General features: G+C 47.9%; 1 protein-coding gene across 1 annotated transcript; it reads left to right on the forward strand.

Annotated features, from left to right (window-relative positions):
• Positions 1-28,103: 28,103 nt before the first annotated feature.
• ATP6V1G2 (ATPase H+ transporting V1 subunit G2) lies at positions 28,104-56,356 on the forward strand. The gene is made up of 3 exons (XM_069634998.1): positions 28,104-28,259; positions 34,539-34,639; positions 55,154-56,356. Exons 1-3 carry the CDS (start codon positions 28,178-28,180, stop codon positions 55,325-55,327), a joined length of 357 nt encoding a protein of 118 aa, XP_069491099.1. The 5' UTR covers positions 28,104-28,177; the 3' UTR covers positions 55,328-56,356.
• Positions 56,357-72,089: the final 15,733 nt, after the last annotated feature.

A 72,089-nucleotide genomic window follows, 5' to 3' on the forward strand; every position in this document is an offset into this window, starting at 1 on the left:
AAGATCCTACAAACTATCATCCAATTGCCTTATTGGACCAAATAGGAAAAGTCTTCGGATCACTTCTGCTGAAGAAATTCCAAAGTTGGGCCTCTCAAGCGCCATGTAATGATAATTTCCAAACGGGCTTTAAAAAAACCTTAGGAACTGTGATTAACATCTTCCTGCTAAACATCTTAAAAAGTAAAGTGAAGGAGGGTAGCCCTAGACTATTCACAGCATTTATAGACTTTTCCCAGGCCTTCGGCAGAGTCGATCGTACCAGACTCTGGGAGAAACTGGTAGCCTGGGACTGTCCTAACAACATCCTCAACCCGATTAAAACTCTACACACAGACACCAACATCAAAGTGCGTTTAAACCAACAAGGATCTCTATCTGCTCAAATCGAGACAAAAAGAGGTGTTAAACAGGGGTACCCGTTGACCCCGGCCCTTTTTCTTGCTTATATGGGGGACTATCAATATACAGAAGAACTTATTAGATCATTTCCACCTAAACTTGCGCAAACGAACATCAGCAGATTATTATACGCAGATGATCTTATCCTACTTGATCTGACGCCCATAGGTCTACAGCGTCAACTCGCCAACTTATACAAATTCTCCACTGAAAACAACCTAGAAATTAACATCGAAAAGAAAAAAAGAATGGTTATGGAACGCCGACCAAGAAGCAGGAAAAATTCAACTGGTCACTAGACAAGACCTCAATTGAGAAAGTCAAGAAGTTTAAATACCTGGGAGTGGTCTTAGACAACTCAACAAAAGGGCTGGCCATGCAAGAAGCTCTTTTAACAAAAATCTGAAGTCTGGCAACAAAAGGGAAAGCCATAGACAGAAAATGTGGCAAAATTTCTACCATCCCACTCTTAAATTTCTATAAATTAAAGGTGGTTCACACTGTGACCTATGGTTCGAAGGCCATGCCCTGCTTACCCTAAGCACTTTGGCTCAAATTGGAGGCCTATTTTTGGAGGACGTTTTTTTTCGATTGCCAAACTCAACTCCGGTCGCACTGATTTGACGAGAACGAAGTTTGCTCTCTCTCCAGGGCACTGTTGACTGCAACACACTTATGCTCTACCGGAAATGTATTCTTACAAATTGTTCCTTCCTTCACAGTCTGGTGCTTAAAGAAATCCAAGCATCAAACTGCAAAATGCTCAACCTATGGAAAAACGAAAATCTAGCACTACTAAAAACTATAGAGTGCACAGAAGACGACCTGATCTGCAATCCAACAAGGATAACTAAATAAATAAAAGAGATGGACTGGATCCGCACCCTAACTGCAGCAACTAGTAATAAAATATACATCTCATTTGCCTCCGACATGGAGGAAATTAAATGTGCTTCAGAACTACATCAAACAATTCCCTAGTCGAGCGGCAGGAAACCTTATAATGCGAGAAAGACTGAATCTTCTTGACTCTAATGAAATACGTCACATTAGAGGTTTGTCGCTGACTAACACCTGTAGATTCTGTGATAAGAACAAAGAGACTATTTGCCACCTAATACTGTCTTGGCCAGGTACGACGGAGATACGGCTTCTTTACATGAAATATCTTCTCCGATAATCATCAATGTTCGACGAAGATATATGGTGGGCAAGGATGATCAGTGGAGCTAGAACATCTTGGCAATTAGCCACCTTCAAAATCCTGCAACAGCTAATGGAAAAACTGGAGCTTAAACGAAATGAAACTAACTAAGACTTTTCTTCCACTACTTTTCTTTAACCGCCAGCAACACTACATGTTTTCCAAAGAGATAAACTCCTATTAGAGTGACAAAATTGGACATAAAAGAAAACTGAAGATGTTGTAATAATCAATTATTTGATTACATTTCAACAATAAAAAAAATAAAAATACATGCAAGTCACCAACAGTGCACAGGAACATTAAGGCTTTAATGAATAGGCGTTGCTATTAAAAATGCCATTCCCCCATGAAAACATGTCCAAATGGCTGCACATAATAACATATTACAGTAAAGCATGCCAGGCCACATTTAGACATACCTAGACGGGTTGCACCAAAATGCCAGTCGAAGCAATAACACTTATCATGGTTATTTTATCACAGATGCCCGAAAAATATACAATGCTGCAGTAAGAAACGGCTAGACTGGCAGCACCCAAATGCCAGTCTAGCTAGGTAATTACACTTAGCAGGACTACATTATCAGAGAGGCCCAGTTAAAAAAAAGGCAAGCCAAACTAATAAATTACTAGCCGGGCTGCACCAAGATGCCTCTCTAGCCACTAATTCTACATAGCAAGCCTGCTTAGCCTGGACATGGATGACCCTTACTATTTATTGCACAATCCCCACCATGCCACATCTGCAACACATCTCCTCTCCCTCCCACCCCCAACATCACCTTGTCAGCCCAGAATTACCTTGACACCCTTTTCCTTGTCCCAGTGCTTACATGGGAGGCTCCTTGCCTCAGGGCTAAGTACTGGGATGAGTAAGAGTGGGAATAGGAGTAATGAAGATTACAGATAACTAAGCCCATGTCCCTCTACCTCATCCTAGTACTTGTTTATGAGTCAAAGCGGCCCATACACAAGTACTGGGACGAAGAAGAATATGGCTATGAGTAATGGAGATTACCAATAAGTAAACAAGGGAGTAAACACAAGTAGTGGCGCAACACCATTGAGCAGGCTGGGCTTCAGTCCTCTCTCCCACCACCCCCCCCTTGACATTTCGGGCTATGTTGACTCGACCTGGCTGACCTACATAGCCATTGCCGGACAGAACAGGACACAGATGTTAAACGGCACCTGGGTTTCGCTTTTAACAAAGGCCCAGCAATGACTAACATAAAGCATTTCACTATTAGTACCTGCATTCAAATGCATAATTATTTAGGCAATTGAAATCTTGGTGTGGGTTTAGTACTTGCATGCCAGGGGAGTGATTGGAAGGGTAGAGAGGGGACAGGAGACCACTTATTCTCACAGCAGTCCATAAGTGGGTGCTTTCAGACTTAAATGAGAGTTAACTGCTTGTAACATTGAAGCTGCACTAGAATAGTCTCATTAGAATGCATAAAGAAGTTAGATGCCCCCACACAAATAAGTTTGCCCCTCCCCCACCACCCGTGAAGTTAGCACCTCCCCCCAAAATGTAGGTTTTGTTGTGCCCCTGAACACAAGCACATACACCACTCAACATACACACACGCACACCCAGGCAGCCACCCATACATTTACGTGTGCACCCTTTCACCATACACTCACACAGGCAGCCACCTATACATTTACGTGTATGCCCTTTCACATACAGGCACACACACCCAGGCAGCCACCTATACATTTAAGTGTGCACCCTTTCACCATACACTCACACACGTCATGGGGTTGAGGGGAGCCCTATTCCTTCAAAAAGAAATGGTTTCTTTTTGAAGTCACTCCGACTTCATAAAGAAATGATATCCGTTAAGGACCGAACCATAATGAAAATAATTTCTTTATGAAGGCAGTGACTTCAAAAAGAAACAATTTCTTTTTGAGGTCATAGAGCTCCCCCAGCCCGTGACATGGAGGCCTCCAGCCTAGGGACTTCCATGTCATGGGGTTGGGGGAGCCCTCAGATTTCAAAAAAGGTTTATTTTTAATTTAAAAAAATGTTTTGTCCAAGGGGGCCGGCCCCCCTCCCAGGACTTTTGGTTGCAGGGCCCGTGCACCCCAGGTGGGCGGGGGGTGCAGGGTCCACCATTACACCAGTGGGACAACCAGAAGACTGTGAGGGTACATCAACTGGTTGACAGCAGAGGAGGACCTGGAAAACCCTGCAGTTGCGGTCAGTACTGATGTTTGTCCGTCAGTCTGAGGAAGAATATCCTGGATAACTTGATGGCCTATCAGGCTAGCGACTCACCAGGCTATCGAAACCCCTTCCCAGATATGTTCAGCAACAAACCTGGAAGGGTGGCCCAATGCTTACATCACGGCAATGCCCCTACAGGGAACTTCACCTTGCCTTATCGGTTGCGAGAAGCCCAATGCCAGGCAGTCCACTCTGAGGTGCAGAAGATGTTGCACCTTTGTGGCAGTGGGGCGTGGGTGAAGGGTCTTCAAGACCTGACGGCCATTGGTCTTCACCCATAGTGTTGGTTGCTAAGCTGGATGGAACATGGCGGTTTTTCATAGACTTCCATAAGTTTAACAATATTAGATCTCTAGGTTTGATCTGTACCCTATGCTCATCATAGCCAAGATGACTGAAAGAATTGAGACGTGCCATGCAGCTCCACTCTAGACTTGCCCAGAGGCTACTAAAAGACTCCCCCCCGTGGGTCCAGAGGACAGGCAGAAGACTGCCTTCTCAACGACATCTGGCTGCATTCACTTGGCTTTTCTACTCTTTTGGTATGGACACATCCTGAGCAACGTTCTAAAGGGTTATGGATTGAGTTTTCAACCCCACCAGGAGTATGCAGGGGTGCACCACAACCATGCTGTCATCTGCATCCGTCCATGCACAGTCTGTATCAGGCAACCCAAAGCCTAAGAAAAGCTGGGCTCAAAACAAATCCCGACAAGAGCTACCTGGCTTCACCCGCTAAGGTGCTTTAGATATGAGGCTGGGCAAAGAGACTGCAACCTCAAGAGGTCGAAGTGGTCTGCATTCTGACAGTTATTTTATATTATTTATTTTTATTCCTCTGCTCCACACTTTCCACTTCTCCCCCATACATGCACTTTCCCCTTTCCCTCTCCCATGCACTTGCGCGTTCTCAATGTCACTGGGCATAGTAAGATCATTGTTTTTGTTCTCCCCTGTTCCCCCCCTTGCCTCGTCGCGCCCTGAAACACTTGTGTACGAGCGCAATAGAAATAAAATATCAATATCAATAATGCCAAGAAGGAATAAGCAGCTTTTCTGGAATAGTCAATTTCTACAGTTGCTTCATTCCCCATTTCTTAACCATCTCAGGACATCTTATGTCTTAGTGAAGAGCTCACCGTTCCATCCACTGCTACTCACCCCGCCAGACTTGACCCACACCTTCATTCCGCATGCTGTCTCTTCGCAGAGTGGGCTTGGGCAGTTCTTTCCCAAGAATGGAATGGGTCTGTGTTACTGCGGTCTGCCCCTTTAAGGCAGCCTCAGAGCGAAGGAACGTCACATGGGAAGTGACGTTCCGATATAAGGCAGGAAGGGGAGGGGGTTTTCAGTATTGTTGGGAATTTGAATAAAGAAGACATTTTATGGCACCCACTGGCTCCTGTGTTTATTTGAAGCAGCATCCACTGCTAACATCTGGCGACGAGGACCGTTCCAAGTCAGCGGTCCTCCTTAGGACGCACGGGTGATCCCACCAAGGGGCCGCCGCACCCAGACAGTGACCGCACTGTCCCGCGGTCCTCCTTGTGCGCTGGTGATCCCACCACGTGGTGCCTTCAGTCCGCAGCGATCCTGCTGCCCGGAGGCCCTCCTTCCACAGCCTCCGCATTCCTCGCTTGCTGGTGATCCCAGCACACAGCGCTCCTAGAATGAGGCGTCCCCGCTGCCCGGAGGCCCTCCTCACACAGCCTCCGCATTCCAGCTTCCACCCGCGACCGTCCACCAACAGCTGCGTGATCCTGTCGCAGCCCCCCCTCGCCTCCTGCAGGGGGCCGCCAAAAAAAAAAGGGAAATAAAAGTGTGCGCACCAGGGACAATATAAACCCGCCACCATAAGAAGTCCAGCAGCCCACTGAGCAACCAGGGCAGCACCCACTGCAGCACAGCGCTTAACACTTCCAAGGCTACGCGCCATCCACCGGCGGTCCACAGGTGGGTCACACCCCTTCCATGACACCACCGAGAGACTTGTGATTGTGCAGAACCCGCCAAAACAGGAAACCAAAACAGCATACCCTTTACAGACTGCCAGGGACCTGCCCAAACCCACCATGAGCACGTCAGCCAACCAAGCAGGCCAGAGCACGCCACCAGTTGCACCAGTCACGAGATCAACTGCGACGGCATGGCGCATGCCTCCCCCGTTCTCCATGACACCCCAGGCTGACAAAGGGGCAAGATGGGTGGAATGGCTTGAAGACTTCAACAATTTCATAGATGCGGCAGGCGAAGAAACCTCCCCACGCCTGCGCAGCATGTTCATTAACACGGCAGGCACTGAAATAAAAACGCTAATCAAAACCATTCCCCCATCAGAACTCCCTGACTTCACAAGCTTAAGAACTGCCTTAACAAACGGCTTGTCATCACCCCCAATAGGGATTACGAAAGGTACATATTTAATCAGTGCACGCAACGCATTGAAGAAACTGTTGATGAGTTCATCACAAGACTCAGGATAAAAGGCTCACACTGCCAGTTCGATGCGTTTTCACTGGATGAAGCCATCCGTTAAAGAGTGATTGAGGGATGTGTCTCACCAGCGTTGAAAAAACAGCTACTCAAGAAACCCATCACCATTGAGGAAGTGAGTGAGCTGGCCCGAATACTCGAGAGAGTGGACAAGCAAGCCACACACATGTCCAACACTGCAGCCACTAAGCAAGACAAAAGTGACGTCATAGCAGCAATCCAGGCAGGCAACGTCAAGAGAAAACCAGTGGATCGAGTGACATAGCCGACCCAAGAATGCAGAAACAATGCTACAGATGCGGGATGATGTTCCCCCATGCCGGTTCATGTCCTGCCCTCACACAAAAGTGTGGTAACTGTGGCAGGGAAGGACACTTCCAAATTGTGTGCAGAGAAGGGAGACCTTTCCCCACACCCTGCATGGCCACTACTACATCGTACAGACCATTCCAGCGGCCTGCGCCCAATCAACCATACCAAACTCGCCCATAGCAACAGGGACCACGGAGGTACGTCAGAGTGGTGGAAGAAGTATATCCGGAAGATGACTACCCGCAGTATGAGACTCCGGAGCCCAACACACAACTGCGAGATGAGTACGACGGTCCGCCGCCGTCAAGACAAGTCTCGTACGTGTTGGCACAAAGCTACCCAGAGTACGAAGAAGATCAATATGACTCACACAACCACCACGAATTCGTAAATCTTATCATGGATGAAGAAGTGGCACGTGAAGCACCCAGGATACAAGTAGATATCTGCAACCAACAATTCTGCTTCTTAATTGACTCTGGGGCGATGGTAAACATGTGTGAAAAGGAGTTCCAACAACTCTACAGAAAACCTATGCTAACTCAGACGACGTCCAAAATATACTAATGGGGTGCCGATACACCCCTGTGCAGCATAGGATCGTTCAAAAGACGGCTCACGTTCGGCGACAAATCTACCACCACCGTCATTCATAGTATCAGAAGCCCCACGAAATGGCGCTGTCTACTGAGTTACAAAACTGTGTCACATCTAGGCCTGGTCAACATACTTCCGCGAGACGGTGATCTCATCAACTCGGCTGAAACCCAAACCCTGTAACATGCTCAAATATACATATATAAGTGACGTTCCGATATGAGGCAGGAAGGGGAGGGGGTTTTCAGTATCGTTGGGAATTTAAATAAAGAAGACGTTTTATGGCACCCGCTGGCTTCTGTGTTTATTTGAAGCAGCATCCGCTGCTAACAGTCTGAACTGTGCATCTTGGATATTAGTCAGAAGCTCTTGCCCTGAGAAAGCATGAAGACAGAGTTGGGACTTTAATGCCTGGCCATTAACTGGGCCTCCCAGGCCTTCGGGTATAACTGGACATGATGCAAGTATAAATTGCTCACTGATCATGTGTCTCAGTAGGAGCAAAGACTCCAAGGCTGGGTGTGAAGGTGTTTCCTCACACTGCAACCCTCCACCTTGGTAATAGCTCACAAGGAGCACCACTGACCGGATATGGTTCACTTTCTAAGCGGGCAACCTCTCCACACCCATCACGGGGCTAAGGGTGGGTAAATATGTGATTAGTTGCCCGCCCTGTCACTCGGGTTAGGGGTTGGAGTGGGTATAGGTTCCTGGTGACTGTCACTAGCCGCACAACCTCAATCTCTTTTCCCCTTTAGGTGTCTTCACGTGGAGCGATTGGACCAATGCAATGCAGGCCCTGCTAGTTAGGCTTCCCTCATCTCCCCCTGGAAGCTAGACTGGGAGAAACATTTGCAAGCCTGACCTTGATGAGTGTGGTGGCTTGACTAGGGATTTCCCGGCAGGGCTGGCACTGCTGCTTTGTGTGAGAGTGTCTGCTTGGAGGCATCCTGGACACTTGTCACATCGAAGTTGGCGACCAAATCTGAAATGGAATTGTTTTGCTGCATGCTGCACTGCTGGGGAGAGGAAACGCAATATGGTAATGCTGACCCAATCCCGGGACAGCACCAATGAGTGACCACAGGTGTTCCCACTCCTGGCTAAGATAGCCCAAGAGGAGGGGCTAGGATCTTATAAGAACAGTGAGTGGTGTGGCATAAGCATGAGTGTAGGAAGCTGCAGAGGGGCGACTCAAGGGAGATGGGAACAAGCAGCAGAAGAGGGGGAGAGAGTGGAGGCAAGAGCCTCCCCTTTGCCCTCGCACTTCTCCCTTCTCCCTTCTCCTACCTTATTTATAACGCGCTTAATACTGAAGAGGTTCGAATCCCAGGTCTGCACCAGGGATTCGAACCTATGTTGCTCTGCGCCATCTTGCTTTCAAGATGAGCGTGTTGCCACTGAGCTACACTACCCGTGCCTACGTTTTTGCGCAGGCTGGCCCTACCTCGGGATGATAGCTCAGTGGCAACGTGCTCACCTTAGAAGCAAGACGGCATGGTTCGACACAGGTTCGATCCCCGGGTCCGCGCTTAGAAACCTCTGGGTATTAAGCACGTTATAAATAGCTTATCATATCACATCATATCATACCCCCACCACCCTCGCACTTTTTGTTCTGCATTTGCACGATCCGAATGTCACAAGGCCTAGTAGGACTGTTATTGTGTCTTCTCCCTTGTCGCCTTCCCCCTTTTTTTTCTTGTGGTGCCTCTAAACACCTTTTGTTGTGTAGGCACCTTACAAATATCCAATAAGTGAATTAATATAATATAAGGGAGGGTGTGGGGATGGAACGGGGGAGACCATCAGGGGGATGGCAGGAAACACGACGAGGAGGAGGAGGAGGTTGATAGGGGAGACAAGGAGTTTGTTGGAAGCGACCTTAAAGCGAGGAAAGGAAGGAACATAAACGCGGGAAGTAGAAGGAGACAAAAAGAGAAGAGGGAGAAAATACAAAGGTGGAAGGCCAGGAGGCGTGAAGACTAGAGGAGGCAGATGGCACCAGAGAGGGAAAAATTACCTCGAACAAGCATGAATAGGATTAGCATGAGATATACCCAATGTGCGGCAAAGATGAGCGTGGAGGGTGGAGGTACGCGCATGTCGCTGTGGAGCATTTAGGAGGTTAAGGAGGTACAGGAGGCGATTTAGGTTGTGGAGAAGAGGATGAGAGGGACAGGAAGGGCTCCCTTAGGCACGAGATCATGGCTGCCCATTGAGGAGTGGTTTACAGGGAACAAGTCAGCTCTGAGCCAAGGAAGTGACGAGCAAGCAGCGGTCAAGCCTCCACCAGACCTTGTTTATAATTCCAGGGCTTCCCCAACCATTATTCTGCCCTAGATTCCACCCTTGTCCAGGCGTAGGCATGCAGGCACATCTGGGCACTGAGATCCAGGGCAGGGAATCTTCCGGGAAGCAACGAAGGGAAGCAGACGAGCAAAGTTAATTGACAGAGGAGACGAGGAAGAAGTGCCGAGGGCACTAAAAACTAACATGACTGGGAGTGACTATTGCATTGGGGAGAAACCCCCATATTAATAATTGAAAGCTATGCCAACAGCTATTAAATGTGAGGGGAGCCACTATGTTGTTGAGGATTTAGGTTGATTTTATTTAGTTTGGCCCATCCCTTTAAATAACCTTAATATTTGTTTGAATATACATTGGATTGTCGCCAGTCTGAAGAAATGTCCAGAGAGCAAAACTGTATTACTCATGAGTGTATCAAATATTATTCACCATGATACAAAAGCATTTCAGAAAAATCAATTAATGACATATTATTTAACATAGCATCATTATATCACATAACACGACAACATGGAAGTACATAAAACCTGGCTAAAATTAGTCCATCACAACAACCATTCATAGTGCCGCATTCAAGCCATACATCACAGTCAGTGACATTCAACCACACAACAATACCTAAAAAACATTTACAAAATTTATTAACAGTGGGAGTGGGGTAAACATTCCTCACGTCCCATCTGATTATTTTAATATTTGAAATATATCAAGGACAACAATAGACACGAATAGAAGCCATCTATCGCGAGGGTGGATCTAGAGAAAAGAATGTTGTGAAGATCACATCCCTGAGGTAAACTCAACCGGTTTCGACGTAGAGTGTTTATTGAACAGTGTCTTCATCAGGAGATATAACGCGAGAAAGCTGCAGAAAAAGAGCAATACTGCATAATTATTAGGGGTGTACCGAACTTCGGCTTCGAGTAAACATTCGGCCGAATTCCGGCTGAAATTAGCTATTCGGCTTTTGGCCGAATAGCTAATGTAATATTTACCCGTAGCCGAAGTTCAATACACATCAGCTTGCCATTTTTATTCGGTGCTCGTAGGGTGCAGTATTGCATTCCAGTCACCGGAGGGCAGCATTGCCATATGTATATGCCGTGTAGACACTGCCACACAAGGGAGTGTTTCTGGCTGACACCGTCCTGCCCTGCAGTTCTTTATTTACATGTACAGGTAAAGCCAATGCATGCCAGAGACTTCTTATTTGTTTCATTTTCTACAATACATGAATGATGGAACCCACCCACTGCTGCGCCACCTCTCAGATAGCACAACTTTCAGCAAAAGCAGAAGCTCCCTCTCGCTCCTCGTGTGCTCACGTATTACTTACTTTTTTAAATGAACGCCTGATAGAGTTCAAATAAACTTTACGCACATTTTTTTTACACTTTCTAGAGTGTTATAGTTGCAATACAAATTGCCACCAAAGACACAGAGAAAAGGACAAGAACTGTATTTTTCTGAGAGTCGAGTAAAAGCAGTAATGGCCATTAATGACTGCAGCAATGTTTCAAGGGAAACCTCTGCAAGACCCGCCGCTGGGAGATGGTGATCAGTGCGAAATGTTTGAGAACCAAAAGACATTTCTACGTGAGCTTTAAATGATCAATGGTGGCTTTGAGATATCTCGTGTGGAAAGAGTCGCCCTACTTGGATAGTGCATCATTTAAACAAGCCAAATTCATCGGATAGACTTCCATTGGATTGCGCTATCAATTTCATTCATCTTAAAAAAAAAACGTTCATCCCTGCGACTACAGTGGAATGAGCCAAAACCTCCTCTGACATCACCTCGCTCTGAGACTCAGCTAACAGAGAAGTGCGCCAATATTATTATTAAACGTATGTTTAGAATGTACTAGCATTCACACAAGAAAACCACGGGCATATTTGAAATCAACAATGGCCGGGTATATATGACTATTCAGTGTTCACGAAAAAACTGGGGGCAGTGGCTATGAACGATGGAGCGAGTGCGGTATTTGCACGCACCAGCACGCACGGGAGCATTGGCCGGATCACCTCCTGTTGCTCGGCTGTCCTTGACATTCCTGGGATTAGTTCTGGTCTGACTTTGTCTTAAAAGAGAAATTCCCTGAGCACGGTTGTTCCGTGATTACCTCACGGGCCTTTGTGGTATGACTCTGCAACTGTGGAACTGCCGTAGTACATACAGTCCGTCTGCTCTTCTAATCTCGTAGTACACTTTCTTAACCCACCCCCCCTTTCTCAAGGGAAGTCCACGCACCCTATTAAAGTTAGACAAAGCCAAGGCACCAGCTGTATTGATTAGCATGAGCATTTCAAATCCGTATCCTCCACACAGCTCCAGATTTGCATGCAAATGGCCACAGCCATCAGCATATTAGAGGCTCAGTGCAGTCTGGAAACACCCTGGCTTGAGAAAACCCCATGGCAGATCACAGTCTTCCCACTGAAACACCACAGCAGTCCCAAACAAATTGAGCATTTCAAAGCTGCCTTCTCGGCAGGGCTAGGCATTTGCATGTAAATGGGCAAGGCCCCTACTGCCCATTGTTCGCCAAGGCAGACGATCCTGGGTGGTGGCCTTGTTGACCCTCTGCCCTGTCATTGGGCAGTCTCAAGAGGAGATTGAGGCTGCGGAGGGTGGGGGCTGCATGGCCTCACATCTGGAGCCTGGTAGTTCCTATAGCAGCTCGCAAATTCCACAGAAACACCCCAGAGGCATTAGCTGTTCAGACACGAACAATAGATTGTAAAAATAGATTCCAGGCAGCCAGGACAGCAGGGAGTAGCCATTGACGGGACACAGTGCCAGAACGACTCACTGTATATTGTGCTCTCTTCCTTGGCAACATGCAATAAAATAAAGCCCCTCCCTGAGGTAGACAAGTGCTTTTAAAGACCAATACTACACCGTTCTCCAAAGCGAAAACCCAGCTGCATTTGCTAGAAACTACTTTCCATTGCAAATAAGTCCCTATATAGTCAATTTCCCCACACTGCGACGTGTGTGCATTTTCCGTGGAAAGGAGTGTAACATCAGTACCCGGATCTTTGAATACCACCCTGACAAACATGCTATCAGGCTGTCATGCTGCATATGATTCTCTAAGGACAAACATGCCAACTTAACCTTTGTGTGGGAAACGTTAAACGTTCTTGACTTCCGCTTGTCTTTCTCCAATTTAAAATATCCAGCGCTCCCTCCATCTACTATTCGGTTTACTATTCGGTTCCGGCTGAATAGTTCTGCAACTATTCGGTATTCGGCCAAATAGTAAATGTACTATTCGGTACACCCCTAATAATTATGCGGCAGTGCTCTATCTAAAAACTAGACTAAAAAAATAAAAATTGTGTAGCCACCATGTGCCACCTGTTACAGACCAAAAACTGAATGTGTATTTGTGCTAGAGAAGTGGTGAAAAATCAGAAAGAACACCCCAATAACAGAGTTTATTAAAACCAGAGGTACAGAGGTCAACCCATGGAGGCGTGCTAAAACACCAAGTTGGAGGCACCATGAAACACCATTAGAACAAAAAGGTTTGAGTGGCCAGAATGAAAATAGTGCACTCAACTAGTAGAAACCATGCACAGTTACGCAAGCACAACTGACCTCATTCATAGGCAGGATTCATAGGTGTTTCATGGTGCCTCCAACTTGGTGTTTTAGCACGCCTCCATGGGTTGACCTCTCTACCTCTGGTTTTAATAAACTCTGTTATTGGGGTGTTCTTTCTGATTTTTCACCACTTCTCTAGCACAAATACTCATTCCATTTTTTGTCTGTAACAGTTGGCACATGGTGGTTACACAATTTTTTTTTTTGAGTCTAGTTTTTAGATAGAGCACTGCCGCATAATTATGCAGTATTGCTCATTTTCTGCAGCTTTCTCGCGTTATATCTCCTGATGAAGACGCTGTTCAATAAACACTCTACGTCGAAACCGGTTGAGTTTACCTCTGGGATGTAATCTCTACAACATTCTTCTCTCTAGATCCATACTCGCGATAGATGGCTTCTATTTGTGTCTATTGTTGTCCTTGATAAATTTCAAATATTAAAATAATCAGACGAGACGTGAGGAATGTTTACCCCACTGTTAATCAATTTTGTAAATGTTTTTTTAGGTATTGTTGCGTGGTTGATGTATGGTTTGAATGCTGCACTATGAATGGTTGTTGTGATGGACTCATTTTAGCCAGGTTTTATGTACTTCCATGTTGTCGTGTTATGTGATATAATGATGCTATGTCTAATAATATGTAATTAATTGATTTTTCTGAAATGCTTTTGTATCATGGTGAATAATATTTGATAAACTCATGAGTAATACAGTTTTGCTCTCTGGACATTTCTTCAGACTTGCGATTTATATTAATACTCTGGTCCAGAGTACAGAGTCTCCCTGCCTCTTTCTGTTATCACATTATATACATTGGATTGTGACAGCCTCGTGTTGATCCTACTCTGCTTTGTGAGATGAGCCGGGCAAAGCTTGTGAGAGCAGACCCATGTTTCCAAATCTTGGGCCAGTCGCCCACCCTCCCTCCAAACGCTGGGAAGAATCAGTCCTACAATCTGGTGGCAGCGGTGGAGTAGGTTTTAGTAGCTGCTGATATGGTCTTCCCAGCAATCGGTGGAGGACTAACAAATAACTAACGAAGTTTGAGGCTGACCTGGTTCCCTTGGCAATCGCCAGGAGGGCGGATGAGCTGAAGGAAGGTTGAAGAGCAGGAAAGCTCAAGACCGTCAGCCCGAACAAGGCAGCATTGCCAGGAGGATGAAGAAGAAGAGATGGACTTTGAGGATGCGATAGCTGTCATCTCCGCCTTGACTTGATAACCTACTCCACCGGTGTCTGCAACAAGCCCAGCAGAGAGAGACATCCTTCACCTCAAAGCACTTGAGATCCAGAGAGCTCAGCATGCCGGACAGAAGCTAGCCCAAAAACTGGACAGATCATTACTGGAGCGAGAACAGAGAAAATGGGAAGCTGATCTCACCAAAAAAAGAAAAAGGCAGAGCAGGCCAGATGGAGCTTACAAAACTGGAACCGAAGCAGCCAAGCCAGTGAACCAAGGCACCACTCCAAAGACCTGCTGTTATTACGCAGACCTCCCTTTCCGTTCCCATCCCCCAAATGAATATGTACAAGTGTATGTCGTTGGTTCTAGCACTTGTTCTTGGTTAGAGTTGCTTGACCTGCTTTGCACTAAGCAAAGAGCTAAACAGGAAGAGAAAGCAGCCTCTTTAGTCGCCATTACATGCGAGTGGAAGTGGTGATGTCTAAGCAGAGTCAAAAGAAAAAGAGTAACTCAATGAAAGAGGCGCGTAAAGTAATTTTGCTACGGTGAGTTGGAAAGCCTGATCCATGAGACCCCTAATAAATGAATTGTGGGGAGCAAAGCGTATGATTATGGCTGGCTTTGTAACGTCATCATGTTCAAACATGTTTTAGTTGCTTGTCCCATGAAGGTGTCGGCTTCTTCTGACTTCAAGTGTTCAACTCCCTCCCACCCTCAATTGGATAGCCGTGGCACCGGACCAGTGGCACTCTTGCAGAGTAAATCAAAAGGAGCATCACAAGCTGCAGCAGGGTAGCACATCCCAGACAGTGAGGGGTGGTACAGCTGAGAGCCACCACCATCTCTAAGTGTTTTGGGATTGCTGGGATCCACACCGACTGAAGGAGGTACCCTGTTGTAAGGCTGAATCCAAATGTGGTTGGGTCGGGCATGTGCCCTAAGTGACTTTCACACTATAGCAGAACCCATAAGCATTGCTTCAAAATTAGTCTTATTGTCCCTGGGAGCATGGGAACATCACCAGGAAGTCTTGGAAGAGATCCCTGTGAACACTCTAAGGTGGTGTTAGTGCTCTGCATGGGAAACATCCAAAAAGACTGTATCCATTCGTACGAATGATACAATAGACCGAAAAAGGCCTGTACCATTCGTACAAATGAGAAAATACCAGACATGAGGAGCGGGGTGGGGGCAAGGGCAAGGGCAAAGTCTGAAATGTTCAGGGGAGAGAAGACTGAAAGTTATTTTCAGAAAAATAACTTTCGGTCTTTTCTCCCTCCAACATTTCAGCTCACGGTCTTCCAACCCAAATCCCTCTGCATTAAGGGACACTAGAGCTAATGTCACAGCACGAGACGGACGCGTCTCATTCCCCGAGCAACTGTGAACAGGTCCTCTTAAGAATGCTAGGATAGCTAATGGCCCACTCCAAATTGAAGACAAGGTGAACCTTGCACAAACTAGTATGCATCAAAGTGTTCCTGTGTAGGTTTTGCTAGGAATATGGTGTGTAGCCATGGGCCATGGTCTTGGTTGTTGGAGACCCATGTCTCTTTGGGGCTATGAACACCTACTCACAGTCCTGAAAGGGACAGCCTGTTCAAGAGGGTGTTGGTGCAGAAGCAGAGCGGTCCAATGCCCTGCGTGATGGTTAAGTCTGACTGCCACCCACCAGCCTGAGAAAGAGGACGCCGAGGAGTCTGTAGGTGCTGGACTGTGCGACCTAAAGGGCCCGCCGGAGATGCAAACCCTGATTGCTGAAGATGGTCCTTACACAGAAGACTTCTGTAAAGGAAATAGTAAGAGGCACACTTTCGAAGGTCTGCGAAAGCAGGGCCTGCCCCAGTCTCAAGTAAAAACCCCATGGAAACAGACTATACTGGCATGGTGTGCTCCTTTTAGAGTGAGCCAATAGAGCCTCCGTCTGGTGAACACCGGAGGTTGCTCGTGCCATTGCAGGAGCGAATGTCGCTGATCTCTCACATGTACATGTAGCTTAGATATAAAATGTACCTTCATCCTGCTTATGCATTGTATACCCCCTATATGTATGAACGCTCACAGTAAATTGAACTCTAAATCTAAAGTGAGTATATAAGAGACGTATACGACTTTTACAGTTCGTAGTTGTATGCAATTTACAGCTCTGGAAAACTGACAGCAAAGTCAGTCTTGACTTTCATGTGAGTTTTTGGGAGATGTACATTTTGAGGTGACACTCATACGCCTCTGCACAGTTTGTTCATTCTGAACATGCGTCAAACATAGGTAAGCATAAAAAATGTAATATCACAAAACTGGCCAGGCCGATTTTAATATTTTTCTCCTGTTCATCCATTTGTGTTCATATCAAGGTCTGGGACCAAAATCTTGAACATCCAAGCGGCTGATTTTGAGATAAATGCGAAATATATATATTATTTGGGCTGGACATTTTTTTTCTCTATGAGAAAACATCATTTTAAAAGCTGTTCAAAACACAACCAAACTAGCATTTTAAAATAATATGAAGCTATCCATGAAAAATTCTGAAATAATCGATGCAGGTGTCAGAAGGCGATCCGTTCGCTCTGCCTGGACACAGTGGCGGCTTGCGCCCCAACCAAAATGGTGCCTTCTGTGTACTGCAGCGACCACACCAAGATGGCCTCCAAAGCCGGAAACGTGACATCCTTCTGCCATGATCAGAGCGTTGTTCGCCGGAATAAGAGACTACCAGACTGGTGTGCCTGTGTCGCAACTTTGGCTTTTGGTGCCATGATGCTAGTTTTTGTCTCTCGTTCCATCCACTCTGTTCTTGGATCCTGCCTCTTTCCTTCCTTTACTGCATTTCTGGATTCCGCTTACTTGTCTTTCCTTGTGCTCTACTGCTGTTATCCTGCCTCCGCAGCACAGCTGTTATTATCCTGCTTACACTGCCTCAGCTGCAGAAGCCCTGTGCATCTGCCTCTCATTCTTCCTGTTTTTTTCCCTTTTGGGCTTTTCCCTCTTTGAAGGATTATTCCTTAGGGAAAGCCCCCTCCTTTCCCTGTTCCATCAGGGTATGGGGTGGCTTCCCAAAAGGATAGACCCTACCTCGTCCCTGAACGCATCGCGCGGTCCAAGGCCCAGGTAAGGCACGCTCTTCAGAGTTGGGGCGGCTACCGTTGAAATTTTACTTTGGAATATTTTAAGATTGATTTCATGGAAGCCTTGGCACCACATCGCCCCGAAGACTGCAGCATAGTGCTTCTTCTGGACTCAGCTCCGCCATTCTTTCACCTTTGCAAAACAACGCCCGAAGATCTACCTGGTGGAAAACCTAGCCAATGGGCTGATCTGTGAGTCCAAAGCCCCTGCTGGAGCTTCTTTGTTTTTTGTGGCCAAGAAAGACAGCGATGAACTGCGGCCTTGCATTGACTATGGCAGACTTAACCAAAGCTCCCCTAAGGAGAAGTATTCGTTACCCCTGATTGCTGACATCTTAGAAGTAGTTTGTGATGCTAGTCTTTTTACCAAATTGGATCTTCGTGGCGCCAATCACCTGGTATGCATAAAAAGCGGTGATGAATGGAAAACCACTTTCAGAACGTCTTTTTGCCACTGCGGGTATTGGGTAGTGCCATTTGGTCTTGCCAGCGCTTCAATGGTTTTACAACACTTCATGGAACATGTCTTCTCTGACTTATTAAATCACTCAGTAATTGCTTACCTGGAAGATATCTTGATATTTTCTAAATCACTAGATGAACACCAGAAACATGTACAAGAAGTCCTACAACGTGTTCGGGCAATAAGGCAAGGCTCATGCTAACAGCTGCTAAACCTGAAAAATGCATGTTTGATGTCACCACAGTACCCTATTTAGGATACATTCTATCTTCAGCTGGAGTAGCTATGGCTCCACGAACAGTAAGGGCCATATTGAACTGGAAGGCTCCTACTGGAGTGAAGGAAGTTCAACAATACCTGGGGCTTCATAATTTGTATCGCAAGTTTATTCCTTCATTTGCTAGAAAAGTCTTGCCTTTAACAACCCAGTTAAAAAAGGTTGGAACCTTTCTTTGTGATTCCGCCACTGAGAAGGCCCCACCGACCCTTAAACAAGCCTTCGCTAGAGCTCCAGTTTTGGCACAACCTAACACCATGAAATCTTTTATTCTTGTGACAGACGCCTCGGACTATGCTATTAGGCGGTCCTGAAACAATGCTAAAATGATGCAAAAGAAAATCTGATCTGTTTCTTCTCTAAAACACTCACAGATTCAGAATGGAACTACTCAGCTCTAGAAAAAGAATTACGTGCCATCAATTAGCCTGCACCGAATGGCGTCATCTTTTGTAGAAGCCCCGGAACCTATTGAAAGCCGCACGGATCACAAAAATCTTCCGCTTTTGCAAGGTTTCGACTGTATGAATAGTAGACAGGCCCGTTGGGCTCACTTCTTTTCCCAGTATCGTTTTGCGCTGACTTACATTCCTGGCACAAAGAATCTTGTGGCCGATATATTTTCACACTGGGTTCACGAGCAAAGAAACTCGATTCCTCAAGGAGAGAAGATGCTGTCCAAGGCAATATTTATCAAGACCATAGAGTAACTCTGTTACAGATTTGGCTTCGACGACAACTTACAAAGAACCCTCCTGCACATGCATTCTGTGAAGAATGGAAACTGAGATACAAGGCTGGCTTGTTATACAGAAACAATCATCTCTTCCTTCATCAGCAAAAGACATGCCTCTCGCTTCTGTTACTTTACCATGACACCCGGTTGCTGGACATAGAGGAGGCAACACCACTTTTGCACACCTGCCATTTCTGGTTACCAAGTCTCTACCAGGGCATGTATTGTTTTGTGGCCATGTGATGTGTCCGTGCTCAGAGCAAGACACCTAGAAGGAAACCTGATGAATATTTGGATCAAGCCAAAGCCCCTTCTAGGCCATGGCAATATATTTCAACAGATTTTATTGTCAACCTCCCTCCATCTGAAGGACATACTGCAATCATGGTGACGATTGATTAATTTGCCAAGATGGCTCATTTTTCTCTGACTAAAATCCCTTCCGCAGCTCAGATAGCCTGTGTCTTCTTGAAAGACATATTTCGATTACATGGCTTGCCAGAACATATTATTTCCGACAGAGGAGCCCAAATACCTCAAAGTTCTGGACGGAACTGCGCAAACCATTGGTAATCCAATGGAATCTAGCCTCTGGTTGCCACCCTGAGTCCAATGGCCAAACAGAATGGGTTAACCAAATGTTGGAACAGTAATTACAATATTTTGCGACAGCCTCACGGGAGAACGGAATGCGCTTAATACCCACAGTGGAATTCTCATATAACAACTCCTTACACACCTCACTGGGTATGAGTCTGTTCTGATGCGCCCATGGTTTCCATCCTACATGGCTTCCTGGTAATCTTTCTTCTGGATCCAACACTCCTTCCTTTGATTGGTTTATGAAGAATCTGAACACCATGAAGCAAGTTGCCATGGAGAACCTTCGTAAACGCAGGAACAACATCAAACTTTTGCGGATAGGCACCGTTTACAGACCATCAGCTACTCAGCCGGGTAAAACGTAGGGCTAGCCGCTCATAACTTACCTTCTCACCTCACACCCTGTAGGTTTTCACCCAAATACTTCGGGCCCTTTACGGTTGAGAAAATAATCCATTGTGTGGCCTTTCGATTATGATTGCTCCCTTCATGGAGCAGGATCCATCCTATTTTTCACTGTTCTCAACTTAAACCTTTTCGCAATGATGCTATTCTGCATAAAACGCCTGGAATCCCGCCTTCCGCGTTGAAGGATGGGCAAGAGGAATATGAAGTACAGCGGATATGTGATTCTACGTGCCATCGTGCACCTTGCAGTATCTTACTGACTGGAAGGGTTATTCTCCCTGCAAAGTGGGAAAGTGCCTCTGATGGTCATGCTCCTGTTTTGGTATAACGTTTTCATCTGCCTCACCCCGCTAAGCCTAGTGGTCTGAGTCTTGGGTGGGGCATAATGTCAGAAGGCGACCTGTTCGCCCTGCCTGGTCTCGTGGCGGCTTGCGCCCCAACCAAAATGACACCACCTGTGTACCGCAGTGACCAGACCAAGATGGCCACAAGGCCTTCCAACAGCAGAAATGTGACATCCTTCTGCCACGATCAGAGCGACGTTCACCGGAATAGGAGACTGCCAGACTGGAGAGCCTATACATCGCAACTTGCTGATGCTAGTTTCTGTCTCTTGGTCCTTCCACTTTGCTCCTGCATCCTGCCTATTTCCTTCCTTATGCTCCTGCTCGCTGGTTTCTCCTTACTGCATTTCTGGATTCTGCTTCCTAGTTTCTCCTTGTGCTCCGCTGATGTTATCCTGCCTCCGCGGCCTCAGCTGTTGTTATCCTGCTTATGCTGCCTCAGCTGCTGAAGTCCTGCCTCATCTGCCTCTCATGCGTCCTGAGGGCTTTTTCCCTTTCGTGCTTTTCCCTCTTTTCAGGATTATTCCTTAGGGAAAGCCCCCTCCTTTCCCTGTTCCATCAGGTTTTGAGGTGGCCTCCCGAAAGGATAGACCCTACCTCTTCGTTGAACGCAGGTGGTCCTCAACCCAGATAAGGCACGCTCATCAGAGTAGGGGCGGCTACCTCGACATTTTACCTTGGAATATTTTCTGATTGTTTTCATGGAAGGGTTCAGAAGTTATTCAAAGTTATTTTTTTTAAACTCCATGGAGAATTTGACTTAACCCTAACTAGTACAAAGGCATAATGTATATATGTATATATATATATATATATATATATATATATATATATATATGTGTGTGTGTGTGTGTCTGTGTCTGTGTGTGTCTGTGTGTGTGTGTGAGAGAGAGAGAGAGAGAGAGAGAGAGAGAGAGAGAGAGAGAGAGAGATTGTTTGAATGAGGGGGCATGCATGTGTATTGAGAGGAAGCGTGTGCAGTGGGGACTGGAAAGACGGGGTGAGTTAATGTGTTTGACTGTGAGAGCTTTGCATCGTGCACATCAGTCTTCTCTCCAGCATGCCTTTGGCAGGGTCAGGGACAGGCTGCATGTAATGGAAATGAAGGTTACACTGCAAGATGGGCATTACCAGACACAGCCAACATGAGTGTACTTACTGTGGCAAATACTGGCATTAGTGCACACATGCAACACAAATGTTCTTGTTCTTGCAGTAGAAAATACTGACATTATTGGGCAAAGCCAAATACAAGAGTCCTTAGTTTGGTAAATACTGACATTACCGAGCAAGCCAGCATAAGCGTTCTTGCAGTCGCAAATACTGACATTGCTGAGCACAAACATGTATGTCTTACTGTGGAAGTACTGGTATTATTCATTGTGTGTTCTTAAAATGCCAATACTTGCATATATTGGCACAGCCAGCATGAAAGTGTCTTCTTGCAATGTCTATACAGGCCTTATTGACACAACAACCCGAAATGCGTTCTTAGTATCGCTACCCGAAGATATTGGCACAGTTAGCATCAAAATGTCTTCTCCCAGTGATAAAACACTGGCATATATTGTGGGCAATATGAAGTGTTTTTCAGTGACAATGCTGGAGCATATTATGGGTAGAGACATCATGGAAATGTGTTGGAAAACGCTCCTGTCTACTGTTGGAAACCTGACCTCTATTGTAATTTTACTGATTGCAAATTGTAGACCCAAGGACTTGTTTACGTTTGAGAGAAAGGTCTAGGGTGCTGGTATTTACTATCATCTTTAATGAAGTAACTTCCAATGGCAACTTTTCTTCAAGTTGGAGGCAGGTCCATATTGTACCAGTCTTCAAGAAGGGTGACCAAAAGGATCCTATGTGTTACCATCCCATCTCCCTTGTTGATTCATTAATCTGACAAAGCCATAGTCTCCCTGTGGCATTTCTGGGAATTCCCTCGGATATGCAGTGCGATCTTTTACACCTAGAGTTTGCTATGGAAAAATAGCTGTTTATTCAGCTCCTTTCCCAGTGCCTTGGGGAGTCGGGTGCCATTTTATTTCATTTATATGTTAATCCTTTAGGGATGGAATAACTAAAGACACCCCAAGAATAGGAAGGTGGGATACCCCTGGGCTGGAATAGGCTGGCAATGTGATCCTACTGACTTGTACACCTTTAGCTTTGCACTGTCCGGTTAAGTGCTGTGAAGAGTATATGGCTGCGCGGGACCAGAGGCTGAATACCAATAAATCACATCTGAGGTGCGTCAGGACCCTCCCCCGAAGCCTCTCCCCAATAAAGGTAGCTGGAGGACCCTTGATGTGGGTTAAGCATTTTACATATTTGGGCATAGTTCGTTCTTTGCTTCCAACCTGAAGTTACCTACCGATGTGGATGCCCTAGCGTTAATGCTGGCCCAGGTGAATGGGGTGCTGGTTAGATTTGATAGAACTTTGGGAGGCCTCTTGATCGGGATAGGGGGATTACATTTCAGCAGAATTAGTCGAATTCGAATTTGTTGCATTTTGTAGACGAATTTGGCCACAAATATATGTGGGGGTGTGGGTAATTGTGATGATAAAGAATGGGGGAGGTCGTTGGGGGGAATGTGGGGTTCTCCCCCCACATATATTTGCAGCCAAATATAAAAAAAAGAAGAAAACACATTTGATAAAATGGAATTCGACAAAAATAATTTGACCAAATCACATAGAAATCTCTCGATTGATCCATGCCTCTGCATTTGTATAGCCAAATTGATCCCCAATGCAAGATAGGGTGCTGAAGTCTGGGGGCACACAAAGGCTAATTTGATTCTGGCAGAAATCTCCTTCCAAAACTTGACCTCGCTGTGAAGATGAATATTCTTCCTACTAATGTAACCCTCTGAGTGTAAATAATAACATGCAGAAGGATCAATTAATTGAAAGATGGAATATCTCAGTGACGTTGATGGCGGCAAAGAAAATACTACAGGTTAGTGTTGAAGGATACCAATAGATTAGAACAAAGACTAAGTCAAGAATCCACTAACCTGTGCAATGATAGCTGTTAACCCCAATACTTCCTAATATCTGACAAGTATACAGTCACCTTGTAAACACTCTGTAACAAAATACAGGAGGAGTTACTATTAGAATAGTAGCAAAAGTGTAGGTAAACAAGGGTAAAAGATATTAATTTTACCAGGAGTGACCCTTGCTTTCAAGGAAGTCCATAGACTGATGTAATGTTTGTGGTAAATAGCACAATCCCAAACAGACTATTCCCGATGGCACGTGTATGCCTAATGAGTCCCAAAAAAGGCTGACCCAACGGAACGTGGACACCTAACACACACACAAAAGGAAGTCTCTAGTCCGTGTGTGATATCCAAGGTAGTCTGATGTTGTTCAGGGAATTAGCAGTACAAAAGTTCATGAAGCAATGAGGCACCCCAAACCAACGTGTGGGGTCATGAAGCTGAAGAGCGAGGTACAAAGCTGTGGAGCTTCGCGGAGACGAGATCCGAAGCAGTCCGGGTCTAGTCATGGCAAGCAACTAACGTAGCTGTGGATCAAACAAAAGCAGAATCCGATGTGCGGTCCAAGTCATCGCCGTGCAGTTCAGGGAGAGTAGCCGTGGAAGAAACAAAAGCAATCCAGTTAGCAGTCTGAGTCGAAGATCAGATAAACCATTGGAGGAGCAAACAATGAAAAAGCCAGGAATCAGTTCGTAGAGGGACAGAAAAAGCAGAGGCTGAAAGGAAACCAAGGTTAAATGCACTGATAAGGGTAATTCCAAAATAAGAGCAAGGTAGAACAGGAGTCAAGGAAGTTCGTAACTTCAGAAGCAAAAGCCAAAATGCTAATCAGAAGCAAAGAGCGTTAGCAGAGGCGGTACTAAGTAGGAGTGGACACATGACCCTGCCGTAGACGTGCTGAACGTCGGATCCTCCCCCTTAGCAACGGCCTATTGAGCTTCCATGGCAACCTCCAGTCACCAGGGGAAAACGTCCTCCGGAAACCCCTAGGCTGCAAAGCACATCTAAACGTTGGCAATACCTTACGTGCACTTTGTTTGTAGCCTGATATATAAGATGGTTTTCTGCCGACAAAACCATGCTTATGCAAATGCACGGGACATCCTGAATACTTAGCCATGACAGATTGCAATTGAAGAGTCAATTCTTGCATGCTCTTCTGGGCTTGCCACGTGGTGCCCCTCTTCTCCCGCCCTCCTAGAGTGTGGATTGAGGTGTGTAGCAGATCTAATTAACGTGTCACTGTCGGTGTTCATGCCTTCGTTTATGAAACAATGATAACTGGAATGGAACGGACGATATTGTTCTTGATCTCCTGAATTCTGGTGTGGCTTCACAATGCCGCCGGTTGAGATTTGTTACACATACGTTTTCTGCTATGGGCTTTTCTTTAGCATTCTCTGACCCCCCCCCCCTAAACCATCTGGAATAAACATCCAGGTCATGGTGCAGACCTTCCTCTCACGTCTGTCTCAGAAAAGAGTAATTCTCGAATCGATCGAGATCTCTTTGAACCATTGTGTATTGCGTGAAGCCATTGACGCTTGTGAGGGATACTTGACCTGGTTCAAAGAGCCTTTCCAGTGTAGGATTCTGTTTAGCTTGAGAACACACATGTTACTTTTGGCAGATGATCGCTGGGGAGAACATCGATCCTCAAGACATTATTGTCCATGTGCTGATCAATGAAGACTTATTCCATGCTCTCTGCTTTTGCCCAATAGAGGCTTCCCTAAGAAGGAAGTACTTGGCCCCCGTTTTGAGGTCCATTGGAATGAAGCGGGCAAGGTCTGCTTTATTATATCTCATATCTCTTCCTGGTATCCACACTATCTTTGCTGTGCATTGTTTTGCTCAAAACATGTTATCTATTAGGGAAGAATGCAAGGCATTGTAACAGTGTGTTTTTGGTCTGTTTTAGACTGGGACGTTGGCTATTTTTGTGGCTTGATTATTTTGGTATTGGCTTTGTAAGATTTTGGGCCTCTTTGCACGGATGGCGGTGGACCAAGATGCTATTAGCGCCATGGTTCATGCCGGTAAAATACCGGCACCGCCTTGGTGGAAAGGGGAATTACCGCCCTATTCCAAGGTTGGTGGGGTGGTAATTCCCCCTTCCCCATTGCCCTTCCCCATTCCCATTTTTGCCCCATAGGGCATAATGAGAATGGGGAAGGTGCTAATTACGGCATCGCAAATTGCGGTACCGTAATTAGCTCCCTGGTCCCTTTGCGGGTAGGTTTTTAACGCCTGCAAAAAGCAGGCGTTAAATTCCCCAACCCGCAAAGGGACCTCGTAGTAAGGCGGTAAGGGTTTACCAGTACCAGTAAAATACCGGTACCGGTAAACCCTTACCGCCTACCGTGTAATGAGGCCCTTAGTCTCATGTTAGGATGCTTGTTAAGATGTTATTTGGTGCCTTTTATGAAGACATTTTGTCTTCGAAATGAAGTCTTTCTTTTATTTTGATTTAAATTGCATGGGTTGGTTTACCAATTATTTGTTCACAAAAAGTATGCTTTAAATGATTTTTTATTTTTTGTATGTGTGCTACAGTTAATATGGTATGACGTAATTTCATCGCCGGATGTTTTTTCTCAGGCTTTTTTGCCGCAGATTTTTTTGTTTTTAATAATCATCACATTTTTTGATTTTTTTGGGGGGGGGTTTAAAAAATTATATAAATTTGGTGTGGGTGTACAGGGACATAAAAATAATTAAAGGGGATGAGGGTTTTGGGGGGTAACCCCCCCCAAAAAAACCTGTGATGAAACAGCAGGTGATGAAATCACATGGAACCGTTAATATAACTTTTCACACACGAAATTATACAAAAGTTATACAAATTATACATTTATACAAAATGATTCAAATGAATGTAAAAAGGCTAAATTACTATTGATTAGACAGGTAGGATAACCAATATTAACCCTACTTAAAATCAATAGCAGAATCAGTGACTTACGATTAAAATTAACTCTGTAACCACAACACTACTACCAATGCCTTCAACAAATTCGACTAAAATCCTAAACCAAGTTTGTTGAATTCTCTAATTTACGGAATTCTAATGATTTGTAAGTAGCCTACCTCTAAGACTCTTAATATCATTATCATGTTGACACCCTAGGTATATATGTACCCAGGACCTATGATCGTAACTATCTAAGTATTTATGCTGTAATCTACGTATGTATGTAACCTTTTCCCTATGATTGTAACCAACCACGATTTTTGTAAGTAACCAACGCCGTGATACCCTTGGTTTCGGGCGTGTAACAAATGCAATAAATAAATAAATAAATGCACCATTTTACTGCATGATGTTAAAATATTTCAGGGGGCGAGCACCCTATTATTTTATTTTGACTTTATAGTTTAAAGCGCAGACCTAGCTGGAGAGCAGCGAGGCGCTGCGTGGTAGCGCAGCACCCTCCACACAACCACCCTGTGGTTGTTTGGGACGGCCTGTGTACTCATGGTCGGGAGCTATTTGGTGGCAATTGTTTATTCCCCTCCAGTGAAAGAATTCACCAGTCGGTGACAAGGGTGCGTGTTGGCGCGTGCGCTTTATTATGTCACGTGTATGCCGAATGGGAGTGAATATGTTACTTTGGTGTGCTTTTCGTGTTGTGGGGTTGATTGTATGCATATGTTAAGGGGGTGTCAGTATGTTTTGGGGATATGATATTTTATTTATAGCGCGACTATGCACAAGTGTTTCAAGGCACGACGAGACATGGGAAGGGAACACAGCGGAAGCAAGATAACGATCTTACTAGGCCCAGTGCGATTGAGATCGCGCAAGTGCAAGGAGGGGAAAGGGGGAGAAGTGCCAAGGGAAGGGGAAGGGGAGAAGTTCAGGGCGTAGGGTCAAAGATAAAGATCAAAACAAAAACAACAAAAGGAAGTGCGGCCAGCAAGTGGCAGTGCAAGGGTTAAGTGCAGGCAGCAGTTGATTGGGAAGTGCTGGTAAGGGGACTGTAGGTTACCAGATACAGCCCCAAGTGCTGGGTTACCCGGAGGCGGTGCAGTTGTGCAACTGGGGGGGGGGGGGGCAGGGACCTGGGCCTGAGGTTCTGAGGGTAGCCAGGTGACCAGTGCAGTATCATGCAGGAGTTCAGCAGGGGAAAGGAAGAGAGAAGGCAGAAGCAAAGAGGAAGGTCTTGAGGTGCTTCCGGAACCAGAGACCGTTCTGCTCGAGTTTCAGAGAGGCAGGGAGGCTGTTCCAGAGGGATGAGGGAAAGTGGGTGAATGGACATGTTATTAAAGGTATCACTATGCTGTGGTGTTGTGCATGCAGTGTGTGTGTGTGAGGGATGTCTGCCTTGCGGGATTGGATGTGGGGAGCATTTGTGAGTGGAAACTTGCATGTTTATTTTGGTCTTGTGTGTATTCTTGAGGCGGGGTATGTGTCTGTTGGGATGGCGTGCGCGTTGTGGGGAGACGTCTGTGTTTGTTGTACAGGATATCTGTGCGAGTGTGCGTTTCTCGCGCGTGCGTACGTGCTGTGTGTGCATCTTGTGAGGCAGTGGATGTTTAGGGAGGTGTGTGTTTCACGGTTCTCTGTTTCTTGTGATGGCGGATGGGTGCATCCGCTGGGAGTCGTTCTTGCGATTCTGAAGGGCAGTGTTTTGTATCGATGCATATCTTATAGCGCGGTCTCGAGGTGTGTAGTTGGCTGCATAGATTGCGAGCCAGCCACACAGGGAGCCTGTCACCTGCCTGTCGCACGGCCTGGGCCCTCCCACTACAAGCCCCCCCTCCTCCATCCTCCTCCGCCCCCTCCCCTCTCCTCCTGCATCCTTGCCTCCTCTGGTACCCAGGCTGCAGAGAAGCAAAGATGGCGAGCCAGTCCCAGGGCATCCAGCAGCTGCTGCAGGCCGAGAAGAGGGCCGCGGAGAAGGTGGCCGAGGCCCGCAAACGTAAGGGGGTCTCCCACGGGTGGGGAGAGGAAGGCACCGTGGCTAGGGAGCCCATGGCTGTGGGAGAAGGAAGGCGGGGGCCAAGGTGATGCGAAAGAAGAGATGTGGGCGACCAGGCGGTGGGTGGACAAGAAAACAGCAAAGATGAGGGGGAGGGGGTCCAAGGAGAAGGAGGGCGACTGTCATCTCAAGGGAGATGGGGACCCCGACTCCACACCCTGCTTCTTGTGGGGAGATTTGAGGAAACGACGCACGCCCTGTGCATGGCGCAGATAGGGGGGGGGGCGGTTGAGGTGCCTGGTAAAAGCACATCTACAGCGTTGACGCCGACAGCAAGCGGGCACGAAGATGGGGTTATTGCCCGCTATGCATCTTGAATGGCCGGCTGGTGTTTTTCAGCATGGGGCGGGAGGGACGTGACGCTGCGTTGTGCTGTTGCTCGTGTCTGTCCTGGTGTGTTGTGCCGTGTGGACATCATTTGCGGTGCCCACATGATGCGGCATGTGCACACTGCCGGCAGGGTCCTGGATGGGGTGCGGGGGCAGAGAGGCAAGACGGCGAGGGAGGGGGGAGAGTGGTTTTAGTGGCGAGGACGTGGATTATAATAAGCGAGCGATGACCCTCCCGTCTGTTCATGTGGGGGGGGGGGGGCAGGGGTGCCCAGTGGGTGCTGGAGAAGGTGGGGATACAAGATGATAAACCCAGTAAGGGGGCAACAGAATGCAACATCGAATCAGTTTGTGTGGGGAGGGGGGGATTCTGGAAAGAGCGCGTGTTCAAATTGTCATTTAAAGGAGGAGGGGCGTGTGGCTTCGGCCAGTGCCATCTGTCCCAAACGATGGCATGCATTCTGGGTCACTCAACACTGCCTCAGATGGTATTGTTTGCATAATGTAAATAAAGCTCCCCTGGTTCAGTTTCTAAATAAAGTACTGCATGTGAATGAAAACACACTCCCTTCTTACTTTGGCTGTAAACAATTCAAATGAGTAAATCACTTTCACACTGTAAATAAATGACCCGGGCCCAGTGTGCTTAAGAGCTTCTCTTAAGTGCTCATTCAGGGTATCGCCCCCACTGCTTCCTACCTGTCCAGTGATAGTTTGTAGCCATTAACCTCCTGCACAGGAGGGCTACTAGTTTGTGCATATTCCCCTGGCAGGCACCTGTCTTCCTAATTAAAGACCTTATCACTTTAAATGTGCTTTTGCTGTCCAAAGAAAGTCCTCCAGGTGTTAACTTATCAATCAACACGTTATTGTGCATGGTTTTAAAATCAAAACTGTACAATGCACCAACATAGAACATTCCCATGTGATGCTTCCATAAAATAAGGTTGCAATCCATAATATATTCTCATATTAACATTTCCAAAAGACATATAATTCTAAAAGGAAACCTATCATGCCCTAAACAACATGTACAAACCTAAGATTAGCTACATCCTTCTTCTTACTAAGAAAGGTTGCACAATTTAAAGAATCTATTAACTGCCAAGTTTAACGCAACAATGCTGCCACTCAACATGGCCAGCCAAAGGTTCTCCACATTCACCCATGCCAACTTATTAACAAACTTGCCCAAAATGGCAATACCATGAGAGAGCAAAAGAACAGCAAATGCTTCAGATCTTCAATCACTTCCTGGTTCTTACAAAATCGACAGAAAGCTAAGTCCTTCGAAAGAGCTCTCAATATACATGTTATTTCGTTAGTAATCCGAACATTCAAACAGAACCGCAGAAATTCATTCCGCTGCTTCGTATCTGGAAATCTAAGCACATACAGTTCCACCATCCCTGCCCTCTTGAGCATTAAACAAAGTTGACCATACAACTTATGCATCACTATTTCCTCTCCACACCCCTCAGACGTACAGCCAATTTGATTTTCCCAGGATTGGATTCTAGAGCTTCCAATAGTTGATCCAAGTCAGCAAGTCGCTCTATACAATATTCAATCTGCAAGCTTGCTTACAGGATTCCCACTAGATGACAGACCCACTGCGCCCAGATGTGAATACGTCGAGTCTTGGGACGGGCATACCAATTTACGAAAAAAGGCCAGCTGCTTCCATTGGACCCCGCTCAGTAGCGAGTGAAGTCCCTATTCCCACCAATGGCACACAGTTCGGGAGGTGAGATAAAACCCTCCTCCACGGTATTGCTACGTACTGATCTATTTCCGTCACCAGCCTAATAGGGAGTACCTCCCTCCCATAGAGAAGCGTGGGAAAAGCTTTGCCGTCATAACATTTTATAACGGATTCAAAAGAATGTCTCCCATACTTCCTATGTATGTACTTCATCTGAGCGGCCAAAGATATACTTTTTTTTTTTTTAACAGATCACAAAAAATGTTTATGTGGATATGCTGAGATCGGTATCCCCAGGTAAATAAGATTATCTGTGGTCTCTAATCGTATCCTGTTAAGATATCAAGCAAATTTACAGCTCTGATTTTTCTGACAGTATTTTAGCACTTTTGTCTTTTTAGGATCAATTTTCAACATATTTATGTTCATATAACTTTCAAACACTCTTACTAAGTGTTGTAAACCGATGGGGGTGTTCTAACCTGGTTTGTTTGTTAAAGGTTAACTTTGTCTAGCCATAAAAACAATTACGATTTTTTTTTAAAATGGGGGTTTTATCCAAAAGAATAAAGTCATCAGCGTAGGCAACCCAGGATAATTTGATCTTATCCATGCCCGAAGGAATGAAAGTGATTTTTCCTAAAAACTCCCTGATGTCTGCAATGTACAGGTTAAAAAGTCAGGGTGCTAAAATGCACCCTTGCCGTAATCCTGAGTATGTCTCTATTACCCCCGACATAGAACCAAGGTTATTTCATTTAACCTGAATGGAGGTCCTCTGATGTAAATACAGCAAAAGGCTGAGTAACCCTCACGGCAACGCCAAACGGTCCGATTTGGACCGTAGCAAGTTTCCGTCCGCTGCGGCAAAAACAGTAGTTTAGTTGAGGGAGGCGGCAAATATAGGGGCGGCTGCGGCGCCCCAAACCAATTTTTGTATACAAAGCATTAAAAAAACGTTGCAGTCGGTCCCCATTTTTTATTTTTTTTATTGTGACACAGTCAAAGTTTGACTTTTTCCACAAAAACAAAGCAAAAGAAAAACATCAATTAACAAGACACACGGAGACAAAAACGTTTGATAAAACAATCTTACAGCAAATAATTCCTCAGATGACTCACTCATCAGTGTCATTCATTATCCAGTAAAAAATAGAATATCATAAAAAGAAATAAGGATGGAAGAAGAAAAATGTCAACGTATTTCACCATATACCTTTCAACATATATCAAAATGTATGTCCCCATATTTCTCCTAAAACCTGTCTGAAATGTACTTAAAATATTGTTTTTCTTCACCTATGCCTCTAATTTCTCTAAAATGAATACAGCGAAGGCCTTGCTATCCGCATCCAATGTGATGGGGCCGCAATTTACTAGCAAGGCTCAGGGCCGGCCTTAGGGGCAGCAGCGCCCTGGGCGAATCGGCACCCCCCCTCCTTCCACGCCCCCTTGGTCAACAGGGGGCAGGGCGGGGCGGGGCAGGGAGGAGGGGGTGGCGGGGGCCAGGATGTGCCACCTTTTTCTTTTTTTTTTAACCTCCACGCTCCGGCGAGGAATATTATTAAATGTGCTCCGCCGCCATGGGCGCATTTAATAACAATGAGGCGCCTGCCATGCCTACTTCCACTACGCCAGCTCGGGGGAGCCCTTAAAAGACTCCCCCGAGCTGACGTGGTGGGGAGCTAATGGCGCCTTTTGTTATTAAAAGTGTCCGCAGCGGAGGGGCGCATTTAATAACAATAAGGTGCTGAGCAGGTCGGTAAGATAGCTCAGCGGGTTGAGCGCTCGCTGCTGCGATCTGAGCGTGATCTGCAGGTCGCAGGTTCGAATCCTGGAAAGGCCAACTCAGCCTTTCATCCTTCCGAGGTCGATAAATGAATACCAATTTCGGTTGGGTGACATTGTCTGTAAATATGTGCTCTGTAAAGCGCTTTGGATTAAGGCGCTGTATAAATAACAACACATCATTATCATATATGTACCTTTGAAGAGTTTGGGGTGGTGGCCAGGGGCACAGCTTCAAGGCACGCGTTACTTTCACTTTGTCGAGCACCCAAACTCACGCGAGTGCTGCAGCCTTGCCCTGCTCAGGCCCAGGACAAGGTGTGCCCGGCATTCTCGCGTGTGTGGACGTTTCGCGGCTCTAGTGCTCGGTGTATGTGTGAATCGGTGTGCCCGGCATGGGCACAGCTCTGCCAACACAGCCTTTCTGATCCCCAAATGAAGGCTCAGGCGACCATCGAAATAGACCAAGCAGGGGGCGTCCTGCGGCACTCAAGCGTAGGCCATGTTTTAACCCCTTAGCTGCCAGGCTATTATGCAAGTCTATGCAAAAAGGACGAGCATAGTCAGGTGCTGAAACAGTCCTGTAGATGTGATCATTTCACCTGCCCGGTGCTAAATAGGGTCGGATTTCCCCATATTTGAAATCTGGCATAAACTGCCTCCCTGGATTTCAAAGATGGGCGAACCAAGAGCCGACTTCCTGGCCTTCCACACAGCACGGCATCCACGGCGACCAGCTGCCCCTCGCTCAGGCCCAGAGACATTCCGAGCGCACGAGTCTCTGCCCCCGGCTGGAACTTTTAAATATTTTGTTTTGTTTTGAACTGAAGCCCATTCAATTTCCATGAACGTTGGATGCCTGCAGTCCCAGCAGCCAGCGGGACATTTGGGGTGTTTATTTTCGCTTATGGGTGGGGTGTGAATTGTAGGTGGTTAGAAACGGGATGAATGCATCCAACTGCACCCAGCCTGACGCAATGACTACAAGCAGGTGCATGCTCTTACACTGCCATGTTTTTAGGTTCAGGTTATTCTGCATACTGGTAATCCCAGGGTTCCATTCAGGATGGGAACCTGGCACCAGAATCAGACTCTTGTTGCACGAGTGGCTTATGGCATTGGTGCACATTGCCCTAAAAGGGTTATTTTAGAACTGTGTTTTTTTTTTTAACACATTTTACAAGTCTGTCCCTTTTGCACCATGACTCCCCTGCTCACCCCTCTACCATTTTAACATGGATTAACACCCACCCCCAAAATCGTAGAGTATGTTAGTATCTATTTCCATCCCTCCCTTTCTCATTCACTTTCACAGTCTTTCTCTCTCTCTCTCTCACGTCTCCTTCCCTCCTCCTAAATCTGCCTCCCTCTCTTTTTAATTCTCTTTCACACTGTCTTTTTCTATCACGCTCTCTCTCCCTCCATCCCTATCTTTTAAATTATTTCACACTCTCACTCTTTCTCATTCTCTTTCACACTGTCTTTCTCTATCACACTCTCTCGCCCTCCCTCTCTCTTTTTATTTTTTGTGTGTCCAATCGAGGTTACTTTCATAGTGTTTGGATCATTCTGAATATCCAATGGGATGTTGCGGTGTGGTGGGTTGCGCGCCGTCCCCTTATTGCCAGTGGCGTGTCCAGGGAGGGGCCTGGAGAGGCACGTGCTACCCCTGGAATCTGATTGGCCACCCCAGGTGCCACCCCATTATCCTAAACTATGATCATTATGTGTGTGCGCGCTCGTACTTCATGCCACCCCCGCATAAGTCTGTGCCCCACTTGGGCCTCCCCAGTCACCCCGAGTCTGGACACGCCACTGCCTAATGCAAAGTTGCACAGTTCAGTCTTCAGGCAGGAAGGGCCCTGCACCTCTCCACTGCAAGACATCGGGCAAAAATCCTGGAAAGCACAGGTACACACAGTGTGTCAGTATTTTTTTATTTAATTGTTTATTTATAACGCACTTAATACCTAGAGGTTTGTAAGCGCAGACTCGGGATCGAACCTGTGTTGCTCTGCATCGCCTTGTTACCAGGGGTGGACTGGCCTATTTGGAACTCTGGAGATTTCCCGGTGGGCCTCTGCACCCTGGGCCTCTTTTGTGTGGTATTTCCAAATTTTCTCATAGGAAAAGCATTGGGCTTGCTGAAAATGTCTAACATAGCGCCACTTTGAAGTTCATTTCCAGGGCCTCTTTTGGTCCCCAGTAATTATTTCCAGGGCCTCTTTTAGTTCCCAGTCCACCCCTGCTTGTTACCATGGCAAGCGTGTTGCCCCTGAGCTATCCTCCTGAGTACACATAACTAGACCTATCAGGTTTGTCAGGTCTTGTTTTCACAGTCTTCCCCTCTTTGTCTCTCCCTATACTCTTGCCCCTCCCTCCCCTTCCCCCGCACAGGCAAAGCTCGCAGGCTGAAGCAGGCGAAGGAGGAGGCGCAGGCAGAGATTGAGCAGTACAGGATGGAGCGCGAGAAGGAGTTCCAGCGCAAGCAGCAGGCGGTGAGTATGGCACGCCCCTTGATACGCACGTCCAACCTCATGGAGTGCTTTGCTTTGCAGAAGACTTGCTTATGCCTCCAAGCGCTCTTTATTTACAATCAAGCCCAGTTTGCTTCTACCTCTTCCCATAAATTAAGCAACCCAGTCCGCTAATAAGACCGCCCTTCTCTTAGCACATCCCAACTGTTGCCCATTGGGCAGAAAATACTTTCCCCCCCAAACACTGGCGAGGGAATTTGTCTGGCTGCACAATGTATCCTGTCTGCTGGAATGAGCCTTTGCCTGCTGGGCCACTGACCAAGACCTTACACGCAACACAAAGGAGGTTTAGTTTAGTTTAGTTTAGTTTATTTATTTGTAGAGCGCTCCTGACCAAGGGGTATATGGGCGCTTAGCATTGAGGTGATGGCTGGAAAGTTTAGAATTAATCTTTTTTTTTTAAAACTTTATTTATTGGTTTTAACAGTTTAACAAACAAAGTATGCATCACTTGTAATATCAGACGTTAATCAGAGAATTACGTATCCCCCCCCAACCCCCAACTCAAGACCACAGTCAACATTATCTTCCAATTATGATGGGCCGGATTGATGGCTAGGACAGTCCGAACCGTCCGAGGTATCGTCAGAGTTATTAGGATGCAGTAGAGGCTCTGTCAAAGCCACCCAACGATGCAGTTCTCCACTGGAGTCCAGCCTCAGTTCAAGGATTGCCGTTTCCCACGCGCCGGTCTCCGCCGTTATCCATTTCGTCAGGTCCCCCCACCACAGTGCCTCATACGGGGCCCTTGGGCTCTTCCATCCCATGGCTATGCGTCTCTTCGCAGTTATGTAAATCAGATCTTTGAGCTTGTTTAGAGGTTTATTTTTGTGGTTGCGTTTGCATCTGCCCAGGATGCAGGCTGCGGGTTGTTCACTTCTAGCTCAATATCTGCGTCCGCCACCCTCTCCTGAACCTGTGTCCAGAAGTGGAGTATCTCCGGGCAGCCCCAGAACATATGCGTCATACCCGCTCTCGGCTCCTTACATTTGGGGCATACCGGGGCCTCAGCTCCTTTGAAATTGGATATGGCCTCTGGTGTTACGTAGGCTCTGTTGGTGATGTATAATTGAATGAGCTGCAAACGGGCATTCCTGGAAACTTTTTTGTGGTAATGAGTTATTTTCTCCCATTCGGCATCTGCAAAGTCTTGGCCAAGTTCGATTTCCCATTTTGCTTTGCTTTTGAGCTCGCTGTTTGTCGTGCCCTGGAGCAGGGTTTCGTACAATCGCGAGGTTTCATGGCCGCCTTCGGCTATGTTTAATAGTGTTTCTATGACCACGTTTTCCGTCTTTGGGGTGGTAGCCTCTGGCCATCTGACCATTATGGCTTGTGTCACTGCCCTATGGAGCAAAAATTGGCCAGCGGGTAATCCCGTAGTCTCAGCAAGGTCAGGGAAGGGTATGATCTCTTGGTCTCTTGTTAGGTCTCCCAAGGTGGCCACTCCGTAGGGTTCCCACTGGGTGCGTGATTCGAGAGAGCCCCATGGCTGATAAGCCATAATTGCCGCGATGGGGATCTGTGGTGAGAAGGGATCGGCTGGCCCCACAGTTCTGCACGCTCTGTTCCAGAGCTTTATTCCAAGTTTGATTAGGTATGGGAAGGGCTGTGTGTGTCTGTTCCGGACCCATAGTAGGTCCCTCAGGAGGAGGTTGGGCAATGCAGGTTGGAGGAGCCTAGTGTCCGAGGAGGTCTCGTCAGCCATCCATCGCATCACATGCCTTAGTTGGCTTCCCAGGTAGTACAATTCGAAATTGGGGACTTTGATTCCTCCCCTCTCGTAGGGTCTTTGGAGTGTGTCCAGCGCCACCCTGTGTTTGCCTCCCTGCCAAAGGAACCGTAAGTTTAGAATTAATCTTAACCCTTGGCATTGCTCTGGGCAACCCTCCAGACCACCGTTCTTCACCTGCCAAGCCATTACAGGAAGGAGGAAGACCATATGCAAATCAGGCTTCGTGCCACCCCCAAAATGGGCAGTGCAGCCCGAACTGCTTCTTCACATCACTTCTGCACGAGACCACACGCGTCCCCAAACATGTCTCAGCCTCATTGGCCCTCATGATTGAGAAGTAGCTTGGATCTCTAGGCCCAGCAGGCTCAGGACCCACGTCTGGGAATAGTCATCACACTCGGGGTGACATCAGCAAAACAAAACAGGTGACGGCTGGAAGGTTTAGAATTAATCCTAACCTTTGGCATTGCTCTGGGCAACCTTCCAGACCACCCATCGCTCTTCACCTGCCAAACCATTACAAAAGGGGAAAGACCATATGCAAATCAGGCTTGGTCCCACCCTCAAAAAGGGGCAGTCCAGCCGGAACCTTTTCTTCACATCCCTTCTGCATGAGACCTCACGCATCCCCAGACATATTTCGGCCTTGTTGGGCCTCATTAGTGAGCAGTAGCTTGGGTCTCTAGGCCCAGCAGGCAGGGGACCCATGTCTGGCCATACCCGTCGCACTTGGGGTGACATCAGCAAAACAAAGGAGGTAATGGCTGGAAGGTTTAGAATTAATCTTTACCTCTGGCAGTGCTCTGGGCAACCCTCCAGACCATCGATCGTTCTTCACTGGCCAAGCCATTACACAAGGAGACACACCATATGCAAATCAGGCTTGGTCCCGCTCAGCATGGTCTACTGTGCGAATGTATGTATAGTTGTGGAAAGCAGATTCAGATCAAAGTGTTAGAGAATACAATGAGCCTTTTCTGATTGGAAGAGCTGTGTGAGTGGGTAGAAATCCAAGCACTTGTCTAAGGAAGTGAAGATGTGTAAAGAGCCCCTTTCACAATGTTAGACAAGCCTAATACATGGACTTTATTGAAACTGGTACTTGGAAAATGCGTAATGCTGGAATGATAGCATGTAAGAGTAGTCACATTGGATGTTAATGTGGTTTCACATGTATGTACTGTCCCGGGCCAAAGTACCAAACAGGACCTCTCTAATGCAAATTGGCAAAAGTAAAAGAATCTTTTCATGTCACAAATCTGCGTCTTCACGTGGTTGCCTGGGACCAAGAAGTTTGCCAAGACCAAATCTTCAAATTCAAGATTTTATTCAGGGAAATATGTACAAGTTAAGCTCACTTAAAGTAAAAATGGATTTTCCAAAACCCCAAATCTCTCAGGATGGTTCTTCTCCTCAATCTTAATTGGGCCTCTCCATCACTGGGAGGTCGCATAATGTCCTCTCCAGTGCTTAATTTGTAAAATAATAAGTGCCAGTGCCCAAAAAATCTTGGCCCCATAATGCCGGCCCCAGAGCCAGCGGGCAACGGCGGCCCGGGTTAGTTCAGTGGGATAGACATTTGCCAGGTACTGCCATAAAGGTGGTACCCAACCATAAGATGGCAATAGCTGGGTAATGGCGTAAGTACCTGTGTTGGTACTCCTTTATCGACCTCGGAAGGATGAAAGGCTGGCCTTGCTGGGGATTCAAAGCTGCAACCTGCGGATCACACACACATCGCAGCAGCGAGCACTCAACCGACAGAGCTATCAATCGGCTATGGTAAAATGAGTAATTATTCTGTAGTGGATACCATTAAACTACTGACTGAGATTTAAAAGCAGACCAGTTAAGTTCATCTGCAGGTCTGGTGCAAAGTTGGCGCATGCCAAGCCTGCATGCATCTACTTTCAGGCTTCAGAGGTTGGCAAAATAGGGAAAGCAGCAACACTTAGGAGGGACACTTAATTGCCAGTCGTGCCCTCCACTAACCACTCCCTGCTAACGGTGTCAAATTCTATGCTCATTCACACTACACACAGATTAGGGAATCCACTCGCTCACAGTAATGTAATATTCCTCCCAGCAGACATCAAACATGTAAACTACACCTCCCTGCACACCACAGCCCCAGCTAATGCAATGCAATGAAACATGGGAACACAGGTCTTCCCTCTGGACACAGGAGGAAGCAGGAGAACCAGGGACTGGTCTGGGGATGACAAGGAGGCGAGAGAAAAAAAGAAGATGTGGGTATTGCTCGTAAAGTGGTGGCATGAGAACAAGGAGCTATGTTGGCCAAGGAAGGAGGTGTAGAGTGCGAAAAGCAGAGGACCCAGTACCGAGCCTTGAGAGACAGCCGCTGGGAGAGCAGCAGGACCAGGGGTGCACCTATCCCAGGCAATAAGTTCTTTGATGGTTTGTGGTGAGAAAGGATCAACCAGGCCGGGCCAGGCGTTGGCAGGATTAAGCCATGTCAGATGGTGGACGGGCAGGAGGAAGGGGAAAAGAAGAGGGAGTTGGGAGGGAGTGGAGGGTAAAGTCAGGCATTCAACATGAAATAGTGGTACGCCCTGGTGGAAAGTGCCATTGACCAGTTACATGAGATTTCTACTGGCTTCCGTGGCGCGGCGGAATGTGGATAGGACGTTGTTACACCACATGTCTAGCGAAAGAAAGTCTAAGGGAAATCCTACAGGTTAGAAACCCATGAAATGCATTAAGCATCAGTTGCGAGTTGCTCGAATCAATCGTCCAACATAGAAGGTCAATCGATATCCAAAGTCTATATGCCAGTAACTGGATCCAGTAAAAACTATTTGTAAAGGGGCACCTGGAGTTAGCACCAGGGTTGATGGCGTTGCCAGTGTAATTCTGAGCTTGACAGCTTTGATCAGTTGCCAGATGGTGCAGAAAGAACGAAAGCAAAGCCCCCTATGTTGTAACTTTCTTTGTGATAAGAGCCTTGTGATGGGGATTTCATTTAGTGGCGTGCATCTCGTGGTCTGGGGGCAGTGGCGTAACACCATTGAGCTGACCGGGCTTCAGCACCCACACACCCCCACACACCACCCTGACATTTTGGGCTACGTTGACGCAACCAGGCTGATCAACGAGCCATGGCTGAACACAACAGGACACAGACGTTAAACAGCGGCGCAATGGCTTCATGGTTAACAAAGGCCCTGCCGTTGCCTTCACCCACCGCACATTGATGGTCAGGCAATGCCCCTCTGATAGAGAGGGTGACACACTATAAAATAATCTTATCGCCAAAAGCAAAAAGTGTACTTTTTATTCTGAAACCGGAGCGTCGTATAAAGCACCCCCAACTCGGGGTCCGCTGCAAACGAACACTGCACCCGTGAGCCCCGCACATACTCTGCCCACAGAGCGCACTCTGCCTTGGTGTCTGTTCTAAACACGATGCCCCGGTTAAGCAGCGGCGGCGGCGGCAGACATTCAGTTTGGCCGTATCTCTGGCACGCTTTTCACACTTTGGCCTCTTGGAACTGAAGGCGCTGGCCAAGCAGAGAGCGCAGAGTTTTGTAACACTGGCTGCTGGGCTGGCGCCATGGTGTCGCGCCCTGCGGCATTCATCAAAGAAAGGTAACACTTCAGTGTTACCACCTTTTTTTGATGAATGCAGCGGGCAGGCGCCGGCGGGGCCGCAAAGGATCTGTAAGTTACAGATCCTTTGCAATTTAGGCATCCTGCGAGGCCCTGGGGGCCGGTTCCTGAAGCCCACATGGGCTTCAGGAACCGGCCCCCAGGGATTCCTCATGATTTCGGCCTGGCCACTAGTGTTCCGGTGCCAAAAAACCAGTGCTGGTGTTGGGGACCGGCAAACACCGGCACAAATTAAGCACTGGTCCTCCCCATTCACTCTGGGGATCTTGGCTGTACCAGCTTCTTGTCGATCCTGAATGTCCCGCCCAGTTCCTTCACAATTCGAAAGGGGTGGACTTACACCTTTCTGATCTCTGGGCATCTGTGGCTCTAGGAGTTCCCAAATTCTTCTTCAGATAACTGACTGGTTGTGGCTATCCATGGGCTTGCTCCCCAAGTCTAACTCTAGTGCATCGTGCTGCCAGCAGATGGGTCAGTGGGAGGGAGGAAGTTATCACTTTAGACCTGCCTTGTCCAGGACACTCCCTTCTTCTCGTCCCTCAACTTTGATTTTATCATGTGCCCGGGCGCACTCTCGTTCATTTCTTACCCCCCTTCTGCTCTTGCCTAGGGTTGACCTCACCCAGCATATCCTTCCAGTTCTGTCTAACTGTGGGACTACTCTGCTTCTCCTCTTCGCTGTTATCACTCCCGATTAATGCATCCTCCATTTCCCCACTTCCACCCCCTTTCATTACTATCTTCTTCTCCCCTTGATATTATCACCCCATCCTGTCTACTGTCTTTACCTCTTAGCATCCCCCCTCATTTACTTGTGATGTTACCCCCTCCTCCTCAATACCACTTTCTTCACCTTCCGGGTTACCACTCCTTCGTTCAAAATGCTACCCCCTCTTTCTGACTACCACCTTCACCTCCTGGTGTTACCAGCGGCTCCTCCCTTCATGATTTTACCCTTCTGCCATCACTGATTGATGTCACCACCTCAAGACTGCCAGCTTCTCTTGCTTACGTTACCACCTCTCCCACCCTTCTTTGTCTTACCATCTCCCCACAGTTGCCGCTTCTCCAGACTCCCCTGCCTCTACAATCTCTTCTTTCTTCAATGCTGTCTAATCTACAGCCACCTCCAAACACGAGCTTCCTGCTCATGCAACCCACACTGACTGACTGGGGTTCTGTTCCCTCCCTATAGGTTGGATTCTCCATGAGTGTCTGCACCTGCGTTCTACACGTGGGAACCCCCAGGGGGGCTGGCCACGCCTTCATTAGGCCTGGCTGCCATATTAAGATTGTCTTCCGCCTTCCTGCTACTGCCTTACACTCTCTGGGTAGGACCCAGATCTCCCATTTCCCCAGCATGTGAACAGGCAGCTGGAAAATCTCTTGGTGATTTGTTTAACGCCCCTGAATTTGCACAGAATCCTTCTTTATGGTCAACTTGCAACCTTTTGATCTATGTGAGCGAACTCTCTGCTAGGAAACATTTGTGAGAAACCAAAGGGTGTCTCACCTGCTAACACTCAGGGACTTGTCATCCAGGTGGCCTGGACATGGGCATCGCTTTTGGATCCAGTTCCTGTGGGTGTACCAGTGCAGGAGGATCAACTGGGTGAGGGGTCTTCGGGAAGTGGGGGTGAGTCAACCGATGGTGACCCATTCAATCTTTTAGGATTTTCTGAAGTCCCAACTCCCCCTCCTCCCATTTTACACAAACAGTGGCTGAAGAAGAGGGTGACTGAGAGTAACCACACTAACTCTCTCGCATCGTACTGGACATTTCCCGTTATTCGGGTCAGGCAGAGCCAGGCACTTTACTCTAAATGCATACACCGAATACCAATTAGTTCTGCTCGCATGAATAAAAGGCCACACCTAAAGACACACTCTGAGCAAGGCAGAACACGAGTACGAGCAGAACTTCCGGGATGAAGGCATACCTACTGGAGCAGAGCAACGGTCCAAGGGATGAGAGCAGCTTGCCGAAAACCCCAAGAGTTCCCTACTGGAGGTCGTTGCCTCCGACAGGCCGCGAAAGACATGTGGAGAAGGCCAGATCCCACAAGTGAAAACCTCATTGGGTTTCAAGGATGCCAGCGACCCTCTCGGGTGAACGGCAGATTTGGGGAGGCGAGGCCAAGTCTGCGATACTAACCTTGACTCGTGATTTGGAAATAGCAAAACCCGGAAAGAGACGCACACGGCCACTGAGTTGGCAAGCGACCTGAGAGACGGGTGAGTGTTAAACCGATTGAAGTAGCAATATTATATGCGCCGAACAACTGCGTGGCTTCTCCCGCCACCCGTTCCGGAGCCCAGCAGATGCCCCGTTACTTACCTCAAAGGGGTGGGTGCCCGGGCTTAACTCTGTCACGGCGCGGTCCTGGCATCTCTATCCGTGTTGGTGGCTCCATCCATCACACGGACTGGGGGCACAACGCTTCCGGGTTGGTCCTGTTGTGGGCTACCGCGCATGCGTTGCTTTATGAGCCCTGGCCAATGGCAGCTTCCGTTGGAAGCCTCATTATGATGCCGTTCCCATGAAGGCATCCGGGGAAGCACAGTGCATCGCATCTTAACGTGTACACTTGTACTCGTGCTTCGCTCCAGACCTTTGCACTGCTTCCTGTTTTGCCTTGTGTCCCCAGCCTTGTTGCTGGTGCCAGGTTCTTGCTCCTTGGACCTGACCCCTCTCTATTCCTGATCCCTCTCCCTGTCTTGCCATTACTTCCCCCTTGGGTCTCCTTCTCACTTCTTGTGCTGCTTGCTCCTTCCTTCCCTTGCTCCTCACTTACCTTGTGATACTGGTGAGGATCCTTTGCTCTCAGTGTCTGCCTGCTGCTTTCAACCGGAGTCAAGGTGTCCTGAAACTGCTGTTGGTTATCATCTGCTCGACCAGTGACTTGGACTTCTACTTGGACTGTACTCTGACAACATCATCAGCCTTCCATGCCAGTGCATGCACTGTTCCTGCACCACATAAATCAGGGAAGTGATGTCCCGTGGCGTGGGGAACTAACCCAGGAGTTCCTAGTCTCATTCCTGGTGGGTCTTGGGTCTGTTTCTTGCGTCACCCTGTCTACATAACACGAGGCAGTCTGCCAGCATCTTCACCATCACTAGGAACATCAGGTACTAAGTGCCAGCGCGACGCCCTGCTTAACATATTAAGACACCTATCCTCGAGCTCAGACATGGATCCCGATCAAGAAATACAGGCAGAACTTCGGGCTCTCTGCCAGGAAATGTAAACCCTTCGACAGGAGACCATTGCCCTATACTAACTGGTGGTAACCCAGGGAGCAAGTGCCGCACCTCAAGCCGAAGCAGCCCTGGCACATACGTCTCCTATGAAGTTCGACGGGGATCCTCAGCGTTTGGTGGAATTTTGTAATCACTGCAAAGTCCATTTCCTAGTTTGGCCTTCACATTTTACACAAGAAAAAGCCAAGATCGGATACATTCTTGGAAATCTGACAGGAAACACCTTGGCTTGGGCAGCTCCCTATGTTGCTGCTAATAGTCCCATTTTGGATGACTTCACTGTGTTTGAACTGACCTTTATGGAAGTGTTTCAGACTCCTAACTTGGCTGCCACAGCTCAAATCAGCTGCTTGAGATTCGACAGGGGGTAGCGACATCATTACGTACCTACATCGATTTAAGCAATTGGCAGCGGATTCTCAGTGACCGGAAATTACTCAGAAGACCCTGTTCCATCCAGGGACTGAGAGACGAATATAGGGAAAAGTTACTCCATATACCTGAAACAGGAACCTTGGCTGCTCTCATCGAACAGGTATTGAAGATCGACCACCGTTTGACTGAGAGGAGTGGGGAGCGAAGGAGAACTGAGCGCTTGCACTCCAGACCTTTTGTCCATCCAGTCGTTCCATCCGGTTTCACAGAACCGTCTCCGGAACCCATGCAGTTGGGTGTTCTGCAAGGTCTATTATCCAAATTGGAGAAGCAGCGTTGACGTGTCTATCGCCTTTGCTTATATTGTGGAGCTTTTGGTCATTACTTGGTTACTTGCCCACTACTTCCTCCCAGGCGTTCGGAAAACTAGATGGCTTGTCATCAGTAAAGAAGGCAATGACAAGCCGGCACACTACTTCAGCCCTTCTACCTGTGGAACCGATGCAGCCGGCATCATTACTTGTACTGAGGATCCTGATTGCTTGGGGCGACCGTCTTGAGGTGACCACAGCATTGCTAGATTGTGGGGCATCAGGCAACTACATCGATGCAGCTTTCGTTTCTCGGCTAAAGATTCCGGTAATCCAGAAGGAGGTGGCTGCCCCAGTGGAAGTCATCGATGGGACACCACTCTCCTGCGGTCCAGTCTGTCAACACACCGGATGTCTTATTGTTCAAATAGACGATCATATGGAACAAGTCTCATTCGATGTGATAAAACAGCAACCTACCCAGTGGTGTTCGGTCTGCCCTGGTTATTACATCATAACCCTCATGTGAATTGGGAAAACGGACCTTGGTTTTCGCTTCCAGTCAGTGTATGCAGCATTGTACTGGGGAACCTGTCCCCGAACCTGCACCTACCTTGTTAAGACCCTTTGTGGTCACCATGACTCGTCAGCTTTATTCTTTGGACTCTGTACCAGAAGTATATCATCAGTTTCTCCACGTTTTCTCTGACCCAGAACAGATTCCTTTGCATCCACACAGGGCCTTTGACTGTTCAATCGACCTTGTACCCAACAAGGAGATACTGCATGGAAAGACCTATTCTTTGTCTCAGCCGGAGATGGAAGCCCTACAGACCTACCTGAATGACTGTTTGGCAAAGGGGTATATAGCACCCTCAAGATCATTGGCAGGCTTTCCCTTGTTTTTTGTACAGAAGAAGGAGGGCACCTTGCGACCCTGTATTGATTACTGGCTACTGAATGAAATAACACGCAAAGACCGTTATCCCTTGCCTTTGATACACACCATACTGGAATCCCTTCACACAGCAAAGGTTTTCACTAAACTGGATCTTCAGGGGGTATACCCTATGGTTCGGATTAGGACGGGCGATGAATGGAAAACGGCCTTCAAAACTCCTTTTGGCCACTTTGAATACAGAGTGATGCCGTTCGGCTTATGCAACGCCCCCTCGGTTTTCCAGCGTTTTATGGACTCTATCTTTTCCGACATGATTGGCTTGAATGTCTGGATTTATTTGGATGACATCCTTGTTTTCTCCACCTCTTTGGAGGAACATATCCTACACGCCCAGGAAGTCTTGTCTCATTTACCCAAGAATCATCTGTATGCTAAAGCAGAGAAGTGCCTCTTTCATCAGGACAGAATCGAATTTCTGGGATATGTAGTCAGCAGCTCTGGCACACAGATGGATCCCGCCAAGATAGAGGCCATTCTCCATTGGAAACCCCCTAGTGATCTCAAGTCCTCATAACACTTCCTGGGCTTCACTCATTTTTATTGTCGCTTTATCCCTGGCTTCTTCCGTCTTGCTTCCATTCCACACGACTCACCAGTACTAAAGTGCCAAATGTCTGGGATTCCGACGCCAACACAGCGTTTGAAGAATTGAAGAAAGCCTTTATCTCCGCACCCATTCTCCATCATTTCACTCAGGAGTTACCATGCATTGTGGAAGCCGATGCTTCAGATTTTGCCATCGGAGAGGTTCTCCTACAGAAGATTCTCAGTACCGGAATAGAACATCCTATTGCATACCTGTCCCGAAAGCTGTCCCCCAGTGAACGGAATTATACTGTCATTGAAAAAGAATTGTTGGCGATTAAGGCAGCTTTCGAAGAGTGAAGACATCTTCTGGGGGGACGCTTCCCGGGGAGAATCGGACCGACCAACAATTCCTGCCTTGACTTCAGTGTCGGAGCACTAGACAAGCTTGTTGGGCCCTTTTTTCCCACTACGATTCACCATCTGGTACATTGCAGGGGTACGGAATCGAAAGGCAGACGCCTTGTCCCGGTCTGTGGAAAACTTGAGGCCTTCACAGACGGTCGACACACCAGTCATCTCCCCAAGACATTCATGGCAACCTTGGAATCCCATTTGGATAGTCTGCAACGTGACACCTTATCCGATCGAGCTAGGTCCTGCCTCTTGTGTAAGAGGGAGATTACAGTGAGAGGTGGTTTGCTGTTTTATCAGGATCGTCTGTACATACCCACTTCGGATCTGCATTTGACGATACTACAAGGATTCCATGATTCTAGGGTTGGAGGGCATTGTGGAGTCAAGGCGACTCAGGAACAGATTGCTCATCAATTCTGGTGGCCAGGATGGGCAAGTCAGGTCAAGGAGTATGTGAATTCATGCCATGTATGTGCCCAAACTAAGACTGAGCACAGAAGGCCTTTGGGATTGCTGAAGCCATGGTTTTCATTGTGGAACTACCACCTGCCCAGGGACATACATGCATCATGGTGGTGGTCGATTGTTTTTCTAAGCTGGCGCATTTCATTCCATTTCCTGGTTTGCCTTCTGCAGCCCAGATGGCCAAGGCCTTTTTGCATAACATTTATCGGATACACAGCCTTCCAGAGAAGATCTTGTCTGATCGTGGATCTCAGTTCCTCTAAAATTTTTGGACACAGGTTTGCAAGCATTTGGGGGTACATCGTGTGTTGAGTTCTGGGTATCATCTGCAAACCGATGGCCAGACTGAGAGAACCAATCAGACGCTCAAACAACATCTGTGTTGCTTCACCAATGCTGCTCAAGACAATTGGTTCTCTATGTTGGATGTATCGGAGGTGGCCTATAACAACTCTTACCATACCTCTATCCATTGCAGCCTGTTATACTGTACCTATGGACAGCATGCGAAGTTGGTCCCCTTCTGGCCAAACCTGCCCAGTTTGGTTCCATCGGCAGATGCTTTGGTTGCTGGGATTCAGTTAGCCAAAGAACTCCTGGAGATGGCGAGGGATCAAATGAAGGAGCAGGCGGATAAGCATCGTACACCCGGTCCTGTGTTGGCTGTTGGGGACAGGGTCTGGTTATCGTCTAGGAAACTCCCATTGGGGAACCTGCCCACTAAGCTGGCTCCTCATTTTCTGGGTCCTTTTCGGATCCTTCGGTGTTTGTCCACAGGGGCATACAAATTGCAGCTCCCTTCTTCATGGCACACCCATCCTGTCTTTCATGTTTCCCCTTTGAAACCTTTTGTTGCTGATTCCTTTGGGAGGTCCCATACCCGCCCAACTACTGTTCTTTGTCATGGAGTTCCTGAATATGAGGTTCAGGAAATCTGCGATTCTCGCATCAGGCATGGGTGAACTTTAGTTTTCGGTTGCTTAGAAGGGATACCCAGCTAGTGATCGTACCTGGGAGCCACGGTCGCATGTCCATGCCCCCAGACTGGTGCATAGGGTCTTCCTTCGGCACCCGGAGAGGCCCGGTGCTTCTGACCTCCTTGGGAGGGGGTATAGTGTCATGCGCCGCTCGCTGCGTGGCTCCTCCCACCACCCGTTCCGGAGCCCAGCAGATGCCCCGTTACTTACCTCACAGGGGTGGGTCCCCGGGCTTCCCTCTTTGATAGCGGGGACCTGCATCTCTATCCGCGTTGGCTGCTCCGTCAGTCACATGGACTGGGGGCATTGCGCTTCCGGATTGGTCCTGTTGTGGGATACCATGCATGTGCGGCTTTACAAGCCCTGGGCAACGGCGGCTTGCATTGCAAACCTCGTTATAACGCCGTTCCCTTAAAGGCACCCAGGGAAACACAGTGCATTGCATCTTAACATGTGCACTTGTAGTCGTGTTTCCCTCCAGACCTTTCCTCTGCTTCTTGTTTTGCCTTGTGTCCCCAGCCTTCTTGCTTGTCCCAGGTTGTTGCCCTGTCTACAAATCCCATGGCAGTCTGGCGTTATCTCCACCATCACCAGGAACATCAGGTACTAAGCGCCTGTGATACGCCTTGCTTAACAGCTGCACGCGTGTGGATGAGACGCGAAGAAAGGCAGTCACATGAATGAACTTTGAAGTAAGGACAGCTGTCAGATCAGCGATACTAAGTAACAGAGTGGTCCGGTGACAGGAAGTAGCCCACTCAAAAGTCTCTGTGAAAGATACATTATTTGAAGCAATAAAGCAAATGAACAGCAAAAGTGAAGTAAGCAAGAGTAAATGTGAACTTTGAGTCAAAGTGGTCCTGTTGTGGTCTGTAAAGAAAGCAACGCACATTCGAAAATCTTCGCTATCCGAAAGTGGCCCGAGCCAGACTGAGGGAAACCCGAAGTATAATAAGCTTGGTGAAAGGAGCTCCTTGTAAGGTTGTGTTGAACTTTGTCGTGAGAGGTCTGAGCCCAACAGATGGGGACCTACGTGAACTGTGTGGTGAAAGGTCTGAGCCCGACAAAGGGGGACCTTTGTGAACTTTGTGTTGAAGTATTATTTAAGAAGTCAAGAAAAGAGACTTTAATGTGGAAGGCCAGGCGGGCCTCGCTTTGGAACGGTTTATAGTATTGGAAACCGAGCCAGGGTGTGTCATCCTGCCTGCAGGGACAGCCGTACTCTGTGAGGTCTAACGTGGAGAGGAGAGCTGGTTCATCCACATTTATTCTTTTGAACACTGACTTTTCCTTTACATACATTTTCTCATTTTTACAAGAGATAGGGCAGGCATTGGGTTTTGTTAGAATAGGCCATTTTGAGTTGACGGACTCCACTAGGACTGTATTGTATCATTTGAGATTACTTCCACCTTAGCTATAGGGCAAAGTAGGAGTTTCTCCATCCCCAACATTTTCAATAAAGGTTTTGCAAAGTGTATCCATTGTTTCAGTGTCATACTTGTGATACCATGCCTCCCCTAGACAATGGACAGGTAAGATTGTATAACTCATGGTTTAACCCGTGGTCAGAAAACAGTGAACTAGCAACATTGCGTCTAATGCAGGCTTTAATGTAATGGAGGCTTCCAGAGCTTTGAATGAACTACTGCTCCTAGAGATTCACTGGTAACATCAGTGCAAGGCATGCTACAAGCACTGTGTGCGTGCAACTGACTACTTCTGACGTGTAGCCTTTGTTATTTTTATCTAGGAATTTGAATCTGCCCAGAGAGGGTTTCAGATGTTCTCATTTGGGGAGCATCAATTTTGGCGTGCAGGGCAGAGTCAATAATTCTCTACCTCTGTTGCTGGCGAACTGTGGCTCTCCCAAGCTGAATCTCTCTCTCTCTGGGGAAAATCTATGACTTTCCCACACTGACTTATTGTGGTGGATCAACTCAATCAGGACTTTCCCTGAGTGACGTGGACTGTCTCGCACTGGCTTCCTGCGATTATCGCCTGACCTGTGCCTGGGATCAAGTGAGAATGGCCAGGGAATCCTCTTTATACTGCCACAGGTGCCATCATCCAGTGGCTCATGGAAGCACCTTGTCCCCTGAATCACCCATCTGGTGATCTAATCACAGAGCTTAAAGGGGTCCCTAGCTTTTCCCTAAAAGCCTCCCTGTAATTTCAGTTTAGGCTTGAAGGTTTGCCGTACTCTTGTTCTGTTTGCTTCTTGAGGTCTCTTCTCCCGAATTCTCAGTCTCAAGTTTAAAGCGATTCCATTACACTTCTACTCTGATCTTGCCTTAGTCTCTTCTGCTTGATGTTTCAGTTCTGGGTTTAAAGGGCTTCCTCCATCCTTCTCCTCAGTCTTTTCGTCTTTGGTGTCAGTCCTATGTGTGAAGGGTTTCTGCACCCTTCTTCTCTGATCGCCTTCGCCTGTATTTGACTCGGCTGTTGAGACAACAGGAGTGTGCCTTGCTTGAGCTCTCGCTGACTGATCTTTAAGAGGGCCTCTGTCACCTTCCTGGCATGGGGGTCCAGACTCCTGTCCTCTTCACAGCCTCTCTACTCCTGCTCTTGGCTTTCTTGTCCTTGCGACTATGCCCATGCTTGTCTCTCCTCTCAGTGTGGGTTGGAGCTCTTAAAATCAGGGTCTCCCCCCTAACTCATTGCATTGGGCCTTCCTAATCTACTTGCTTGGGTCTCTCTCTCATTATTTTAAGGTATCTATACCCCCTGCTCCGGATATTCACCTCCAACTACCTCCTTCTCCCCCTCTAGTTCCCTACCTCCTCGAGCATCTTCTCTGCAACCTCTGCAAACATCTTCCTCCTTCTACAACCATCTCCAAACTCCTCACTCAATCCGCCTTCCTTTCTCTCCAAACCCTTCCAAATTCCTTTTTCCATGGCCTATTCCGACGACGGTCTGGGCTTTGAGGTCAGATTAAATACAATATCGGGATACTCAGTGGACTTGCAGAGTGCTGCTGAGAAGGAAAGCACAGTACTACTGTCTGTGCATGCTTGGGCCATGTATGATTTCTCACACTGTCTCTGATATGGCTGTGGGTTTCCTATGGGAATGCTGCAGGAAATGCTGGTGGGCCTCTAATGCCCGAGCGGAACCACTGGACGAAGGCCTAAGGAAAATGTCAAGCATTTCTGATGTCTGAGCAGGGGTTACTGGACTAGTGCCATTGAAAACTGGAGGGTTCTGATGGGGTCTAGTCGGATGTTTGGCTGCCATTTTGAAGGGAAGCAGTCTTCCTCGCTACCAGTCTGTTTTCTTAAAAATGTAATTCACTTCACTAAATGGGCCAGTGCCTATGGTTTCCCTGACTTATTAACCACACAAAAAACCTTCTTTTGGCCCTGTAGTTTGGAGCATGGGATTGTGCAGCCCTGGTTCTTCTGCCCCCCCCTCCCTCCCGCCCCCATGATTTATATCTTAATGTGGAAGGACCACTAATGCTGAAAGGAATATTGAAAGTTAGCTCCAGAGTCTTTGTGTAATGCCTCATCTTGGGGGTGTATGTGATGACCAAGATCTTTTTGGGTGGGAGGTTTGAGTTTGATCGTGGGGACCCCCGCTGGGAATAGGACGTGACACTCCGTGTGATGGTCCCCTGCTAAATGTCTGGGACTAAGTGGGGGGTGACCAGGGAATCCCCCTTATACTGCTTTCAGGCCAATCATCCACTTGCTCAGGGAGGCAACTGGCCCTGGTAGTCGCCCCACCAGTTGCCCCAGGAGTCAGGCAAGAACTTTGTCAGAGAACATAGGAGATATGATTGAACATCAGAGGGGAAGTTTATGTTGTAAGGGTGTCCATTCAGTGAAAGTGTAGGTGAATGACCCAAAACCCGAACAATAAAAAACAATTCCAAGTAGGCAAAATAATTCATGCACCGTTAGCAAGGAAAACACAGTTTTATTCCATGCAAAAAGTAGCAGACTGTCCCATAGAATGGAACTAACACAGAGCTCACTCCACCCAAAGAAGTTACATCTTTTATCGTGTAAAACCGCAAATTAACAAGAATATGCATAATAAAGATTACATGATCCGGTTCCATGTCTTAAAATTGTGGCAAAAATGTCAGTGAATACATAAAATTGTGGCAAAAATGCTGTGGTTTTGCCGCCACAATCATGTAAAGGATGCTGTGGACACCCCTGAAACCCCTGGACCCATTATACCATTTAAGGGGGGTGGGGGACACACCCACAACCCCCGCTCCCCTTAAATGGTATAATGGGGTACACCTTTACCGGGTCAAACCACAGTATTTTTGCCACAATTTATTTTACCAGCAACATTTTTGCCACAATTTTATTATCTGATACCACATGATCCCACAATCCACGTTGGCTAACACCTATGTACAATTCTAATTATCTCATATAGTCCAGTACCCTATTGGTCACACATTATCTAAAACACATTCCCCTAAACACGTGACCTACTACATCATCACTACGAAACTCAGGAGTTGATTGACAACCAGTTACATTGTTTCCATAATATATTGCTTTAATGAGTAAATATTCCTGGCCATCATGTGATGTGCACCACTCCGTCGAAGCCTGATCAAAGTGTGAATAGCGAGGTCAACCCTGCTTGTATAATGCAATGGCCCTCCTCATTACACCACGCACGGTGGCACACACAGACAGCTCCATGCCCTTGTAGATACAAGTATTGGCTTCACCTCTGCTCCTCCCATCCCAAATCATGGTACAGCCCTAGCACGTCTCTCCCTTTATCTCTCTGGGAACCCAGGTGCCCATGAATTAGGTGATCAAGGCACCACTCTTATGTTTGATTTTGCTTATTGATGGATCCCTATAGCTCAGCTTCTGTAGTTCAAATTGGATGAATGCTCTTTGGGTGAGGGCATTAGTGCTCAAAATCTTCACCAGGCCTCTTGGCATCAAAGAAATCCCATGGCCTGCACACATGAATTCAACCTTCAAAGGACACACCCCCACTGTTCCTCCCTGGACCTAACATTCCTTTCCCAGCTCCTCTGAGCTCTGCAGCTGCACTCAATTAGCGTTTATCAGCACAGCGTGGCTGCCTGTGGCCTTGGCAGCATAACTTCTTGCTGGGGCATGGAAGGGGACTTGTCTCTGAATCAACTGGGCAGAGCCGCAGCCTCACGTTAGGCCTGTTTCTCATACTTTCATGAGCACATCTTGTAATATGCCCTGAAATCCAACATGGTGGAACACCTGCTACCTTAACCTCTGGACCTCGCCTTTCACGGAACACTTCTGACTCCATCTCGCATGCCTACCTAGGTCAGCTACCTCCTAGGACATCTCTTAAAACATACCATTGCATACTACCGCTAAATACAAAATACATCACCCTGTCTTTAACCTCTGCAACTGCAACGTGTATACATTGTCGCTCTTTATGTATTGCTAGATGGGGCTTCTAATATGTGTCAAAGCTAACTACAAATGGATACATGCACATTCTGCCACGCCCGACGAGAACTGCTAGCACTAGGCCGCCTGCTACTATGTTTTGCAGAGCCTCAATCTCTTCGCCTTTGTGGGACGTTGCAATTGCACCCCAACAAAGGAGAAGGGAGGGTAACATTTGAATGGTGAAAAACCCATAGTAGCAATGTATATTGGCCGTGGTTGTCGGCCTCGTGACCAGGTGCAGATACAGCAAAACATCTAGGAAGAATAAGGGTGTACGAACTATTGGTGGGGGTGTCGTATATTGTCGTTAATGGGTGAGTGCTGATTATCTGCAGAATAATGAACACGTAAAATAAGGAACGCAAAACTGTTCCAATATTAATATACCTCTTACCTCAGTGTGTGGCAAATCCCTTGGGTAATTAGATACCTGCATATCTGGGTCAGTATAGTTCATTTGTCTTCTAAATGTGGGTGTGTTTTCGTGCACAACTGGCCATGTTTTCTGACAGACTTAGACCTCATTTCTGCCCCAACTGGGGCATTTTTTCCAGCTCAATACTGCATGTTCTCTGGAAGAGTTGGCAACCTTCTCTGGCATAGTGGTGAACTCATTCTGTGGCACAATATGGCACAATCAACTGAACAAAGATAGGGGCGTTCTCTGCCACAGTAGCAGACCTGTTGTCCGGCGCAATGGTGGCCATACAATCTGGCACAGTGGTTTGCATACTGTGGCACAATGTTATAATCCTTGGTATAAAGGCAGTGATGCCCATGTCATCTAATGCAATGGCGGCCATTTTTTCCTACAAAAGAGGAGGGCATAGACTCTGGAACAAATGTAAATATTCTTTGGCACATTACAATCGTAGGCCCTAATCTTTGGCATAATTGTAGTTATATATTCTGATGCAGTGGGGTCATACTTTCTGGTGGAATGGTGGTCATGGTGTCCTGGCACCATGATGGGAATAGTCTCTGGCACAAGCATGGCCATATTCTTTAGGGAAATGCAACTATATCCTGCAGGGCATAGGTGACCATTTTCAGTGGCTGCCCAATGATGGCCGCATTCAGTAACCCTGCGCGATCAGATATCATTGATATTGGACCCCATCAATATCTGCTGTAACTTGCCCTCTTCTTAGAGTCTTAATAATATTTGGAAGCTCAATGGGTTGCACTCCCAGCAGGTTCACCACCATTCCAGGTTTTCTGTTGTAGACATATCCCGACTCTCTCCGGGACGTGAGTGGATGATCCGGGACATTTGGCCTTCTGCATCAGCTCTTTCCCTTTAAAAGCCCTGCTGCCTTTATTTTAAAATTTTAATGGACAGATGTACCAGTTAATTTAAGTTTCTATATTTTACTGCCCCATGCAATGAGCCACAGGTCTCCTTGTCACTACAAGAAGCTTCATTGGTGGGATTTCTTTATTGGGTTTTGGTGCTCTGTGGTTAAGCGGAAATTGGGAGCTTTGTCAAGGTAGGTAAGTACTCCTGGGTGAGGGGTCGGCTCCTCAAGGAAAGTGTGAGTATTCCTCAATCTCAAATTGAGAACTAATCAGACCTGGAATCCAAGAATGTGACAGGTCTGGTGCCCAACAGTGTCTATGGTGAGCAGACAGTGAGTGGTGTCCCTTGGACTCGCCATGACTGGTTGAAGGAAAGAGGTAGCCCCTAACTGTGCCCTGGGAGTGTCCGGGAGCTGAAGAAGTGCACTTGTGGCCTGGGATGGTAGGCCGTGAGAGGGGTGTCCTTAGAGTGATACGGTCTAGTTGTGCCCCGGAAGTGTCCAGGAGTGATAACGGTTGAAAGGTTTGCACAGGGGTGTCAGGGCGTAGGAGTGAAGTGTGCAGTGTTACTGCCCACGATTGACATGAGAGAATTATACCCAGGTAGTGTGTGATTGCTAGTGGGGCTCTCAACCTGAGGAGTACCCATTGTTTTTTGTATAAAAGTGTTAATCGTTTGTTCTCTGTGCAAGGAGCCTTTGCGCATCAGAGGTAGAGCGATACCCCTGACTGCATGCCATCTGTGTGAGGTGGAGCTGCATGCTCCAAGGCTGACAGCTTGCACATTATTGGTGCTATGCATTCTGGGTAGTAAGTCCTTATTGGAAACATCTCCTACAAAAGATCCACCACATTCACCTTTAAAATCCACCCTTATTGATGTTCTCGGCCATAGTAACCGCAGTAAATCCCAACATTGGCCAAGGTAGGCTTTTATAGCATCCTTGCCGCCATCCAAGATCTGTATCCTAGAAACGACCTATCAGCGGTCATTGTGGTGTATTCATGGTTGAGGCACATAGGTCAGCGCCCAGTAGAATGTGCCCATGTTGTTCATACGATGCTAAGGGTCTTCTTTGCCTTTCAGGTCATGGGCTCACAGGGGAACCTGTCTACTGAGGTGGAACAGCAGACACGGAAGAAGATCCAGGTCATGCAGACCAGCCATCAGAGGAACAAGGAGCGGGTTCTCCGTCAGCTGCTCACCCTTGTGTGCGACCTGAAACCTGAGATTCACGCAAACTACCGCATCGTAGCATAAAACCGGAGGTGCAAGCACCCAGCCCTACCGTGGATTCCCTCAACCACCAATAGGCCAGAGGTGGAGTAAAATCCTGCCCTAAACAAGTCCAACGTGAGCTGTCCTCCAACAGAAGATCGGCCAATGCTGACCCCTAAGCACCAGGCAGGCCCTGCCTCTAAATGGACATGCCACCACCACAACATACTGAAAGCTCAAGTAACTGTACAAGCTTAGAAAAGACTAACATTGTCTTGCCCACTAACGCCTGTCGTCTCCCAATCAGAGAACTAAGCAAGCCTGCCACAACTTCTCTACCGTTGACTTTGCTATTCAACCAACCAGTCCAAGCTCCCCCTAACCAAAGTCAGCTTTGTCCCCAAACATTCACCTAGTACCCCACAAGACCTTCTTTGAACAAAGATTAACTGATTAATCAATTAAAGAGGGCAATTCCTTCTGACCTGATCCAAATCCAGACACTAAAAGGCGAGACCACCCTTCGTTCTTATCAGGCGGCTTCCAATAGATGCTTAATCATGGAACCAAGGAGAACGCAATCACCACGCCAACAGCGAGTGCTACTAACAGGAGTCCTGGTCTACTGAACGGGATCTATCCAAATGTTATCCAACTGAACACAACCCGGTCCTTCCTATAGAATTTCCAAGATGGCCTTTACACGGATCTGAATCCCCTGAGAGACGGGAAGAACCAATCACATTTCTGTATGTTCCAAGAGTGCCAAGCCATGCCAATAAAAGGCGATTACACTCACACCTCTGTTGTTCATGAAATTCTTAAAGCATAGAAAAATCAGAAACCAGCAACCAGTGAAGAAAGCTTTGTGCAGGCCAACCCATAGGACATTGGTTTTGGAAATTGGTTCCTAGGAGGCCACGGTGGAAGCGGGACACTAGATCTTTACAATGCATCCTTTTGCAGAATGCACGTGGCGAATAACCCAACAGTGTTAACTTCTCTCATTCAACGCATGTGGTCAATGGGCTATTTGAGGGCATTTCCCCTATTAAAGAATATCTGTGGTCACTGTGTCTGTTTCATTTCAAGCTGGCATCGAGGACACTGGGAATTGAGGTCATGTCAGCAAGACATGGACTGTTTGATAACCTCCTTGTAGATGAGGGGGAGCCTCATCAATGTACAGAGGTGAGGCTACCCTCTACCAGAGGCAGCCCACACATTGAGGCAGCCCCAAGCCCGCCCAAGAGGGAAGACCGACCTCCTCCCCGACGAGTGGAAGGTCATTTAGCGTAGAGAGGTGAGGTCAACGTCACTACTGATGGGAGCGAGACCACGCTCATTCACAACCACAGATGAGGCTGAGGCCCCCTGGAGGCATTGCAGTCATTCTGAAATGAGGGACCAAACTCACCCTTGAGACAGGATGGCCTAGAGACACCAGAGAGGTAGCCACAATGTCCTCTAGGAACTGTCAGAGCAAATTCTTTGAAACGAGCCGGCCCAGCCATGCCGGCGATCTGGGGTCACCGATACAGAAGAAAGTCAAGAGCATCTGCCTGCCCCGACAGAGAGGCTAGAGACTGGGAGGGATTCTAAAGATATACAAAAAGCCTCACCCTTGAGGACAGGCAGCCCTGCGCCCTCAGAGAGGCGACCCGGCTTTCCAGAGAGGCGAGCCCAACCTTCACACTAAGCAGCCCAGTCCCTCTAGGTAGGTGACCCGGCTTTCCAGAGAGGCGAGCCCAACCTTCACACTAAGCAGCCCAGTCCCTCCAAGGAGGTGACCCGGCTTTCCAGAGAGGCGAGCCGAACCTTCACACTAAGCAGCCCAGTCCCTCTAGGTAGGTGACCTGAATTTCCAGAGAGGCAAGCCCAACCTTCACACTAAGTAGCCCAGTCCCTCCAGGGAGGTGACCTGACTTTACAGAGAGGTGAGCCCAACCTTCACACTGGACAGCCCTGTCCCTCCAGGGAGGTGACCCGGCTTTCCAGAGAGGCAAGGCCAACCTTCACACTGTGCAGCCCAGTCCGTCCAGAGAGGCAACCCGGCTTTCCAGAGAGGCAAGCCCAACCTTCACACTAAGCAGCCCAGTCCCTGCAGGGAGGGGACCTGGATTTCCAGACAGACAAGCCCAACCTTCACACGAGGCAGCCCAGTCCCTCCAGAGAGGCGAACCAGCTTTCCAGAGAGGCAAGCCCAACCTTCACACGAGGAAGCCCAATCCCTCCAGAGACGTGACCCGGCTTTCCAGAGAGGCAAGCCCAATCTTCACACTCGGCAGCCCAGTCCATCCAGAGAGGCGACCCTGCTTTCCAGAGAGGCAAGCCCAACCTTCATACTAAGCAGCCCAGTCCCTCCAGAGAGGTGAACCGGCTTTCCAGAGAGGCAAGCCCAACCTTCACACTAAGCAGCCCAGTCCCTACCAGAGAGGCGACCCGGCTTTCCAGAGAGGCAAGCCCAACCTTCACACTAAGCAGCCCAGTCCCTGCAAGGAGGGGACCTGGCTTTCCAGAGAGGCAAGCCCACCCTTCACACAAGGCAGCCCAGTCCCTCCAGAGAGGCGAACCGGCTTTCAAGAGAGGCAAGCCCAACCTTCACACGGGGCAGCCCAGTCCCTCTAGAGACGTGACCCGGCTTTCCAGAAAGGCGAGCACAACCTTCACACTGGGCAGCCCAGTCCGTCCTGAGAGGCAAGCCCAATCTTCACACTGGGCAGCCCAGTCCATCCAGAGAGGCGGCCCCGCTTTCCAGAGAGGCGAGCCCAACCTTCACACTAAGCAGCCCAGTCCCTCCAGGGAGGTGACCCGGCTTTCCAGAGAGGCAAGTCCAACCTTCACACGGGGCAGCCCAGTCCCTCTTTCCAGAGAGGCGAGCACAACCTTCACACGGGGCAGCCCAGTCCCTCTTTCCAGAGGGGCGAGCACAACCTTCACACGGGGCAGCCCAGTCCCTCTTTCCAGAGGGGCGAGCCCAACCTTCACACGGGGCAGCCCAGTCCCTCTTTCCAGAGAGGCGACCCGGCTTTCCAGAGAGGCAAGTCCAACCTTCACACTAAGCAGCCCAGTCCCTCCAGAGAGGCGACCCGGCTTTCCAGAGAGGCAAGCCCAACCTTCACACGCGGCAGCCCAGTCCCTCTTTCCAGAGAGGCGAGCCCAACCTTCACAGGAGGCAGCTCAGCTGCTCCACGGAAGTGAGCTCAAGCCCACAGCGGATCGCAGACCACTCACAAAGTGCTTAGAGGCAAGAGGAAAGCACATTAACATTGATCTCTGGCACCACCCCATCGTCTTCAAAAGATGGAAGACAGACAACCTTACTTGAGAACTTGGGTCAGCCCAAGCACCACACAGAAAGCATGGGGCTAAGACGAACACAGGGTGGCCTAGTGAAGACAGGGGGTACACCAGCGTCGCCAAACATCAGAGGAGCGCACCTTCCCTCCCTAGAGTTCCAGACTTTGCGTCGCTAAGAAGATGAAGGTGCCAGTTGCCTGCACCTGACGGGGCCGCAAAGTTCCCCTCCCCCATCAAGTAAGGAAGTAAAGAGTCATTGGTACTGTGCCGGCTACCACCGTAGTGGTCTCCTGATGCTGAGGTCTACCCAGACTGCCACACGAACTGGGCTCACCCCTACAGTAACCAGACCGAGAGATGTTGTGTTGAAAAGAGAAGGGGCAGAATTAAGATAGGGGGGGGGGGGTATTTCAAGCTGGTAAACGTACGAAAAATGAAGGGGGTAGAATTTGAGGTTCATTCTAGGTTTGTACAAATGACAAAAAGTGTTAAAGTGATATGGCAAGCTTAGCGCCGCCGACCGTATTCATAAGATGCAAGCACGAGGCAGACACACGCCAGTGCTTCATCCTTGCGCGTGGCTTCTTCAAGGTCCTACCTCATCTGCACATTACCCCCCAGGCCTTCTTCTCCCCCCATGTGTGATCTGATCCACTTGACCCCTTGTCATCAATGTCTGAACGATAAAGACCACTGCAATGACAGACCCACAACAACCCAACACCGTCCATAACATGTCACCATGCAAAGAAAATGGCCGGTCATTCTAGCTGCGACACAGCGGCCCCTCCTTTCCTTCCCTGCTCTCTCTCCCATTCCAGGGTCAGTCAGGCTCCGCTTCTGTCACTGCCAGCAGATTGGCAGGGCCAGCCAGGTGTGGCTGACTGAGAGTGTCTGCAGTAGTGCTTGTGGGGCTGGAAGGGGGCGCTTTTCTGAACAGCCCATCCCCCCTGCCCCACATGCACAAATCAGATGGACTGGGTGGCCCTGTAGAAGGCGTGGAAATCATATCTTAGTGGGGCGATTCAAGGCTTCGCCCTGTGTGCTGACAATGACATCAACACAGGGCGAGGAATTGAATAGCTGAGGAGTCATTGACCCCGCCCTGCTCTATCCTTGCAGAGCCGGCTTTCTGTGCCGTGTGCCTAAATCATGACTCCACACAATGGGCCTCATTACACGGAAGGCGTTAAGGGTTAACGGTCACCGGTAATGGTACCGGTGACCGTTAACCCTTACCGCCTTACTACGAGGTCCCTTTGTGGGACCCGACATTAACGGCTGGTGTAGACCAGCCGTTAAAGTAGGGACCCGCAAAGGGTCCTTGGTGATAATTACGGTACCGCTAATAGCGGTACCGTAATTATCGCCTTCCCATTATGCCCTATGGGGCAAAAATGGGAATGGGGAAGGGCAAATGGGGAATTACCGCCCCACTCACCTTGGAATGAGGCGGTAATTCGCCTTTCCTCCATGGCGGTACCAGTAATTTACCGGCATGGACCTTGGTTTACCGCCTTCCGTGTAATGAGGCCCAATGTAGCGGCAGGCAGCAACATGGTCATCTCTCTCAATTTTGCGTTGGCCTGTGGTAAGTCCTATTTTATTTACTTAAATGTACTCTGAATGCCCTGATTTTCGTTTTTAAGTTTCCTGGGCACCCCTGAGCTGGCAGTGCCCATTGTTATGATATGCATTGCGCCGGGCCCCCCCTCAAGGAGGCCTTGTCCCACCCGTCACTGAAAGGAACACACAGACTCAGGTCTTGCCGTATCGGGCACCCTGTGCACACTGCCTTCCGTACGGGACCGCCCCCTTTTGTTTTATGAACAGTGCGCGACAGCAGAACGTTGCCGTCGCCACGTGACCACATCACATTCCTCCTTTTTCATAATAGTGAAATTAACATTCTACAAAGTAATCACCGTACACTGGACAGTCTTAAACATTGCAAACATGGTAACAGTTGCACTACAACATAAAGTTTACAGAATACAGATATACAGATATACGATGCAGGCATGACATATGTATCGTAACTAGTTACCGCGTAAGTAATTATTATTCATGGCAAATAGTACTGGGGGTAGCAGGTATTGATAAGTAGGTAGGTGTGCCTACAAATCTTCTTTATGGGATTGGGTGGTTGGTTAGGAGTGGACTGTCTAGGCTGGACCTGGTGTCTCAATACGGGGAATCAAGGCTGAAAAGTCTGGTTTTCAGACATTTTCGGAATGACCAGAGGGATGGGTCATTCCTAGTTGTAGTGGCAAGGTGTTCCACAGTTTGGCTGCTACTACCGGGAAGCTAGACCCACCTGCTTTCTGTCTCTTAAATCTCGGTGCAGCAATGAGGTTGGCATATGAGGCTCGAGTGGGTCTATTAGATTGAGTTTTGACAATTTGGTTTTTGAGGTATGCTGATGCTTTGCTGGCTTTGCTGGAGAGACATTTGTGGGTGAGAGCGAGGATTTTGAATTTGATCCTATCTTGGACCAGAAGCCAGTGGATGTGTCGTCTGGTTGACGAAATGTGCTCATTCTTGGGTATATTCAACACAGCTCTGATGGCATTATTGTGTACTATTTGAAGTTTTTTGATGATTCTAGTACTAGACCCGGCAAATAGAGAGTTACAATAATCTATCCTTGAGAGGATCAATACTCGTGCTAGAGTAATGCTGCTATCTGTCGAGAGGAAAGGTCTACTAGATCTAATAAATTTAGATGTGTAGGCTGCTGATGAGACTTTTTGGTGTGACTTCACATTGCTCTATGTTTCTCACCCTTGGGTAGTTCCAAGTTAGAATAATTAGGATATCCCCTGTTGGATACCAAGTTAATTAGAATTGCAGCCCTTTAAATAAATTTATTTTTTACAGCTTGTGAAACTCTTTGTGTGTAAAAGAGACTATGGCGTTGACCTGTCTGGTTAGGGTGAGGGTAGAGTTAATGTAGACCCCCAGTGTTTTTATTTCATTGGCGACATTGACAGTATTGCCATCAATGTTGAAAGATTTGTATTGTTTTGATAGGTTATTTAACTTAGTTAATCTTAATAGGAAACACATCTAAGTCTTTTCATCGTTGAGGCATAATGCATTTTGAGCCATCCGAGCCTGGATGGCAAGGTACATTTTATTGAGCTGTTGACGTCAGTGTCATAACAGCCTGCGATAGGTATGAGTATTTGCGTATCATCTGCATAATGTGTCTCAAAATCGTGCAGGGCATCTTCTACCTACCCTGCTGGGATATCTCTTCCCGCCAGCCTCCTCTGTGACAAGATCTTCCCCACCGCCTGACGCTGGCATCTTGTCTTCTGCTCTACCTCCTGATGTTGGTTCCACACCTGAGGGTCCCATCGGGGGAACGTCTTCCTCTCGTTCTCCTAGTCCCTCCTTTTCATCAAATGTTCCAAAAGAACCTGGAGTTTCGAGTCACTTTTCCCCTTCGATTGGCAGCAGTTACCATCAACCCTTTGACTTGAACCACCCCATGGGGGAGGGCTCGTAGGTGAGGGATAATTTCCCTTCTGGGTGATGATTATGCACCAACACAGGGTCCCCAATGGAAATGTCTGGAGGCTTGAGATGCCTGCAGAGGTTTTCCTCATCATTGTGCATTCTCCTATCTTCTGACATTCTCTCATCATCGATTGTCCGTGGGGGTCATCCTCCTATCTCTGGGAGGAGTCCTCGGGGGCATCTCCTGAAGAGTGCCTCTGCTGGGCCACATCTGTGGACTGGTGCGGCATGGATCTGTATTCCCTCAGGAATTGGTACAGAGTTCTCCTTAGTTCATGTCCCTGACCTTGCGCTATGCAGAATATTTTATTGCATTTCCTCCAAAAGCGCCCAGCCTCCCCGTTGGCACTGCGCCATACTTGAGTAACTCTCTGGTGTATAATTCCACAATATGCCATGAAGCCTGCAAAGTTCTTCCCCTGAAATGGCGGTCCATTGTCTGAGCACATTATCCTTGGGAAGCCATGTGTCGCAAACATCTTCTCCAAGACCTACACCACCTGGTCAAATGATGTGGACTCAATCAGCTCGACCTCAGGATACCAAGCTCACTGATCCATCAGCACAAGGAAGTACACCCCCCCGCTCGTGGACCCAAAGTCTGCATGGACAACATCTCACGACTGGTCCCTGCAAGGCATGGACTCTATCCTCGGTTCTTGTTGACTGGGGTGGTTGCCTGAGACCAGATGCAGTTCGCGACAAACTCATCCACTTTTGCCCCCAGACCCGGGAACCAGACCTTCAACCTTAGCCTCGATTTGGTCTTGGCCATTCCCTGATGGCCACAGTGCGCTAGCTCTATCCCTTTGCTTACTAGTGCCTGGGGGAGTACCAGCTGGTGTCCTCGTAAGATCCGTCCTTCTTCAGTTGCTGACAGCTCGTGCCTCACCCCCACATCTGTTCCAACTCTTGTTGTGTGCTTCGACTCCTGCGGTTAGGGTTGGACCGGACAATCTTCCAATCACCACTCGACATGGCTGCTTTGACTACCTCAAAACACCCGTCACTGGTCGATGCGTCTGCCACTTCCTGAACAGTGAGTGCAACAGGTCAGACAGCTTCTACTGCCAGATGAATATGCTCTTCTATCGCCACCTGTTCTGTGTCTTCTTGTCCTTCTCCTCTCCTCCGGTGACGCGAGAGGGAGTCCGCAGGATTGTGTGCTCTAGGTCTGTATGTTAGAACCACCCGCACTCCATTAGTGCCAGCATCTATCGTTCAATTCTTGGGGGGGGGGGCTTGGACGATGACCCTGCCATGATGGGAAGTAACAGTTTGTGGTCAGTCACTACCATAACAGGAAAATGGTGGCATTCCCATAGGATGGCCAGGGCCTCCCTTTCGATCTGGGAGTAGTGCTGCTCGGTGTTGGTTAGCGCCTTGCTGGCATATGCAATTGGTCTCATCTGACCCTGCCCATCCGGTTGCAACAGAACCGCTCCCAGCCCAACTGGGCTGGCGTCGACAATCTCTGACTCTCTCCTCGGATCGAAGAATGCCATGGACTCCTTTCCCGTGAGTGCCCGTTTGAGGGTATCAAAAGCATCCTGTTTTTTGTGGTCCACTCCAACACTCTGTCCTTTCTTCTCAGCAGCCTGAGGGGCTGGGAGAGAGTCGCCAGGTTTGTTATAAAGCAACCGCAATATATCACCATTGCCAAGAATCTCCTGATTTCAGACACATTCTCGGGCGGGCTTGCCTCTTGGATGCCACAAATTTTCTGCAGGTCTGGGGAGATGCCATTCTGGTAAAATACGAATACGAAGAAATCTATGCTGTGAAGTGATTCCAAGGAGCTGAATTCTTTCTAGTGTTTTTTTGAGTCTTGTCATATGTTCAGCCTCTGACGTGGCGCAGACCAAGATGTAATTGCTGAGATTGATGACCCCATCAAGACCTGCCAATGCTCTGCGTATAATGTTCTGGAATACTTCCTCAGTGGAAGGGACACCGAAGCTCAAACCTTTCTTTGATTTTGATACATTTTTAAACACGCACCAGACTGAGTGAACCATATTTGGGTGCAGATGGCAACTAGACTTAGAATTGAACAGCCAAAGAAACGAACAATATTGGAATTCTGGTTCTGTCAATTTCTTCCTTTATTTGAATAGGAACGTTTTCAATTTCTTCCTAAAGATGTCAAGAGTCTGACACATTCTAATTTCAAATGGTAGTTCATTCCAGATTCTGGGGCCAAAGGCTCCAAAGCTTCTGTCTCCTCTAGTTACAAACTTAGTTCGTAAACTACAAATGAGGAGTTTATCCACTGAACGTAACTTCCTTTTGGAATGAAATGGTGTGATTGATAGAGGCCCTGGTGGGTCGTAATGTTTGTGATGTACCATGAGTCTGGGTGGAGCTCAAGCTGATGTTACCCAGACCGCAGATCCAGCTTTGAAAACACCCTTGCACCTTCTAGTTCCCCTACTAGATCGCCCAGAGTTGAGGTAATGTGTTGTTCGTGCTTATTAGCCTGATTGGGAAGTCTCATGTTGACACAAATACGCACCGACCTGGGTTGCTTGGGTTTGCTCGCCACAGCGATGAGGGCTACCTATGGGGTAGGACCCTCAACTCTTTTGAATATGTCAAGCATCACCAGGTTGTGTAATTTCCGTTCTACCTGCTGCCTGAGATGAAAAGGGATCCATCAGTGTTTCAGTGCAGTCGGGCGTACCGTTTCGTCAATGTGTAGCTTGACAGGGTCACCCCGTAGTTTGCCAACAACCTTGAACACTGTCTTGAACCTCTCAAGGAGCTCTTTGATATCTTCGGCATAGACGCTAAAGGCGAAAATGCACAATTCCAAGGGCCTCTGTTGCAGCACAGCTCAGTAGTGAGTGGGCACTTATGTCTGTGATGAAAAACCTGGCCCTAATTTCCTTCCCTTCATGGGCCACTTTTGTAATGAACATGCCTTTGAGCAGCATTGGTCGGGTGCCGCCAAATGTGAAAATCTTAGCCCTGGTTTCCGACAGCAGTGGAGGTCCGGAGTGCATCGTAGTGGCAGGTAGCCATTACACGCACTGACGCTCCTGTGTCTACAAGTACTGGCACTTTTTCTCCGTTCACAGACACTGTGCACATGCGTTGTCTCCTTTTCTTCTTTATAGAGTCTATGCTTGAGATGAAGAAGATCTCTTCTTCCTCCTCTTCTTCTTCCGCCAGTTCTTGACTTGGTGCTTCCTGTTCGACAATCGCCACTTGCCTCTGTCGTTGTGTATTGTCACTGGGCATCCTGCTGGGTCCTCTGGGGATGGTCACGGGAGTGGGAGCTTTACACACCCTTGCGAAAAAAGGAGAAAGAGGAGTTTGGAAGCAGTGTATGGCATTGGCATGGCAACCTGCAGCTTGTGGCGATGAAATGGCCAAAGCACTATCTGGGACTTGACACTCTCGCTCACGTCTGCCGGCCTGATGCTGTTGCCGGGGAGCTGTGCACGCTCCAAAGTATGGGCAAAATTTACTGCACTTAACTATATGCCAGTTATTATTTTCATTGGTATGCACCAATGCTTTTCGTCACTTAAACTCATGTGGACTATGTTTAAAGTCCGGTGCAGAGTGATCTGTTTTCGAGCCGAAGATAACTGGATCTCTCCGAGCCCTGTGGTCCTCCAGTCGCAGGTGATATTGGAAGTGTCGGCTTGCGTTTGCGTTTTGATGGAGCCTTTCACTTCATGCTTAGAGGCTGGCCAGCCCCAGGGGTTGCAAGAACACTATGTAATTTTCCTCTCCCAAAGAGGAGCAGCTTTGTTCTTTCACGTTTTGTGCGACACACGATCTGCAGTTGGTGGCGGGTGGCGCATTATGATTAGGCCAGCTCCTTTATTTGGTGGCAGCCCCACATCCTGAATGTTTTTGTAATAGTGCATTTTGTAATTGTGGGGGGGGGTAATGGTATGGATTGGAGGAGTATATGGGTCGGCTAGATAGAGTAAGGTCATACTCAGCAATGGAAGGCATACCATTATTATTAAAGCTACTTGGAGCTGGCCGCCTTCAATGATGTGGTGGTGCACGCTGACCCCCTCCTTTGGCGGATTGACCAGGGGGTCCATGGCCGAACGAAACCTTGCTGGAACCACCTACCTAAACGCCCCTCTTGGACATCTCTTCCCGCTGGAAGAAATAATTACCGAGGCATTTTGTTCGGGAGTGAGCTGCCTGCGACGGAGTCATCAGTCAGGTTTTGTAGTGAGCAGCAGTTCTGATTTAAATTTTTTGTGCCTTTCATGGGGAAATGGTATGGAGAGGTCTGGGGCCGGCCCTCTTTGCAGCCCTCGTCTGTTTTCGAGGGGTACAGCACACAGTGTACTGTGAATGCAAGAATAGTGTTACAGCATTGCAGTTATGGCGCTGCCCCGTAGCATATTTCAAGTGGCTCTGGAAATTGTGCCTTGTTTTAAGGAATGGGCCCAAGCGCTTTGCAAATATTAGGGGTACGGCGCGTGTGCTGTTTATGCACATTTCCGGGTGGGCTGGGGGTCTCTACGATCACTGAGCGTTAGTGATTAACAGAAAATTGGTGTCATGTGTTCATAACGAGGCACCACAGAACACACAGGTGTGCTTAGAAGACACGCAAGCCCGCAAGAGGCTGGTCCTTATGCACCACGGATATATAAAGAGGCAGCATGTATTTCCTCAAGGCGTTTTGCTGGGTACGTTGCCGGGGGCAGTCGGGGGACTGCCGTAGCGCTTGTTTTTTATTGTGGAAACATGCCTGCTAATTCGATTAGCTTTGGTTTCCATTATCTGCAATGTTGTTTCTGGTATGTCTTCTTGGAGATATTTCTTAATGAGCTGTTTCATTGACCTGTGGCCATGTACTAACCATACCATGTGACAGCCGGGTTGACGTTAATAAAATCCTCTCGTCCCTCCCTGGGGAATCAATGAGGCTCGTTCTCGTTTTTTTGGGGGATGGCGTGAGGAGACCACCTCCTTCCTAGAACGTTGAATCACAAGGCTCGACAAGAGACGAGTCGTGTGTCGCAAAGGGCAGTTTGTCTCTACATGTAGCACAGTTCATTAATTGCCTCCAGTTTGCTACTGGGCTTTACAGTGAGTGGGCGGGTAACACTCTGTGAGATACCTATGGACGATTAGAAAGTGTGTTTGGTTATTACGGTTGTATCATAGGAAGTAATATAAAAAGAGTCAAGTGGTTTGCAGAGGATCACACTGTTCATGATTACATCTCCCAGTCCCTTCATTTCAGCCTCTTTACTACCATGCCCCCACCCCAAATCTGCATTTAGACTGGTGGGAGGATCCAACCAGAGTTTTGTACATGCAAATCACAGGTAACCAGGGAGCAAGTGCCGCACCTCAAGCCGAAGCAGCCCTGGCACATACGTCTCCTATGAAGTTCGACGGGGATCCTCAGCGTTTGGTGGAATTTTGTAATCACTGCAAAGTCCATTTCCTAGTTTGGCCTTCACATTTTACACAAGAAAAAGCCAAGATCGGATACATTCTTGGAAATCTGACAGGAAACACCTTGGCTTGGGCAGCTCCCTCTGTTGCTGCCAATAGTCCCATTTTGGATGACTTCACTGTGTTTGAACTGACCTTTATGGAAGTGTTTCAGACTCCTAACTTGGCTGCCACAGCTCAAATCAGCTGCTTGAGATTCGACAGGGGGTAGCGACATCATTACGTACCTACATCGATTTAAGCAATTGGCAGCGGATTCTCAGTGACCGGAAATTACTCAGAAGACCCTGTTCCGTCCAGGGACTGAGAGACGAATATAGGGAAAAGTTACTCCATATACCTGAAACAGGAACCTTGGCTGCTCTCATCGAACAGGTATTGAAGATCGACCACCGTTTGACTGAGAGGAGTGGGGAGCGAAGGAGAACTGAGCGCTTGCACTCCAGACCTTTGGTCCATCCAGTCGTTCCATCCGGTTTCACAGAACCGTCTCCGGAACCCATGCAGTTGGGTGTTCTGCAAGGTCTATTATCCAAATTGGAGAAGCAGCGTTGACGTGTCTATCGCCTTTGCTTATATTGTGCAGCTTTTGGTCATTACTTGGTTACTTGCCCACTACTTCCTCCCAGGCGTTCGGAAAACTAGATGGCTTGTCATCAGTAAAGAAGGCAATGACAAGCCGGCACACTACTTCAGCCCTTCTACCTGTGGAACCGATGCAGCCGGCATCATTACTTGTACTGAGGATCCTGATTGCTTGGGGCGACCGTCTTGAGGTGACCACAGCATTGCTAGATTGTGGGGCATCAGGCAACTACATCGATGCAGCTTTCGTTTCTCGGCTAAAGATTCCGGTAATCCAGAAGGAGGTGGCTGCCCCAGTGGAAGTCATCGATGGGACACCACTCTCCTGCGGTCCAGTCTGTCAACACACCGGATGTCTTATTGTTCAAATAGACGATCATATGGAACAAGTCTCATTCGATGTGATAAAACAGCAACCTACCCAGTGGTGTTCGGTCTGCCCTGGTTATTACATCATAACCCTCATGTGAATTGGGAAAACGGACCTTGGTTTTCGCTTCCAGTCAGTGTATGCAGCATTGTACTGGGGAACCTGTCCCCGAACCTGCACCTACCGTGTTAAGACCCTTTGTGGTCACCATGACTCGTCAGCTTTATTCTTTGAACTCTGTACCAGAAGTATATCATCAGTTTCTCCACGTTTTCTCTGACCCAGAACAGATTCCTTTGCATCCACACAGGGCCTTTGACTGTTCAATCGACCTTGTACCCAACAAGGAGATACTGCATGGAAAGACCTATTCTTTGTCTCAGCTGGAGATGGAAGCCCTACAGACCTACCTGAATGACTGTTTGGCAAAGGGGTATATAGCACCCTCAAGATCATTGGCAGGCTTTCCCTTATGGTTCGGATTAGGACGGGCGATGAATGGAAAACGGCCTTCAAAACTCCTTTTGGCCACTTTGAATACAGAGTGATGCCGTTCGGCTTATGCAACGCCCCCTCGGTTTTCCAGCGTTTTATGGACTCTATCTTTTCCGACATGATTGGCTTGAATGTCTGGATTTATTTGGATGACATCCTTGTTTTCTCCACCTCTTTGGAGGAACATATCCTACACGCCCAGGAAGTCTTGTCTCATTTACCCAAGAATCATCTGTATGCTAAAGCAGAGAAGTGCCTCTTTCATCAGGACAGAATCGAATTTCTGGGATATGTAGTCAGCAGCTCTGGCACACAGATGGATCCCGCCAAGATAGAGGCCATTCTCCATTGGAAACCCCCTAGTGATCTCAAGTCCTCATAACACTTCCTGGGCTTCACTCATTTTTATTGTCGCTTTATCCCTGGCTTCTTCCGTCTTGCTTCCATTCCACACGACTCACCAGTACTAAAGTGCCAAATGTCTGGGATTCCGATGCCAACACAGCGTTTGAAGAATTGAAGAAAGCCTTTATCTCCGCACCCATTCTCCATCATTTCACTCAGGAGTTACCATTCATTGTGGAAGCCGATGCTTCAGATTTTGCCATCGGAGAGGTTCTCCTACAGAAGATTCTCAGTACCGGAATAGAACATCCTATTGCATACCTGTCCCGAACGCTGTCCCCCCAGTGAACGGAATTATACTGTCATTGAAAAAGAATTGTTGGCGATTAAGGCAGCTTTCGAAGAGTGAAGACATCTTCTGGGGGGACGCTTCCCGGGGAGAATCGGACCGACCAACAATTCCTGCATTGACTTCAGTGTCGGAGCACTAGACAAGCTTGTTGGGCCCTTTTTTCCCACTACGATTCACCATCTGGTACATTGCAGGGGTATGGAATCGAAAGGCAGACGCCTTGTCCCGGTCTGTGGAAAACTTGAGGCCTTCACAGACGGTCGACACACCAGTCATCTCCCCAAGACATTCATGGCAACCTTGGAATCCCATTTGGATAGTCTGCAACGTGACACCTTACCCGATCCAGCTAGGTCCTGCCTCTTGTGTAAGAGGGAGATTACAGTGAGAGGTGGTTTGCTGTTTTATCAGGATCGCCTGTACATACCCACTTCGGATCTGCATTTGGCGATACTACAAGGATTCCATGATTCTAGGGTTGGAGGGCATTGTGGAGTTAAGGCGACTCAGGAACAGATTGCTCATCAATTCTGGTGGCCAGGATGGGCAAGTCAGGTCAAGGAGTATGTGAATTCATGCCATGTATGTGCCCAAACTAAGACTGAGCACAGAAGGCCTTTGGGATTGCTGAAGCCATGGTTTTCATTGTGGAACTACCACCCGCCCAGGGACATACATGCATCATGGTGGTGGTCGATTGTTTTTCTAAGCTGGCGCATTTCATTCCATTTCCTGGTTTGCCTTCTGCAGCCCAGATGGCCAAGGCCTTTTTGCATAACATTTATCGGATACACAGCCTTCCAGAGAAGATCTTGTCTGATCGTGGATCTCAGTTCCTCTAAAATTTTTGGACACAGGTTTGCAAGCATTTGGGGGTACATCGTGTGTTGAGTTCTGGGTATCATCTGCAAACCGATGGCCAGACTGAGAGAACCAATCAGACGCTCAAACAACATCTGTGTTGCTTCACCAATGCTGCTCAAGACAATTGGTTCTCTATGTTGGATGTATCGGAGGTGGCCTATAACAACTCTTACCATACCTCTATCCATTGCAGCCTGTTATACTGTACCTATGGACAGCATGCGAAGTTGGTCCCCTTCTGGCCAAACCTGCCCAGTTTGGTTCCATCAGCAGATGCTTTGGTTGCTGGGATACAGCATGCGAAGTTGGTCCCCTTCTGGCCAAACCTGCCCAGTTTGGTTCCATCGGCAGATGCTTTGGTTGCTGGGATTCAGTTAGCCAAAGAACTCCTGGATATGGCCAGGGATCAAATGAAGGAGCAGGCGGATAAGCATCGTACACCCGGTCCTGTGTTGGCTGTTGGGGACAGGGTCTGGTTATCGTCTAGGAAACTCCCATTGGGGAACCTGCCCACTAAGCTGGCTCCTCATTTTCTGGGTCCTTTTCGGATCCTTCGGTGTTTGTCCACAGTGGCATACAAATTGCAGCTCCCTTCTTCATGGCACACCCATCCTGTCTTTCATGTTTCCCCTTTGAAACCTTTTGTTGCTGATTCCTTTGGGAGGTCCCATACCCGCCCAACTACTGTTCTTTGTCATGGAGTTCCTGAATATGAGGTTCAGGAAATCTGCGATTCTCGCATCAGGCATGGGTGAACTTTAGTTTTTGGTTGCTTAGAAGGGATACCCAGCTAGTGATCGTACCTGGGAGCCACGGTCGCATGTCCATGCCCCCAGACTGATGCATAGGGTCTTCCTTCGGCACCCGGAGAGGCCCGGTGCTTCTGACCTCCTTGGGAGGGGGTATAGTGTCATGCGCCGCTCGCTGCGTGGCTCCTCCCACCACCCGTTCCGGAGCCCAGCAGATGCCCCGTTACTTACCTCACAGGGGTGGGTCCCCGGGCTTCCCTCTTTGATAGCGGGGACCTGGCATCTCTATCCGCGTTGGCTGCTCCGTCAGTCACATGGACTGGGGGCATTGCGCTTCCGGATTGGTCCTGTTGTGGGATACCATGCATGTGCGGCTTTGCAAGCCCTGGGCAACGGCGGCCTACATTGCAAACCTCGTTATAACGCCGTTCCCTTAAAGGCACCCAGGGAAACACAGTGCATCGCATCTTAACATGTGCACTTGTAGTCGTGTTTCCCTCCAGACCTTTCCTCTGCTTCTTGTTTTGCCTTGTGTCCCCAGCCTTCTTGCTTGTCCCAGGTTGTTGCCCTGTCTACAAATCCCATGGCAGTCTGGCGTTATCTCCACCATCACCAGGAACATCAGGTACTAAGCGCCTGTGATACGCCTTGCTTAACAGCTGCACGCGTGTGGATGAGACGCGAAGAAAGGCAGTCACATGAATGAACTTTGAAGTAAGGACAGCTGTCAGATCAGCGATACTAAGTAAGAGTGGTCCGGTGACAGGAAGT

The sequence above is a fragment of the Ambystoma mexicanum genome, chromosome 13 (assembly GCF_040938575.1).
Source record: "Ambystoma mexicanum isolate Mex_15411 chromosome 13, UKY_AmexF1_1, whole genome shotgun sequence".
Taxonomy (NCBI): Eukaryota; Metazoa; Chordata; class Amphibia; order Caudata; family Ambystomatidae; genus Ambystoma; species Ambystoma mexicanum.

Excerpts from the sequence above, each read along its gene's own strand:
- ATP6V1G2 (XM_069634998.1), top strand. The coding sequence starts at position 28,178 with ATGGCGAGCCAGTCCCAGGGCATCCAGCAGCTGCTGCAGGCCGAGAAG. Across the intron at positions 28,260-34,538 it reads GGTGGCCGAGGCCCGCAAAC|GCAAAGCTCGCAGGCTGAAG; the intron begins GTAAGGGGGTCT and ends TCCCCCGCACAG. Across the intron at positions 34,640-55,153 it reads TCCAGCGCAAGCAGCAGGCG|GTCATGGGCTCACAGGGGAA; the intron begins GTGAGTATGGCA and ends TTTGCCTTTCAG.